Genomic DNA, 55,648 nt, shown 5'->3' with positions numbered 1-55,648 from the left:
GGGTAGGCTTCTGAAGATACCTATCCCCGAATATCTCCTTAAGATCCTCACAAAAATACTGCAGACATTCGCGGGCAGTCGTCTCGCTGATGAGGAGGTACTCATCGAACATGTCGGTCGCACCTCCGTATGCCAGCTGCCTGATTGCGGCAGTGCACTTCTGTATGGGCGTATGGCCGGGTTTACCAACCGCATCCCCTCTCATCCTGAAATACGAATATCGACGCTCTAAAGCGCCCACGATACGCAGAAATAGCGGACGATGCATCCTAAAACATCGCCGAAACATGTTCTCCCCAAACCGCGCTCCGGAGCGAAGTAGTCCTCATACAACCGACAGTGTGCAGCGATGTGGTCTCGGGGTACTGTAGCTCGACGATGGATGGGTCGAGGTACCGCCGGCTGCTGCTGTTGCTACAAGGCCGTTTGTATCAAGCGATTTATCTCCCTAGACGTAACGGCCTGCAACTCTTCTTTAATTCGCCGGCGTACGTCATCAGCACCCCACCACTACCACCCGCACTACTACCACTACCACTAGCCATTTTGGATATACTAAAAGAAACGTAGAGAGAGAGAGATAAACTCGTTAAAACAAGTGGTGCGAATGAAATGAAGTTCAACGAGCCGTATATATAGAGTTTTTTTTAAAAAAATTAAAAATTGGGACGTCCGCCTGGAACCCGCAATGGCAGACGTCACGGCGGACGTCGTCGGAAATCCTCAATGGCGGACGTCACGACGGACGTCTTCGGAAATCCGCGGAACTTCGGTGTCCGCAAGCGACGTCCGCGTCCGCCAGTCACCCGCCCGGACGTCCGGCACGCCTGTCCGACGTCCGCCGCTGCGGATGCTCTTAGATAAGGAAACAAGTTTTGGATTTCAAAATTTATTAACTTCCTTCCATGAATACAAGTGAAACATATTTTTAATAAATTTAAGTAAGAAAAAATTAATAAAATATAAGTTTCATCTTAGTTTTAAAGAGAATGAGCAGAATATAAAAGTAAAATTACAATAAAATTTTATTGATGGACGGACTAAATTATAAAATGAGATTTATGTTGAGTTAGTTGCTTACTTGCAGCATGTTGAGGCGAAATGCATGAAAGTAATCCATATATCCTGAAAAACAAGTCAGATTCCTCAAACTTAATCGTAGTGTTGCAGTGGCTTAATGTTTCGCTAAGCTTATTTTATACTTATAAGATTGTTTCAAAAACGGATAAGATATACTAATATGTCCAGAGCTTGTAAATTGTTATAGTTGGTTTGAAACTTTGAATAATTGAGCTCATAAGTTTGATAGATAATTATGAGTTAATAGAGAGAATCTTGAAACTTTGACCGACAAATTATTTTAATAAATTGATTATTGCATATAAGAATATGAAAGGATTATATATACAGATTCGATGAACTTATACTAATTTGAAGCTTATAAACTGTGGAGCTTATTTTGGAATTTAATTTTGTAACATTAATATTAATTCGAAGTTGATACATTTAACCTATAATATTAATTCGAAGTTGAGGATATAAATTTTAAAATACTGATAAAAGTTTAACCTATAATATTAATCGCATAATTAAGTACATTTAATAGCATGATCTTAGTTTGATACCGCGACGAGGGTAAATTCTTTTGTTTGGTGAGTGTAAAAATACTAAAAGTCAGAAATTGGTTGACTAAGGTCCAACAAAAACAATAACTGAGCGATAATTTATTCATGGCATAATCTTTGAAGATTTTTATATACTTTATTTTAAAAATAATCGACCAAAACATAGTTGTTATAAATAAAATTAGTTTTTTTATAATAAATTTATTGTTGAACTATCCTTTTTCCCCATTTATTTATTCATTTAAAAGTCCATAAATATCATTCATTTTATATAATTTTCACATCCCACTTCCAATTCTTCTTCATTTTTGTCCAACTTTCTCATTTCAATCAGTTTCTTTCTAGTTCATTTTATTTATATAGACTATGTAGCACCAATATTTATCTAACAAACATAGTTTGTCTGACGAGTGCAATAACCTTCTCAATGTCAGTAGCAAAGTGAGATCGCACTGTTCGCTATTGACGGATATGGATCGAACAATCAAGTTCAATTGAGGACAATTATGCATCCAAAAATGAGAATTGTTGTCGTCGTACACCTCATGGAGGGAGGATTATTTCTCTGACGAACCTCGATGTGCATTTCATTGCTGGTTCCATATACACATAAATTTATTCATGCATATAAGTTGGGGGTTTGTGAGCGTTATCGGACGCCAATAAGATCCCTAGAGAAGCTCCACCAAGTTACAAAAAATAGTACTACTTCCTCCGACCGCTAATTAAAGGTACATGATGCACAACATGATAATCGAAAAATAAAATAGACCATAAACAAAACGTCACCGTATTCACTCACAATGGGGGGAGATCATCTAACTTAAATATTGGAGCAGGATCTTGTATCAAATCGACAAAGAACTAACACAATTTAAGACAACCGCTATTGAAGAAAGCTTCGTTGTCCAAATCTAAGAGCATCCACAGTAGCGGATGTCCCGGCGGACGTCGGACCGGCGTGCCGGACGTCCGCCATTAGGCAGCATGCATACGGATACGGACGTCCGCTGAGGACACCGGAGTTCCGCGGCTTTCCGGGACGTCCGCCATTGTGTTGACACGACGGACGTCCCGATTTTTTATTGTTTTTTGTGATGTCCGTCGTGATGTCCTTGGGGATGTCCGTCATTGTGTAGTGGGATGTCTTTATGACGTGACAGGAGGTGTTTTTGAGAAGTCTGTCGGGATGTCCGCCGGGACATCCGTCCCATTGTGGATGCCCTAAGAGTGTCCACAATGGTGGCCTTCAAAGGCCACCATTTGTGGCCCGGCCACCAATTGTGGCTCCCATGTGGCCTTTGTAATGGCAAATGTAAAAAAGTCAATGCAAATTCAAAGGGCCACCAAATGTGGCCCTCTAAAATGTTAATTTTTTTTTTGCTTTTTTTAATGTTATTTTTTAATTTAATTTAATGTTATTAAATTTTAGTAGATTAATACTTTGGATAATAAAAATAATTTAATAAAGAGAGAAGTAGAGACAAATTTTCGTCGTACTATTAATATGGGAAAATTCTACAACGAAAATATTTTAAAAACACAACATAATAATAAAAAGAAAAAAACGCTACCGCTTCCTACTCGGTAGCGTCATCGGAATCCGGCACATCATCTTCACCTCCTCCACCGCCGCCGACACCGGCCCCACTGTCGCTTGCTTTGCCCGTCGCCGACCCATCGGAGAAGCCAACTTCGACCTCAACCTAAGAATGAGGTCGTAGTACATCATCTTGGTGATAGGGTCCGTCGACTTCTTGTACAAGGACAAGTTATCCTGGAGTTGCTTCATCATCTGCACCTCCAGTGTTTGAGTCAACGCCGCGGTCGGTGTTGAAGGGTGCGGTGTCGCCGCGCTCGCCCGAGAGACTTGGGAAGCGGATCTAGCTTCCCGGATGGCGGATTGTTGGCCCTGCGGGCGCTGGCGCCTCGACATTGTCGAGGGGGGCTCTCCCTCACATCGTCATTCAGGTCAAATGCACGTGAGTCGGTACCACTGCTGTACGTGCCGTCGGCCACGATTTTTGTCCGCTTCCCAGTAGGACCGGTCTCATCGTCGCAGATCGCCTTGAATTGAGGGGAGTCTCGGAGAAGCATGTATTCATTCCAGTAGGTGAACTTGGGCCAGTTTTCAGTATTAAACAACTGATACGATAACGCCCGTACGTCGCCTTCGCTGCGGCCGCTTTCGGCATTCTGGAGCTGTCTCTCGTAAATGTTCATGAACCTCTTCACAGCGCTACTGATCCGGCCGAACTTCTTCCGGATCTGGCCTTCATCACGTCCGGCACTGCCTTCTGGTTTGAAGCCGTTGTACACCGTCAGGACGCGCCTCCAGAAGCAAATGTCGGTCTGATCCGTGCCGATGACCGGATTCGTTGTGACCGCCTCCCAAGCCCGCGCAACAGCGAGGGATTCGTCGTCGTTGTACTTCTCGCCACGCCGATCACCACCGCCTCGGCCACCGCCGGTGGCCGGCTCTCTGTCTCCACCTCGCCCGCCGCCGGTGGGCCCATGCTCTCTGTCGCCTCGCCCCCCACTGCCTCGCCTTCCACCGCCGCTGCCGCCTCGCCTCCCACCTCGCCTCCCACTCCCACCGCCGCCACCTCGCCCCCCACCACCGCCGGTTCGGCGACCCCCGGTGGGGGCCTCCATCTCCACACTACCGGATGTCGGGGTCGCCGGTGTACCCATCAACTGTTCCCATGTGAATCTATCAGATTCAGACATAGGAGACGGGGAGTATTGGAATTGGGAGGATTGGAATTGCTGGGATGGGTTGTTGATCGCGTCCATATTCGGTCGGTAGTCCCCGAACCCCGATGGTTGGCGAACCAAGTTCCTCTGCTGGGATGGCTGGACCCGGAATTGGGGCGAGTGCGGACTCCACGTCTGATTGGGGAAGTTGTCGTATCCCGAGTCTCCATACCCCGGGGAATTACCATCTCCACCTTGCATTTTTTGTAGTGTTTGAGAGTGTAAAATGAAGGGATTTGAAGTGTAGAATGAAGTGAAAAAATGGAAGTGAGAATGTATATTTATAACAAAATTTCGAAAGAAAAAAAAAACTAATTTCCGCGGCCCAGCCGCGATTCGCGGCCTTTGCAATGGGAGGGCCGCGGCTCACACGGCTCAGCCGCGTGAAGGCCGCGGCCGTGGCTCACACGGCTCAGCCGCGTGAAGGCCGCGGCCGTGGCTCAGCCACGATTCTCGCCTCACCGCCCCGGCTCTCGGCCTTTGCAATGGGGGGCCGCGCGCCGAGCCGCGGGCCGCGGCTCCCCCATTGTGGACACCCTAATGAGATGACATTCCACAGCGAACATGAATGTACTTACATAGAGCTGATTGAAGTGTCTTGTTTAGTAGTGAATGCAGCAGCCTTTTGGAAAAATGAGAGGAGCTCAAGAAATTGAGAGGCATGATGAGCTTGACTACTCAATAAATGGAAATCTATATGGTATTTGTACTGGAAGACTTACTACCTTTGCTTTTATTTTAAAATTCAGAACCGCCCAATTCCATGTGATACCTAACTTTCCACATCAATTTATGGTACATAATCAAATCCATACAGCAGTTATGTTACTAGAAGACTGACTCACTGACTACTCAAAAACTAAATAAAAGGCAACTCTTTTAATCATATAAATCTTCCTCGTGATACTTCATTAGTTTAAAGAGTGAATTTCATTATTAGTTCATGAAAAATGAAGTTTCCATATTTTAGATTGATATAGGAAAATCTGGAATTTGAATAAGAAAAAAAAAACACATATAAAGGCCTTTGATGTTCATTTTACGCCTAGTCTCTTTTATTTCTATTATTACTTTATGATACAGTCAATATTTTTGTAATCAATAATACTTCTTTATGCTTACAATGATTTTCTTATTTTTTTTCAATTAAAATATACACGCAAGACTTTTCTCTTTCTCTTACACATTTTGCAAGGGACATCCCCTTTTTACTAATATCACATGCAAGATTTTTTTTTCTCACTCTTACACTTTTCTTATAGATATTTAAAAAATTATCCATTTATATTTATTAAGAAAATATTTAAATAAAAAGATATAGCACATTATGAATCATAGATGGCAGATATGAGTGACAAGACAATAGATTTACTTTTTTTTTTTTTATCATAAACATCTTTAGAGCATCTCCAATAACCGGCGTCACCACCGCGACGCCGATTTTTTTGCCGACGTCGGTTTGAAGCCGAACCATTGGAACCGGCGTCGGCGAAATCGGCGTCAAAATCGGCGTCGCCATGCCGATTCCCGCGCTGACGCCGGTTCCGACGCCGATCCTCACGGGCGCCATTGTGCGTCCCGGATCGGCGCCAAACCGGCGTCGGATTAATTTTTTTTTTTTTTATGCAGCCGGAGGTTGATCGATGGATTCAGAGTTATATGCAGCCGGAGGATTGCAAGGCGTTAGTTTTTATGTAAATTTATGTAATTTTTTAAATGTAATTTTTTTAATTATTGTACTTTTTTTTTAAAATTAATGTACTTTTTAAATTTTAATATTATTATTCGAATTTTCCGTATTTGTCTCGTAAATTAAATTTCGTATGTTGATACGAGTGTAAATTAAATTATATAATTATTATTAGTGATGTGGATAGGTATTGTGAAGGCTATGTGAGAGCTATTTGATGTCCAGTTGATATGGCAGGAGAATTGTAGTGCTGATGATGTGGCAGTGTGAAGGCTATTTGAGGGCTATTTGACGTCCTAACCTATTGGAGATGATCTTACTATGCCACACGCATTGTATGCACATGTATTTTAATTGAAAAAATTAAGAAAACCAATGCACTCATAAAGATATATGACGTGTTTTAATTATAAGAATGATTGTTGCATCTCAGGCCATCCATAATAGGAATAGTCCAGTCATAGCCTAGCCACAAATTCCTCCTGCCACATTATCAATACTAAAAATCCTCCTGCCACATCATCAAAAAAAGCAAATAGCCCAGCCATAGCCTAGCCATAACCTAGCCGCATCACTCAAAATTATATAAAACAAATAATTAACAATCACACAAAATACGGAATTAAATTTACGACACAGATACGGGAAAATTCAATAATAATATTAAAATTTTAAAAAGTACATTAATTAAAAAAACACACTTCATTAAAATTAAAATAACATTACAACATCCTCATTAATGAGTTTGTCCCACATCGAAAGTGGAATATAAAACATTCAAGGATGTCTCTATAAAAGAGAAACAACCAAGAATGAGTTTGTCCCACATCGAAAGTGGAACATAAAACATTCAAGGATGTCTCTATAAAAGAGAAATAACCAAGAATGAGTTTGTCCCACATCGAAAGTGGAACATAAAACATTCAAGGATGTCTCTATAAAAGAGAAACAACCAAGAATGAGTTTCATAAAAAAAATATTAAATAAAAAAATTAAAAAATCCGCTGGGCGATGCGCTCGGCGATCCGGAGTCTGCAATGGCGCCGACCTGATCGCCCAGCGCCCACACATTGCCTAGCGCTAGGCGATTTTTTTTCGGGAAACTGGCTTGGCGGTTACAATGGTTCGCCTAGCGGACCGCCTAGCGTCGGGCTCGGCTAGGCGGTGCGCTAGGCGCCATTGTGGATGCTCTTAGAGTGATAATGAGAGATAAAAAGACTCATACACTTTTTAGGCCACCCGCAACGCGTCACGCGGGTGGCTCGTAACCCGTCACGCAGGGACGAGATGGCGGCGAGACACGTTGCAGCGTCCCGTCTCGTCCCCAGCCCGCCGAGCGTCCCGTCCCGCCGAGACGAATGGTGAGTCGTCTCGCCACGCGCTCGCGCGACGTCGCGCTCCGGCTCCATGCGTGACACCCACTCGCCGGCCCGTGAGTGGACATCGTCACGCTGACGCAATAAATACTTTTTTTAGAATTCGAATTTAAAAAAATAAAAATAAAAAATTGTAATATTACCGTTTTTTCGATCATTTTTTTACTCAATAAATACTCCTAATTCATCCTCATTTCACACACAAATACACATATATTTTTCCCGAATTATTTCCATTTCCTCTCCAATTTTCATCTAACCTCTCATCACAAAATGTCCGGCAACGGAAACTCTGGCGGTGGCGGCTCCGGCTGGTTTGACATCAATGCGTTCGACGACTGGGGGGCATGTACAATGGCATGAGTGGTGGTTTCGGTTCGTCGACACCGGGCAGCCAGGGTTCGTCAACGCCGAGGGTACCAACCACCCCATTTTGATGTGGATGCATACGTCCGTCCCTCCGCCCCGAGGTATTCGCAGGGATTATCCCAGATTCGGGATGATTATTCGGTTGAACCCACTCCGGAAGGAGGCCGAGACGGTGGAAGCTCCAGGGCGGAGGCCGAGGCAGATGAGGAGGAGGATCTAGGCCGGCATCCGTACAGCCCCAAGAAAACACTGACTGTGTACAACGCCTGAATCAGCGTCTCGTACGATCCCATCGTCGGAAATCAACAATCCCTGAAGTGCTTCTGGGAAAAGGTCACTGAGGCCTACCACGAGATTAAGCCGAAGGGGTCCCGCCGCCGCACATTTAAGATGCTCCGCGCTCACTTTGACCGAGTCGACAGAGAGGTCAAAATTTTTTGCGTCATCTACAAGAGTGAAGCGGCTCATTACCAAAGCTGAGCCACAGGAGCCGATATTCTGAGGTCGGCTTTGCGAGTCTACTTCGACGACACTGCCAAACAATTCAAACATGTCGATGTTTGGGAGGTCGTCAAAGACGAGGAAAGGTGGGCCGGCGGTGTCCGGTCCAGCTCGGGCTCGACCTCGAAGAGCACGAAGCACACGGCGGGTGGCCAATACTCGTCTAGTAAGGGCGGTTCGGGCAGCGCCGCACAAGAGTTTGCCTCGCAGGAGGTTGAGAGCACGACAGACGATGCCGGGGGGTCCTCCCGTGGGCGCCGTCGTTCGCAAGGGAGAAATGTGGCGAAGTCGGCTAGAGGGAGGAGGGGCCGAGCCGAATCAAGTCAGGCAGGCTCGGGGGCACCCTCGAACTCCCTAATGTCCATGTACATGACCGCCACAATGGCGGACACTTCCAGCATGACACCTCCCCAATACCAAGCCTATCTTGCCGTAATTGAGTTTATAGCAAGACAACTTGGTATTCCGCCTCCAGGTGGCTTCAGTGCACCTCCACCGCCTTTGGGGGATGATTCGCCGGCGGAGTAGTTTTTTTTTATTTTCTATAAAATTCTATTTTAAATTATGTAATTTTTATTTTTTTGGATTTTAATTATATTTTTTTTAATTTTAAGTTGTATTTTTGTTTTATGTTGTAATTTTATTTTATTTAATGAAGTGTGTTTTTTATTAATTGAATTAGTTGGAAGTAAAAATAAAAAATGAAAATGAATGAATAGTAATTTAAGAGATGGTTAAGAGACGGATAAGAGATGGAGGGTTGCAAGTTCTGTCACTTAGTTAAGAGATGGAGTAAAAAGTACAGTGGGACCCAAGAATAGTAATTTAAGAGACGGATAAGAGACAGCGTTGCAGATGACCTTACGATCGCAGGAGCAAAATGTTCACCAAAAGCACTTCAGGTGAGATTTTTCCTTAACCAAATTCATGAAACATGATTTTTCTCGCTTAAGGGACTATTAAAAGTAAACCTCATTTTATAGAGAGTAATTATGAAATCCCTCTAATTTAAAACCTAAATAAAGTGATGAAATCTGAACAATCTTGTTTAAACAATAGTTTTGAAATGAAGTTTGTCCCAACTCTAATCAAAATGAAAAATAGTATTCTATCTGTCTCTGAAAAGCATAAACTATTTCTTTATTTGTCCGTCCTAGAAAGTATAAACTTTCTAATTCTGGAATAGTTAAATAACACACTATCCTTATACATTATTTTATTTATAACTTATACCTTTACAATACATAATAATAATGATGTGGAACCCACTCTCCACTAACACTACTTACACTATCCTTTATCTCTTATTTTACGAATTATATATTAAAACTCGTATCGAAATAAATGCTCATACTTTTCATGAACGGAGGGAGTAATAGTAATACTAGTTACTATATGGGATTTGAAGACAAAAAAATATCTTCAGTCAATATAATGTGGAACTTAATATTGAGACAAACCACCAATTGATTACAACATGAAATTAGTTTACTTCGAAACTCACTACTCTTTTATTTATTTTTTAATTTTTATTTTGCAAAAGGGAAACATGGATATACTACTTCCATATATCTTTCAAGAAAGAGTGAAAGGCCAGTTGTTGGTTAGAACAAAGGCAACAATATGATACTCTACTACTAAAAATTCGTAGAGTAGAATTGGGTTTGTTTATCATGTGTGGTCTTCCAAGCCTGTTTCCTCTGCTCCCTCGTTTTGATTGGTTACTGCTATTTCGGTTTCTTTAGACTTCCCCCACAGAATGCCATAGAGCCCTATTACTAACAAAACAGCTCCACCAACACTGCAAACACAAACACAAACACACACTGGATTAGTAAAACAAAAAATAGATGGCTATACACATACATGGATACATCATGTTAACATTACCTTCCCCAGTGAAGGGTCTCCTGCAACAATATGGCCGAGAAAACCGCGGTGATGATCAGTGCTAACGGCGAGAAGGCAGCCCCGAACACCGGTCCTTTCTTCTCTACCACCCAAACAATCAGCCAGTAACAGATTGCAGTCGAAATCGCCCCCTACACTCATCATCATTATTTTGCAGTTGATGGTGTGATAAAATTTGCAAAAGTGTATGGGATTTACACAGTAAAAGACTGAAACAAGGTTGATGTTCCATCCAAGACTCCAAGACTCTCTGTGTCTTTGCTTTGCTGCAGCCCATGCTGCTGATAATGCACAGCTAGAGAGACATTGGAGAGCCGTGAGGCGCAGTTTGGAAGGATACAGCTTGATCAACGGGCCCTACAACACAAACATGAATGATCACGACCCAACCAATCAACCCGAGGAGTAACTAACTAACCGACCAACCAACCTGCATGATGAACCACATGCACCATGCCCCGTTGGATCCTAAAATGATGAGGGAGCCCTTTATCCAGTCGCCCCTCGTGTAGCTTTGCTTGTAGGCGCGCAGGAAGTCTTTGTGGCTCTCTGGGTAGATGGCTGGCCCTTGCACGAAAGTGCACACCAGAGCACCTGCAAAGCCTAATGCAGAACCAGCCACTTTAGCCATTCCATGCCCTTGTTTTATTGAGAGCCTCTCTATTCTGACGTAGAAAACACTTCAAATTATACAAAATCCGAATCTTATCCCAGCACCGCCCAAATCTCAGTCTGGTTAGTTTTGATCTTACCGGAAGCAGAGAGCTAAAATGAACATCATGGCCGGACACGTGTTGACTAATGCAGAAGCAAACGTTGCAGAGACGTAGTTGAGGGCAAAGTGGAAGAGATTCAAGCTCACCGCGATCCTGCAAAGTTCAATCAGGACAGAACACGAAAAAAGTTCAGACCAAGTAGAAATATGGGAGAATCTGCGTACCCAGTCGAAACCAAGGCTATCTTGCAGAACAAGGCGAATGCCAGCGGAGGAGACTTGTCGCCTCTGAAAGCAAACACAAGTTTTTAATCTAATCAAACAAACTATAAAAATGCTATAAAGTGAGTATCTATCTTGCAAGGAAACCTCTCGAGGAAAAAGGCGAAAGGGGCCAATGCAAGTGTAGCAAATGCTTGGCGATAGACTACAAAAACGTAAGGATCCATCCCTGTTGTGATTGCTGCCTTAGACAGCAAAGACATTCCAGCAGAGATCACCTGTATCAATATCATCGCCAGGTATGGCTTCTTCGTCTCCATAGACGCCAGCAAGCCAGCCATACCTTAACTTATGCTGCTGTAGCAAACCTGTTATTTATAATTGAAGGAAGACAGCACAGAAAGAATCTTATCCAACAAACAAATTATTCATCACTAGGTACTCCTCTCCATGTATTATACCATTCCTTTTTGTCAGCAAAAACCTGCGAGCATGTCTTCCGTTAAGGTCACATAACTTGACTGAACTCAACACTGAAAGTAGAATAAACACGACAACAACCAAACAGCATCTACAACTGCAATCAAAGAATCCTCGTACGAGGTTTCGTGGCAGAGAAGGCGCCTGTGTCAGTAGAAACATGCGATTTCCTAAACAAAGCAAACAGTTGGGCAACGAGTTGCGTAGAGTTTACTAAGGTTGGGGGAAGATGAACTATTGAAACACCAAGTGATTTTGTCATTATATAGGCAACAAAGATTCCATCGTACCATCATATGTATGACTGAAATGCTTTTGTTTGTCACTATTCAAATAAAGTAAGCTGTTACAGGAGATGGGCCGCCGCTGGCCTCAAAATATTCCTTTCTAAATATAAATAAAAACAACAATTATAATCAGCTCTTCAATCAACTATGCAAGCAGCTTCTGCTTGTCTAGCAGGCTCTAAACAATCGACATGGCGTCATCGCGCATATAAAATGTTGGAAAGAATATCTCAATGAAAGGCAAAAATCAAGAAATGATCATTGAAAATCAAATCGATAGAACACTTACCAGAATTAGAATACAAGTATCCTATAGATTTAATTTTACATAATTATTTCTTGATTCTTACCTTTTATTAGGATATGGAGTAGTATTATTTCCAACAAAAAAATGACGAATCTCAACATTAAGTAAGGAAATTCAGGTGCTGATTAAGTCAAGCTTATAGGAAGACATCATTTCTAAATTGCCTTTGAATTTATTGTACACATTACGACGAGAATGATAGACAAGTATTAAGGTGCAAACAATTTGGAACAAACATTTCATTTTCCTTTGTACAGAACCAAAAGAATATACGTCTGAATAGGTATACATTTTTGTCGGACAGAGTGAACTGACCTGGCCTAGATACATATCTGAAACAAGTTCCATATCTACACCAAGAAAGACTAGCTATAAGCAGAGGAATTTTCTATACGAAGAAAAATTAAATTACTCCCCGGAACAGCACATTGGCGGAGAAACAGGATGTAACGCGGCAATATGTTGCTAAATCATCATTCTACTAGGGGGGATCCGCTCATTCTGATGAGCAAGCTCTTCAGCAGGAGAAATTATCTGAGGCATTGACATCCCCACCGAGACAATTATCTCTGAAACAAAGGGGAAATGAATTCAGTAAGAGGCTAGAGGATGAAGTGCAGACAAAAGTTTGTTGCAAATTTGACGTTACTAGATCAAAAAAATCATCAATTAGCTTAGCAGACAAACGATTGTTGTGAATGTGATGTTATAAGATCATGAAAATCCATTTTTTTCCTTAGAAACATGTTAGGTACCCTGCTTACCTATGCCCTCTCGAATAGACAAGTTTGGCCGAATGATGTCTTTTGAGCTAACGAGAAATATGTCCCCGATGTATAAATGATTTGTTGGCACGCACACCGAGCATAGTTCTTCATCTCCAGCATCTCTCTGCCGTGAAAGACAACAAATCCATGGAAAACAAAAGTCAAAGGCAAATCTTATAGTAAGTGTTACGCTGTAATGTAATGGAGTACAAGTCATGACTTGAATATTGAAATCTAGAACCTACAAATTTTAGAGAATACTTTAAAGAAAACAGATTTCACGAACCTGAAGAACTATAGACGATGTTATAAAGCCAAAGGCATATTCTCCAACACGAGGATGGCGGATAATAGCAACCTCCTTGAATGCAGTTGTATTCTGATCTGTAATAGTTACACAATATGAATCAACAACAAAATCCCGTGTGAAGAGGAAACCTGCCTATACCATGACATTTGGTAATGCAGGACGAAAGATACCAGTAGATGTTGACATCCATAAAGATGAATTGGCAAAGCTCTGACATGCAATTACAGTAAACATCATACATCAATATCAGGGTCAAGCTCATTATTTTTGAACTTTTTTATTTATGAGATAAAAGCAAAAATGTTATCCAATTCTAAGAAGAATGTCTAAGATTAAAACATAGCTTTATCAGATAACATTTAAGAAGCCTTCAATCATGCAATTACTTCACTTTTTATGCTTTTTGACAACAATAAATGAACACTGAAAATGAAATTACCTGGTGAGATTGCAGAACTAATTTGCTTCGATGCTGAATGTATATGTTTTACAAAGGGCATTCGCTTTATAAACCATTCTCCTATCAAGAAAACGGTGGAACCCAACCATGATGAAGCAAAAATACCAACGAAGAAAATAAAGATTATTGATGTGATGAATCCAAGGCCTGCAACAGATATAAAGGAAAAATCAGACAAAAATAAATTAAACTTGATGAACAATACACGTGTTTGTGACCAATGGATCAAAGAATTATGGTCCACATAAAAATGTTGACTTAACAATCAAACAGGACCAATGATATACACTCTAAAGATGACCAAACAACTTACCAAATATGTCAATGCCAAGCCTCTCGTATATAGGGCTGAAGAAACCACCAACGAACTGGATAAACCACCAAGTGATAAAAAATGTAACAGCAACTGGAAATAGAACCACACTGCAATATAGTTTTCTATTAGAATTCGAAAAAAGAAGAAGAAGTGAATAAGATCGTAAACAGTATCGATATATTGAAGCCAAAGTCAATACCATCCTCTCATGAACTTCTTAGAAACCCAACTCTGAAGAACAGCATAGCAAGCCTGGCAAAGCACATACATCAGGATAATTTGACTTTATAACGACATTAAATACCATCTATTTGGCGCAAAAGACTCAGTGGAAATATATTAGCTTTGTCAGTAACACGTAGATTTCTAAATCATACTTTAATTCTGGGGGTGACATAAGCATGCTGACTGATCATTTGGCATTGATATTGGTATTTCACCTCGAACTTGATGTGACATGCAGGAGTTTGGGTGTTCCTTTTCTAATTTCTATCTCTTCTATTTCTCTTTTATATTTGCAAATGAGCAAAAATTTAAAGGCCGCGTTACGGTGGATTCGAAGGAATTACCACTCTACCACCAGGCCAACTCACACACACTTCTATTTCTCTTTAGCATGCAGGTCTGGGTGGATATACAACTATTATACTCACTGCTGTTATTCAAGTTAGTAACTTTTAGATGCTTGGCCTTTGAAAAAATACATGGCATATTCTTATTTCAGAAACAACTTATGTAACTGCTACTGAATTAGTGATCTTCTCCTAGGGATCCTTTTAGGCCCCAAGTACTGCGTCAAAGTAATATGGCAATAGCTGTGCTACAAGTACAGAACTAGATACAATAGACAGAGATCACAAAAGAACTACCATTCTTTTTGTGTTCCTTCTTTTGGAAGATATCATCAGCTAATTTTTCTGTCACCAATCCTGATAAGTTTACTAAAGGTTCAAAAAAATAAACTCCTGTGTATTTCAAAAGAAAGGAGAAGGGAAGCCTACATGCCAATCCTTCCACTTTGAATCTCCAAAAGGGACGTATCCTTTTGAATGAGTGTTGTTTTCCATAGTACAAGTTAACTCCAACACAACAACATCCCAATATTATGATCCAGTACATGAACACTTTAAGAGCCTGATCCATTTAACAATGTAGCATCCACACCTACCAGCACTCAATATTATGTGGTTCAACAGGAATCACCAATCATTTAATGCTAGAGCAGGATATCACAGTATATAGTTTTGCATAGTTTGACCCCCTCCCTTGTACAAAAAAAGACCTTTTATGTCTATAATCATATCCTGGTCAAATGAGTAACTCTTCAGCAAAATCACATCCACGATCAATCTTATTAGTAAATACTAATACTACAAATCTTGGCACTCAGGAATTAGTGATTATTTTGTGAAATAGCCATTGGATATAAGTAGAGTTGGCATATACAATTATATCATACTGGATCAAAGTATTTAGTTACAAGTATCCAAGTCCATACTTACTAAATTCTCAAACATTTAGTATTTCCCCCTCCGAATAAAACTGATCTAGTCAACTAATATCGACTCCAATTCACGCAAGCAGCTAAAGTAACTACAAGGCGCATCCCCAAATAATACTCCACAAAATATTCTCAAATGGACCAAATACCACTTGCTTAAAAATTTAAAAACGCAAGCAATTAAACGACACGAATACTGTAAATGTTATCTGAGACCTTGCGCGTAGAGGAATTGGTGGGGCGGGGATTTGGCGGGATCTTCAACGTCGTCGTTTAGACGCGTCGGCGAATTCAGCAATCCTGACGCCGTTGACTCCTTCTTCCCCCGATCACTGCTGCTCTCCGCCGCCATTAATTCCACTCTCATCGACCGACAACCTTGTCGAGAGATTTCGAAAAAAAAGGACTCAATTTGCAGGCATTTCAAAATTAGGGATTAAATTCGATAACCTTTCGGAATTTGACACCTCGGCATGCGAATTTTTCAGAATAGACTATTTTTAAATTTTAATCTATTTTGTTTTATTTTTTTTATTATTTCTCTCTTAATATTTATGAAAAAACCAAATTTCCCCTAATATTTTTATTAGGGTTTTAATACTTATTTTGTACTTCAATTTTATTTCACTCAATTATGCAAATCATCCCTCCTCCTTCTCCGGTCTGCTTTACCGCTCAAATTCCTATTTCAATTTCGATTAAACCCCCCCCCCCCAAATTCAAGTTATAGGAAAAAAACGTATTAAAAAGTGCTCAAGAACAAGAAGAATCTGCCACAGATTTCAACAACATAATCACCGAAATCAGCGGCAGAGATGATGCCGCAAACCAGAGTTCACCCAAACCAGCGACGGCGCATCCACCTGCTCCCAAGAAACAGGCGGAAACATGGGGTGAAGAGGAAACCCGCGCCTTCATATCTCTCCGCGAAGAAACTGATTTCATGTTTAGCACGTCCAAGTTCTACCTGCATCTGTTGGACTACATTCACACCAAAATGAGGGAAAGGGGGTTCGATAGATCGCCCGCTATGTGTACGGACAATTGGAGGAATCTGATGAAGTTGCTGCCAGAGCCATCCATTAATTGCAGCAAAAGGCGATTCCGTCGCCTTGGCGGCCCCCACACTCCGGTCCGACATCATATGAGGGGTTTAAATCAGGATACGCAGTAGTCATATGAGGGGTTTAAATCAGGATACGCAGTAGTCCGTTAAGGGGAAGGCCTTAACCCACTGACTGCCAGAAGCCCATCTCCCAAGGCCTCACACTTGTGCTTGAGAGGAAGCAACTATACGACAGTAGTGGGATTTGAACCCAGGCTCATTGCAGCAAGATCTGCCCCTCCGTTGCCAACTGCGCTATACCCATGCGGGTGAAAATTTAGACCATTTCTCGATTTATGCGTGTCATCCTCATTCCAAATTTATCAGATGTCCCTGAAGGGACTCTCTAAGCTGTTAATCAACATGATGAAAGCAACTGGGTGGGGATCTTGATGTGGCAGCAAATTTCATTGAACCAAACATTGTCTATGCAAAAAAGGGCTCACAAGAAATAAGCTTTTGAATCTCATATCTACCAGAGAATGTTTGTTTCAGTGGAGGGGAAGGAGGGTGGAGACAACAAAGAAAGGGGAGGAGAATGAGGGTTGGAGGCGGCGTTGATTTGCTTTGCAGAATTGGGTTAAAATAAAATTTGAGTAATTGCGGAGAAAATAAAATAAAATAAAATTTCAGTGAAAATATGAAAATATTAAGGGTAATTTAGTCCATTAATAAATATTATGAGAGAAATAATAAGAAAAAAGAAAACAAAATAGATTAAAATTTGAGAATCCCTTATTCCGAAAAATTTGCATGCCACGGCCTCAAATTTCGAAAGGTCTGCAAATTTAATCTCTAATTTCGAAAGGCCTGCGAATTGAGCCTCTTTTTTCGAAATCTCTCCAAGATCGTCAGAGTTGAAAGAATTACGATCTAGGAGAGTGAAATTTGGGGGAGTTATGGAGCAGAGTGATTTTCTTCGATTTTGTCAAATTTGGAATTAACTTTTTTGTCTCTATTGATATTACATAATCATCCCCTAATCTATTCACAAGCTCTCAAACAGCTCAACAATAAGAGCATCCGCAACGCATCTCTTAACCGTCTCTTATCTTGTCTCTCCGAGACGAGACGGTTAAAAGACGCGTTGCAGCGTCCCGTCCCGTCTCGTCCCGTCTCGCCGAGACGCTCGTCCCTCCGAGACGGCTGGCGTGTGCTGGCGCTAGGCGTGACGCCCACTTCGCCGGCCCGCAAGTGGGCGTCGTCACGCAGACGCAATAAATCATTTTAAAAAAAATTAGATTTTAATTAAAAAAAATAAAAACTAAAAAATTAAAAAAACGGTCATATGACCGTTCAACGGTTGTTTTTTTTTTATTTTTTTATTCTATAAATACTCCTCTTTCATCCGCATTACACACAAACACACATCTATTCTTCTCAAATCATCTCTCTTTCCTCTCCAATTTTCATATCAAATCATCTCTTTTATTCTTCTCCCAAATTTAATCCATTCATGGATCCATTTCAGCAAATGCGTCGAATAATCCATTCATCTCTTTTTTAATCCATTCATGATTCTACCGCCCACGCCCAACTCCAAGATGATCTAATGGAACACATTTGGACAAACTTTGGCAATCAATAGAGTGCGCAGAAGAAATTAAATTATGTATTTTTAATATTTTTTTAGGATTTTAATTATGTGGTTTTTTTAAAATTTTTTGAATTTTAAGTTGTAATTTTATTTTATTTAATGAAGTGTGTTTTTATTAATTGAATTTGTTGGAAATAAAAATAAAAAATGAAATTGAATGAATAGTTAAGGGATGAGATGATTAAGAGACGGTTAAGAGGTGGAGGGTTGCAGGTGCTGTCTCTTAGTTAAGAGATGTAGTGAAAAGTACAGTGGGGCCCATGAATAGTTAAGAGATGAGACGGTTAAGAGACAGATAAGAGACGGCGTTGCGGATGGTCTGCATTAATGCTCAGTTTAATTAAAAATTTTAAATGTTTCATGTCATACGAAATTAACATTAAATTTCGTTTATTTTTACTGGTCTTTTTTTGTAAACAGATTTTATATTTTTCATAAACTTTTCTTTACATTTCTTTAAATTTGTGCTGAATAAATACGATATTTATTCATAAACCAAAAAAAGCACTGTACTAATTTCGTCCAAAAAAAATTTTAGTAGAATAAAAATTGATAAAATAAGAGACATAAAGAAAATAAATAATTAAACGAAACTCACCTCGTCAAAAGAAAATTTTACTATAAACAAATAAAAACTAGTCGTAATTTTGGTTGAATTATCAAAATAAAAAAAATAAGATTTTTAAGCGAGTGTAATAAGTTAAAGACGCCCTTATTAAAAACATAACTTTAGCTTGAGTCCACATCTTTGAGGGTAACTACATCTCATCTTAGTGCTTATATGGTTATGCACGAGCACGAATGTGCGTGAGCAAGTGTATAGGACGATCAATGGGTCTCCGAGATGTGGCCACCCATTTTACATTGTAGTTGTAGTTAATTTTTTTGGTATGTTCATCTATATAAACACTACTCCCTAGAATCACCCTATAATTCCCCACTAAAAATTTTCCCAACCAAATTTATGTACTCCTAATTGTCAGTATTATAAAGAATATGAATTTTTGTTTATTCGTAAATATGATTTGTAATATATAACCACGAAAAAGGGAAAATAATAAATACTAGTAATACAAACCTTCGAAGCACAATAAAATATTAAAACAGACTGAAGAATAGAGTCCCCAATTCAAATCTCAGAGATAACAACAAAATAACTTAAATTCACAATCACCGCAATGCACATGGTACAAACCTTCCAAGCACAAAAAACCAGAAATCAAGAACTTACCTGGACCAATCCCCACTCTTACCTCCACTTTTCTGTTCAAGCCTCACATCTGTAATGACAATATCCTTGGAAGCAGCCTTGCACATATCATATACTGTAAGGCCAGCAACCGTGACAGCAGTCAGGGCTTCCATCTCGACCCCGGTTCTCCCAGTCGAGACAGCTTCACCCCGTACCTCAATGCTAAAATCGTGAGGGTTCAAGGCCAGATCCACATGAACACGAGACAGGTTGATGTTGTGGCACAATGGGATGAGATTGCTCGTTTGCTTTGCAGCGCAGACTCCAGCAATCTTGGCCACACCGAGAACATCCCCTTTCTCCATTTGGTTGGCTGAGACCAAATCAAACACCTTCTGACCCAACACAACTTTGCAACTAGCAAGTGCCACTCGCTTGGTTATCTCCTTGGAGGAGATATCAACCATTAGGGCTTCACCTTTGCCATCAACGTGAGTCAATCCTGAAGGAGGCGCTCTTTCTGAATCGACACCGTTGGTTTCATGATGTGGTTCTTGATCTAGTGTTGGACTGTCTGATGAGCTAGAAATGGATGACGGGGGAGGGGCACCAAAAACAAACTCCATTTCCTAGGATCAAAATAAACGAAAAACATACATAAAGCTATGTTTCCATTCCAATAACGAGCTGGGAAGAGGCCAGTATATGTAGCGCATTGTTACCTTAAGATTTACTACTATAACTTTAATGCAAGAAACAACAATCAAAATTAAACACAGAGATGGCTATTCCTTTAGCAGTAATACATTCTTTTTAATGAAGGCCTTATTAATGAAGGTAGTGAACATGCAACTGAAACCTACAGATCAGCGAATATTGATTCACAAAATTTCACATTTGATAGTTAAAATGTGTCAAAAACCGCTCTCATTCATGGCCATTTCTCCGGTGATATCAATTATTTCTTGCTCTTTTTCTACTACTACTATAAACATGATTACAGATAACCAATTCGATGAAAATACATGTGAAGATTTCAGACACCGATTTATAATCATCAAAGAGATCATTGCAAGAAAACGAACTAATTAAAAGGAAGAAAATATACTACCTGATTGAGCTCGGCAATAGTTTTGGCAATATCATGGCTGCTGAAGAATCTAGGCCTCGGAAAAGGCTTCAATGTTGTTGCAAATCGACGAAGAAACATCAATCGCTGAGTTTGCATTTAGTGACAGCTGAAATTCGAATAGTGAAAGCGTTGGTTAAGAGTATCAGTAGGTAATTTCAGTGGGGCATTTCCACAAACAGTTTGGGAACATGGGGTCATTTCAAGCCTGTAGCGGAAGAAATAAAAATAACGGAAGAAATAAAAATAAATACTTACATCATTAAAAACTTTAAATTACAATACTTACATCCTCTGAAACGACTTATGATTACAGCTGATCGCATTCACATGCTCAACTCGTCGCCGCTACCTTCAACTTTCTGAATGACCTTAGTTATCAACCTTTTGCATACTAAAAGAGGGTATTAAACCGTGATATAAAAAATATCATTATTATGAAATATGGTAGTATTAAAGAAAGATTTAAGTTAACTTCAAATAAACCTATTGGGCCATTATCTATTGCGTTTGAAGTTTGAAATTGATATCTAAATATTTTTACCAAATAAGTTTATGTTTTTAGGGCACCCACAATGGGGCGCCCTATGGCACGCCCTATGCGTGCCATAAGCTTCGGGCGCGGAAGAAGCGCGGACGATGGCCTATCGTCCGCAGCATCAGGCACCATTGTGGGCTCGGCGGACGATGACATGCGTTTTTGAATTTTTTTTTCCTTCCGAATTTTGTCTATTTAAATCTCGTTTCTCATTCACTTGTTCATGCGAACATCTCGCTTCTCTCATTTCTCTCATCTCTCACATTTCTACCTCTCTCACATACCAAAATGAACCACTACGACGACACTAGTTCTAGTTCATCGAAGTCAGGTAGTCCGACCTCGGAAGCCTTAGATGCAGCCGTTGAAGAGGCAACGACGGAATACTTAGACGAAATGCAGCGCGAGGAGGCGGCGGAGCAGATCCACAGGCCTATTCGACGTCGGACGGTTGTACGACGCGACAGCTCACCAACGTCTGATTGCAGACTATTTTGCCGAGCAACCACGGTGGGGACCGACCGTTTTCCGCTGCCGGTTTAGAATGCTGCGTTACCTTTTTCTCAGCATTGTCCGGACTTTGTCGTCACGTGATGAATACATGACGTATCAGGAAGATGGCGTCGGCAGACCCGGCTTTACACCGTTGCAAAAGTGCACGGCTACACTCCGTCAGTTGGCCTACGGCACCACGGCGGACATTTTCGACGAGTACTTCCACGTCGGGGAGACAACAGGCCGGGAGTGCCTGAAGAGATTTTGTAGGGGAGTTGTGGAGGCCTACGGCGACACATATTTGCGCATGCCAACTGCTGTTGATTGCCAGGGCCTGATGAAGATGCACGAGACGGCGCACGGCTTTCCTGGGATGCTAGGGAGCATCGACTGTATGCACTGGGAGTGGAAGAATTATACGACGGCGTGGAGAGGCCAATTCACTAGTGGATACAAGGGCAGCCACCCGATGATGATCCTCGAAGCCGTCGCTGACCATCGGCTCTAGATCTGGCATGCTTACTTCGGCGTGGCCGGGTCGAACAACGACATTAACGTCCTCAACTCATCCACCCTCTTCACCGAGCAATGCAATGGCAACGGCCCGACCATCGAGTTCACTTCCAACAGGCGCCAATACCACATGGGGTACTACTTGGCCGATGACATATACCCACGGTGGCCTGTTTTTGGGAAGACGATCAGCTGCCCAATTGGTGAGAAGAGGGTTTTATTTGCGCAAAAGCAGGAGGCGGCGCGAAAGGATGTCGAGCGGGCATTTGGTGTGCTCCAAGCACGGTGGACAATTGTGAAAGGGCAGACTCGTCTCTGGTTCAAGGAAGTCATCGCCGATGTCATGTATGCGTGCATAATCATGCACAACATGATAGTCGAGCATGAAGGTGGGACCATCACCGACTGGAACGATGATGAAGGTGCATCTAGATCGTCCAGCACGGCGACTGAGCCCCCCGCTAGAGGATTACCGACGGGCTTCAATGATGTTCTATCTAGACAGACTTCAATGCGCAACCAACAAGACCATGCTCAGCTCATGAACGACATGATTGAAGAAGTGTGGGCCCGTAACCGCCGTCGCTGAGTTTGCGTATTTTTTAATTCGTATTGTAATGTATTAATTTTTATAAATGAAATGAAGTTTTTTCTCAATTTTTGTAGTTATTTAAATATTCAAATAAAAGAAAATGCATAGGGCGCGCCTTAGGGCGCCACACTGCAGGTGGGAGAGTAGGAGGATAAAAATGATGACGTGGCGGTGCATAAGGCGCGCCTAAGGGCGCCCCATTGCTAATGCTCTTATGCCAAATTGTCAAACAAATCATTAATTTATTCAATTTCTAGTCAATCCTGCAAAAAATTATACTCCATGCTACTATGTGTCTGGATTATTGTCTGGATTCAATATCAGGTAAATCAGCAATAATAAGTGGTCACTGTTACAAATGGGCCGCTATCTGGGCCACCCATCGCAATCAAGGGCCGCCTTAGGCTCAGTCATCCCATAGACCTTCCGGCCTTCAGTCGGCACTAATCGAAATGACAATGTAGTAATGTACACAATGGACTTCGTTTGTATAAAATTAATTAAGAATAATTGCATATCTAGCGACAAAATTAGTACTCTGCCTGTCCATAAAAAATAGAGCATATTTATCATTTTTTATTGTCCATGAAAAATAGAGCATATTTAAAAAAGAAATTTTTTAACAACTTCTCTCTTATTTTTTTCACTTCTCTCTTATTAATAATATGTACCCCACATTCCACTAACACTATTTATCTCTTACTTTTTTTCCCTTCTCTCTTACTAATAATATGGACCTCATATTTCACTAACACTACTCCTCTCTTACTTTTTCCCCTTATTTCTTCCTTTACCAATTCCATATAAAACTCGTGCCATTCACAATGCGTCCTATTTTTCGTGAACGGAGGGAGTATTTTCTCATTAAACAAAAGAAAATAGTCTTTTCGTTGATTGGGCAAGTCACACACTTGTGGAAACTGAAAAGAAGATATGCAAATTTGAGTATAAAATTTCTATGTCACTTTTTTTTTATTGCTACTATCTCCGTCCTATAATAAGAGTCCATTTTTGTCATTTTAGTCTGTCCCACAATAAGTGTCCACTTTCACTTTTACTATAAATGGTAAGTAGACCTCACATTCCATTAACTCGTTCTACACACATTTCATTGTAAAATTAATATATAAAGTGGACTCCTTACTCAACTAACTTTTTCAACCCACTTTTCTTTATATTTCTTAAAATCCGTGACGAGTCAAATATAAACTTTTAATGTGGGACGAAAGTAATATATAATAATACAACAAAAAATAAAATTATTTTTTAATTAAATTCAATTAAATTTAAAAATTTAAAGACATTATGTATATATTCAATTTATGTACATTTATCTTTTAAAAAAACCATGCAAATTGATAACGCAAAAGTGTTACTCCCACACAAAACATAGCAACACACATCAAGAGCAAGAAGGAGAAACAAAGATGACTCAATTATCATTACATCTGAATCTGAAATTAGGACACATTTGCGATAGTTATTGTGTTCAAATTCCGGTAATTAAAAAAACAAACCACGAGGCGGAATCAAACCGAATGGTGGTGAATAAATTGTTTAATCCGTTGAATCAATTCCTGCGCCAGAGCAGCAGTGAAGGGATCCATGTCAACCGCAATCTTGTTAAGGTAGAAGCAATGGCCGACGCCTCTGCTCACCAACAGCTCCACCTCCTTCCCCGCCCTCTTCATCTCCTCGTAAAACTCCATCTGCGTGTCCCACATCAGATCCTGCTCCGCCAAGCAGTACAAGTACGGCGGCAGCTCCCCCATCTCCAGCGGCGGCGCCCCCTCCGGCAGCCCATCAATCATCTCCACCGTCAAAAAAGGCGTCTCCTAATTCTCCACCTCCGACCTGCTCCGCCCCGCCCGGCAGAACCCCGTGTGCACCGGGATCGCCCCGCCACCTGGTGGACAACATTCCCGCCGGAGCTGTCTCCGATGAGGAACACGCGCGGCGAGGGTGTCGTCGACGGCGGCGGGGAGGTGGTGCGCGGGGCGAGGCGGAGGTAGGGCGACACGACGATGGCGCGGGCTAGGCGGGTGTAGGCTGTTGGATATTTGACACACAAAATATAGGAGCACTCAACAAGGATGAAATATGGAGGATAAGTATTAATAAGCTTCTCACAAAAGGATTACAAAATACAAAAACAAAAGGATGTGCTTCAGCACTACAAACTCTCACTGTTTATCTATGAGCTACGGCTCTTTCTCTCAATTCACCACTTCCTTTTCTCTTTATTGATTACATTAAACTACTACTATCCCTATTTATAAAGATTCAAAACTAGCTAGCTACAATACACATCATCATAGCTTAATTAGGAAGAAAACAAATGTAATCCACTACCTACACCACCTAATTATCAATATGGTACGTGGCTTTCATGTAGCCATGAGGAAACAAAAATCATCCACGTATAATAACTAGGTGATGCACCTACTTCATCACTTTTTCTTAATCTTGAAGTAATTGAGTTTAATAAACTCAACATCCTCCCTTAAACTCAATTCTTCAAGGTTTTCATGCCAAGCATAAATTTCAATCTTCTAAAGATATCCTGTTTTAGTGGCTTCGTAAAAATGTCAGCAATTTGATCTTGTGACTTGCAGTACACTAGCTCCACATCATTTTGGTTCACGTGTTCCCGAATAAAATGATAACGAGTATCAATATGTTTACTTCTTCCGTGGAACACTGGATTTTTTGCAAGTGCTATTGCAGACTTATTATCAACACGTATCTCTGTCGGGCCTTGTTGCGCGAATCCCAGAAAAGTTAATAAATTTCTCAACCAAATGCAATGGCACACCGTTGAACTTGCTGCAACATACTCAGCTTCACAAGTTGAGAGTGTCACTATAGCTTGCTTCTTTGACGACCAAGTAAAGACAGCATCTCCAATATAAAAACAGTAGCCGGTAGTGCTCTTTCTTTCATCCAAGTCTCTTCCCCAATCGCTATCCGAATAACCAATGAGCTTAACTTCTTGATTAAAGGGATAAAATATACCTTCATTCAGTGTACCTTTAATATAGCGCAAAATCCTCTTAGCTGCATTCAAATGAGATTGTGACGACGTTTCCATGTATCTGCTGATTAATCCAACTCCATAGAGAATATCGGGCCTAGTGCACGTTAGATATCGTAAACTTCCAACGAGGCTTTTGAAGTAAGTTGGATCCACCTCAGCTTCACCATCATGCTTCCTTAATTCTTGACTGATCGCCACGGGAGTGTTAACAGGATTGCAGGACTCCATTTTGAATTTCTCCAAGATTTGTTTTGCAAAAGAGCTTTGAGAGATAAATATCCCATCTTCATTTTGTACTACCTCAATTCCCAGAAAATGTGCCATCAAACCAATGTCCGTCATCTCGAACTCCTTGATCATGCTCTTCTTGAAGGTATGAAACATTGTTTCACAATTTCCAGTAAAAATAAGATCATCGACATATAGGCAAACGAATAACATGTTACCTTTAGCATCTTTCTTCAAGTATAGAGCATGTTCATAGGGACACTTCACGAAACCATTCTTCAGAAAATACTCATTAATTCTGGAATTCCATGCACGAGGTGCTTGCTTGAGCCCGTACAAAGCTTTCTTCAATCTGTAAACTTTATTCTCAGCTCCTCGTTTCACATAACCTTCAGGTTGCTCCACATAAATTTCTTCTTCAAGAAAACCATTTAGAAAAGCCGACTTCACATCGAGCTGATAAATCTTCCAATTGTGTTGGGCTGCCAGCGAGATAAATAATCTGATCGTCTCAAGACGAGCAACAGGAGCGAAGACTTCACTATAATCAATTCCGGCCTTCTGCTTGTATCCTTTCGCCACTAACCTCGCTTTGTACCTTTGCACTTCACCATTGGCATTTTTCTTTGTTTTGAACACCCATTTCACACCAATTGCTTTTCGGCCTTCTGGCAGTGTTGTCAATGACCAAGTATCATTTTTCTCAATCGCATTGATTTCTTCATCCATTGCAATCCTCCATTTCATTTCTTGTGCAGCATCTGTATAAGCAATAGGATCAGCATCCATATAAAAACAAATAAGATTCACATTTTCCTCCACAGCTTCATCAACTTCTTCGGTAGCTTCATATATATCGTTCAGATTGCGCATCCTTCTTGGCCTTCCGACTGGACCTTGAGATGATGTTGGTGAATCAGGTTCTTCAACTTCACGTGCATCTTCTTGCTGATCATGTACAATTTCTGACGAGCTTGCAACTTTTTTATCCTCCCAGCTCCATGTTTGAGCTTCTTCAAACACCACATCGCGGCTTATGATCACCTTCTTTGTGAGTGGGTTATACAATTTGTAACCCATTACTCGATCTCCATATCCCACGAAGATACACTTTTCGCCTTTATCATCAAGCTTGATTCTTCGAGCTTCGGGGATTTTGGCAGAGGCAATGCAGCCAAAAACTCTCAGGTGCGCAACACTGGGCTTGAACGAGCTCCATGCTTCTTCGGGCGTCATGTTGCGAACACTTTTGGTGGGACATCGGTTCAGGAGATATACTGCTGTTGCGACAGCTTCAGCCCAGAATTCTCGAGGTAAGTCCTTCCCTTTGATCATACTCCTCGCCATATCAAGAATTGTTCGGTTCTTCCTTTCAGCAACGCCATTCAATTGAGGAGTATATGCAGGTGTAAGTTGGTGAACGATTCCATGATCCTTGCAAAACTTTTCGAACAGATCGGATGTGAACTCGCCTCCTTGGTCGGATCTAAGAACTTTAATATAGTTCCCACTCTGCCTTTCAACAAGAATTTTGAATTCTTTGAAAATATCAAACACCTCAGATTTCCTTTTCAAGAAATACACCCAAGTCTTTCTGGAATAATCATCAATGAAAGTTAGAAAGTATTGATTACCTCCAGTAGAAATAGGCTTCAGAGGACCACAAACATCTGTATGAATGATCTCCAATGGGCGTGATGCTCTCCATCTCATTTCTTTTGAGAAACTTGGCCTGTGATGTTTTCCCAGTACGCATCCTTCACAAACTTCTTCAGGATGATCAATATGCGGCAAGCCTTTCACCATATTCTTTGAAGACAAAAGCTTCAAACCACCAAAATTCAGATGTCCAAGACGCAAATGCCATAACCACGATTCATCTTTAACAATAGTATTCATGCACTTCAACATATCATGTTTCATGTTCAATGCAAATAATCTATTTTTGGACATCTTCACACAGGCAACCAAACTACCTCGAGCATCATTGATAGACAGATAAGAATTCTTGATATTAACATCAAATCCTTTCTCCAGCAATTGACCAAGACTCAAAATATTGCTCTTCATGGCAGGCACATAATAGACGTCATATATAAAACCATGATTTCCATTCTTCAACTTAATCAAGATATTACCTTTTCCTTGCACCGCTACTTTGGAGGAATCTCCAAAAGTAACTTCCCCATAAGATATCTCATTTAGCTCCACGAAGAGTTTCTTGTTCCCACACATGTGGTTACTAGCTCCAGTATCCAAGTACCACGTGCTGCACTGATCACCCTCAAGTCCTTTATGAGAAAAAAAAGAGGTTGAAATTACCTGCTCATTATTGTCTCCTCCATCGGCATAATGGACTTGTTGGTTGGACCTGGTATTTCCGGCTGTTGGACATTCATAGCTGTAATGCCCGAATTCGTGACAAGTATAGCACTCGACATTTGCTTTATCAAACCCTGGTTGATTATAGGTTTGATAATAACCGCCTCTGTATTGTCCCCTTCCTCGTCCTCGTTGTCTATAAGAATTTCGACCTCTGCCTCGATAGGTGGAATTTTGACGTCCTCCATCGTTTTGATAATTCTGGCCTCGTCCTCCTTGATTTTGGTAATTCTGGCTGCGTCTTCCTCGGCCACGATAGCCTCGACCTCGACCTCGACCTCGGTTGTATCCACCGAGTGATGTCCCAGGCTCAAACTTCTTGTCTTCTTGTATCGACATCTTTGCTTGTAGCATATGCTCAAGTGACGGAGTTGTCTTTTTCTTCATGCGTTGCTCATGGACTTCCAAACTGCTCTGCAGCTGGTCGATAGACATAATGCTGAGATCTTTTGATTCTTCGATAGCCGCAACGACGTGCTCAAATTTCGACGTCAAGGAACGAAGAATTTTCTCAATGACACGAACATCTTCAATTATCTCTCCTTGCCGTTTCATTTGATTCACAATAACTAATGTTCTTGCGAAATAGTCTGAAATGCTCTCCGTTTCAGACATGGTCAAACTTTCGAACTCGCCACGTAGGATCTGCAGTCGAACTCGTATCGCCTTATCAATACCAGTGAAAGAATTCTTCAAAATCTCCCAGGCTTGTTTAGACGTGGTGGCTGCACTTACTTTCTCGAACGTGGTTTCATCAATACCTTGATAGATATTGAACAATGCCTTCTTGTCTCGTTTCCTTGCATCTTTGAGGGCGTTCTTCTGGTTGTTTGTCAAGGCATCTTCGGCTTCTTGGGAGACAGGTTCGGTGTAGCCGTCTTGAACAATATCCCACAACTCTTGTGATTGCAACAAGACTCGCATCTGAATACTCCAATTCCCATAATTGTGTTTTTCTAATTTGGGAATCTGGGGTTGAACCATATTCAACGTTGCCGCCATAGGTAGGATCGAGTGGCTCTAGATACCAGATTTGTTGGATATTTGACACACAAAATATAGGAGCACTCAACAAGGATGAAATATGGAGGATAAGTATTAATAAGCTTCTCACAAAAGGATTACAAAATACAAAAACAAAAGGATGTGCTTCAGCACTACAAACTCTCACTGTTTATCTATGAGCTACGGCTCTTTCTCTCAATTCACCACTTCCTTTTCTCTTTATTGATTACATTAAACTACTACTATCCCTATTTATAAAGATTCAAAACTAGCTAGCTACAATACACATCATCATAGCTTAATTAGGAAGAAAACAAATGTAATCCACTACCTACACCACCTAATTATCAATATGGTACGTGGCTTTCATGTAGCCATGAGGAAACAAAAATCATCCACGTATAATAACTAGGTGATGCACCTACTTCATCACTTTTTCTTAATCTTGAAGTAATTGAGTTTAATAAACTCAACATAGGCGGCGTAGTAGACGTGCCAATTGGCGGAGGTGATGCATCCGCCGTGGAAGTGGAGGAGCACGGGGAGCTCCTCCGGGTCGGTTTCGTGCCTCTCGGGTAGGTATATGCGGAGCTTGAGGCCGTCGGGGGAGGTGACGTCGGCGGTGGCGACGCGATCTACGAAGTGATCGTGCGGCGGCACGGCGTCGTTGAGGAACTTGACCTCGGGCTGCCCGTACCATTTTTTATTTAATTTGAGCTTATTTATAAATTAATCCTTATTTTATAATGTATTTTCCTATATTTTAATATACTGGTATTTAATTATTTTGGCTACTGTAAACCAGAACCGTGAACTGAATAGTTTTTATGGTTCACTCTCCAGTCCGGTTTCTAAACATTGACTTACACCTTAAATTTTATTAAATCATTACGAATAGATTTTTTTTGTTATTCAGTCAAATGTAGGCAGTTGGCGCATGTGTAATATTCCATTTACATTTCAAATATCCTTTGCTTAAAAAACAAAATTCATCTCTCTTTTTAGATGGCATGCACGTCTTTACGAACTTGAGAAACACTTCCCGGATTTTTAGATGGATTAAATCAGGAAAAAAAATCCACAACATTTTAATTATAATTCATCTAAGAATTTACCAGCTGACTAATTATGCATCGATCGCCTACGTAAATCTTTGCAAATGAATACTAAATGAAAATTTTTTATCTGAGTATCCTGAAATTTTATTGTTAATCAAGAATTTACAATTCAAAATTTTCCATCCGAATAGCTTAGAATCAAATAAGCATGATAATCGGAATAGGTTGGCCGAAATCAAGTAGGTTGACCCGAATAACATCCATTTCTATTAAAATCATGTGAGCTAGCATACAATAATTTATGTGACAACAAATTAAGTTATGTTAATTACAATATAGTCACTACTACATTAATTTACAACATGTAAATATCCTACTCAAATAGACTTAATATTCTGGTGTTGCACCACCAAAATGGAGAGAGGAAGGGTAAGATCCGGTGCGGCGAGCATATCCCCGACGGGACCAAGCTCCGGCAAGTCATTCCACTCACTGAGCCCCATCAACTGCGGCGTATCCTCCTTATGCCTCCGGCCCACCATGATCAAATCAAACGCCTCCTCCATGGCATGTATGAGCAGCGCCGTCTCCGCCCCGTCCTTCACCCTCTCCTCCTTGTACATTATATCATCCTGCGTCTGCATCCTCGTATCCTTCAATATCTCCGCATCCAGCACCGCATCCCACTGGCTGTCCCCCGCGTATATGTCCCACGGCACCATCCTCACCACCGTCAGGCTCACTTCCGGCGACCGCGCCATACGCCTCGCGTACGCCAGCGCCTCCCTGTCGTCCGCCCCACCGAAGAACGCCACCCCCACTGCGTATCCCCCCGGCGCCGTGGCCCTCCGCCTCACCTTGTGGCGGTCGATCAGGATCGCCACCGAGCACGGCGCCAGCTCCAAGACCTCGCAGTTGATTGACCTCAAGCTGCCTGAGTCATGTATCACCTATTTCCAAATGAAACAAAAATAAATATAACAATAGTATTTCATATTAATGTAAAGAGTAGTTCAGATCTTGACCTTCCCTTGCTGGTTCCACTTCCGGTGGAACGGGAGGATGATCATGGAGGCGAGCTTGTTGAAGGCCACCGTGCAGATGTCGTGGTGCATGAACTTGGTGAGGGACATGGCGGTGAACTGCTGGACGGTGACGGCGCCGGCGTACTGCTGCTCGAAGGAGGTGAGGATGTCGATCAGTTTCTGGGTGCGACCTTCGCCGGTGGACTTCTGGCGGAGCTGGTGGTCGATCAGCTGGGGGTGGGCCCGCCCCGCGAGCTCCACAAGATGAAGGGCGTACACCGCCATGGGGCTTTCCCTGCTGGGGTACGAAGCATCTAGAACTTTCTGCACGGCCAAGGCGTCGTCCACGCGGTGGGTGCACACCAGCATGCGGAGCTCTGAGTTGATGGAGGTGTGTTGGATGTCTCTCTTCTGGTAGCCGGTGTACATTCTTGAGTAGTCGTATAATGATTTCACGATTAAGCTTGATGCCGCCACTTGTATTAGTACTGATGTGGTAAGCATCGAGAATGTCTCTCGATCATACGTCTATACTTCACCACAACCAAAAAATATATAGTCAATGAGAAATTATTTGAAGTTTTATGACTTGCCCATAACAATAACATACATGGACATTGCTATTATTGTTCCTACTTAATGAGAGATAAAACAGCACCTGATTAACATAATTGTAGTAGTAAAAAGCCATCTGCACAACCCCCTGAGTACTCATGATGAAGGAAAGCGCCACCGCATCTTTCGCCGGCACTTTACAAACCACCGCCGGCACGAACACAGACAACAGCTTCATCCCCAAACACAATCCCACTATCACCCAAACCATCCCAACAAACTCCAGATCAAAAAGCTCAACCAAATTCACATTCATCCCGCAAAAAGTAACCAACAACGGCGCCAACAATCCCGACACTAGGGTTTCCAGCCTGTTCACCAGGGTCGCCCCTAGGGGCGGCCCATCAGGCACAGCCAACCCTAGCAAAAACGGGCCGTACTGATAGTTCAACCCAACGTTATCAGTAAGCAAGACCACCACAAACACCAAGAAAGCCATGATCACCACATGAAAGCGAGTAACTGGCTTCCCCTCAGGCGTGTTCTGGATGATCCAGAGGCTCAGCGGGCGGCCAACGCACAAGATGAAGAGGATCAAGCACATTGTCATGAAGGTGGAGTGGATCATGATGACATCCGCAAAGCTCATGATCCCGACCCGGCCATAGGTGATGAGAGTGGAGGAGAGGTTGCTTACCATGTCACTGATTAGGGCGGAGGCCAGGGCGAGCCGGCCTAGCTCGGTGTTCATGATCTTGAGGTCGACGAGCATGGAAGCGATGACGGGGAAGGGGAAGAGGTTTTGGATGGAGATGATGGCTTTGTAGGCAGGGACTCGGTACTTGTGGATTTCGGTTTGTTGGAGGACGGTCATGATTAGGGATCCGCCGAGGGGGAGGGTGACGGCGAGGACTCCGATGGTCCACGCCTTGATGCCGGTCCGGAGCACGGTTAGGGGATCCATCTTGACGCCGCTGAGGAAGATGAAGAAGATGTAGCCGATTTTGGAGAGTAAGTCTAAGTAGACATCTCCTTCTTGGGGGAATAATGCTTCGTCTACATATGCATATCGTCCTAGAATGGTTGGCCCAAGTATGATTCCAGCCTGATCACATCAATCAATCATTAGGTTAAACTATTAATCAATTTAGTCATATATATCACGCATAATGGTTTGTGGACGTGGAAACAAACAAATAAATGGTGTGCTTTTTCAATCACAAGTTGTGAAGTTTTAGTAATTTATTTCAATTGTGTGTTCCGTGTAGAAAACAATGTGTTTCCATGATATTCAAAACGACACCGTTAACAAAGAAAAGAAAAGAAAAGAGAGGAGAGGGATGAGAGAGAGACGAGGATCTCGGAGATGAGGCGGGGCAAATGGAAGCGACGGAGCAAAAGGTGAAGAGACTGGGTGACGAGAAAAATGATGGCGAGCTGAAGCTGTAGGCGGGGCAGAGCAAAGCCAAGGAAGGGTCTGTTTCCGGCGGAGCCCCAGAGGCCGGCAGAATGCACAGCCGCATCGACATAGCAGAAGTCACTGGTGATGTTTCCGGGCCGCTCTACTCCGCCATGCCCGGTTGTACCATCCATCGATCATATGCATATATACGTATACGTATATGTATATGTATTCAGTTTCCACCCCCTACCTACTTAGATGGAGTACCTCTTTTCTTAATGTTTGTTGGAGGAGGACATAAAATAAATTCAAGCTCTAGAATTTTCTTGTTTTTTTCTTTCATGCAAATCATATTTTGATTGGTTTTTGTTCTTAACGGATGGACCCACGACAAATGTTCGCAGCCATTTGACTTTTTTTCATTACATTCCTCAAATAAACAATATAGGAGTACATAGTACTACTAATATTGTGTGAATCAATGCATAGGAAATACTACTATCAACATCTGGCAATAAAAGTTCTATTTACTAATTTTGATAGGTTAGTAAATACTAACTCCACAATTAAGCTTTACATTTTATTAAATCATTCTATTCATATTTTATGGAGTAATAAAATTAATAGACTATAAAAAAAATCTCATATTTAACTAAATCTTTTAGGGTCATGACATTTCTTAAGCATGCAAACGAAAATGAAGATTAGCTGTGTGTTGACTAAATGGAAATTGCCAATTGGAATTGTGAAATTGTCAAGATGAAGGATGAAGTCATGAATATTATTAGTATGTATGTATAACCTGTGTTTTTTTGGGGAAATGGGTATTCCGTAATGCACCTAGTTAGATATCTCAAGTATGCATGCATATGTAATTCAACTAAATACTCCCTTGTATATGTTTCTGGTTTACTTCTATTATAAATAATATAATATTTACATGCCATTCATATTTTATTTTAAATTAATATATATATATATATATATATATATATACAAGTGTGATTCATATATACTCTTTCTGTTCTATAGTAGTAGAGCCATTTTGCCATTTTGATACGTTCCAAAGTAGTGGGGTCCTTTTCATTTTTAGTAAAAGTCACATTTCTTTTCTCTTACTTTACTCGCTTTTACTTTATTCTTTCTTTATCTCTCTATCTTTTTCATTTTTTACTATGTTCCTCCTTTACTTAATCCAGTTAACAAAATTTTTATTAAATTGCATTTTGAAAAGAAACGCCTCTATCACTGCAAAACGAAGAGAGTACTATTTTTCATCTACTTTTCTTAAAAAATATTTTGAAAACGAAGGGATAATAAGTACTATTTTTCATCTACTTTTCTTAAAAAAATTTTGAAAACGAAGGGAGTACTATTTTTCACCTACTTTTCTTAAAAATTTTTGAAAACGAAGGGAGTATTATTTTTCACCTACTTTTCTTAAAAAAATTTAATACTCAAGCTACAAATAAGACACCCTCATTACAAACTAAAAAAAATTTAATACTCAAGCTACAAATCAGACACCCTCATTACAAAATAAGTAGCTCGTGGATACAGCTAGATATATACAGTTCTAAGAAGAGTTTAATGTATGCCAAAAATAGTAATGTGGACCCAAAAGATTTAATGTCGATGTCACAATGACAGATACAGAATATATTCAATTTATTGATTTAGGAAATCAACAATGACAACTTATTCATATGTGGGCAGAATTTTATACCGCAGATGTCGACGTCGTATAATTGGACGAAGTGTATGCTGTTGCTCTCTGCTGACAGCAACGAAATAGTATATCAGATAAACTTTGAAAAATATGATTTAGACTTTGTGAATAATCCTATATAAATACTGTTACTTCTGTGCTTGGTGTTTTTTTTCGACACAAAATTTGAAAAAATTATGTTTAGTTAGTTAAATGTAGAAAAAAAAGCCCAACTTACTTTACTTGGGATGTTTCCAAAATAAATACTACTCCTTCAAATTATTGAACATTCCCATAAAATCCATAATTATTTATTACGACCAAAATCATGTACTCCTACGTTTATTAGTAACGGTTTTCAAGATTGAATCGGGTCGGGTGGGGTCGAGTCTACTTCAAAAAGAAATGGACAATAATTTTCTTATTTTATATCTATTGTGTTGGGCACTATTATTTTAGAACAATGAATTTTCGGTTTTGTTAATTTTATCACAACCCTTAAAATAAATCGATATCCAATATTTCATTTGAGGAACTTAAAAGTTGTTAATTATATCATTCTCTTGATTATATCAACGCCTACAATTTATTTTTTTAAAGCAATTGCTGTAATTGATTTTTTAGCGATATATTGAATTGATAAGTTTAAAAGATGAAGTATACGATCGATTAAAACATTAAAAAAGTCTCTTATTTATTTCATTTTGGTATGCATATCAAAATTAACATTATTTCTATTCACGTTTATTTTTTCAATTTTAGAAGGATTAAAAATTTTATAATTTATTTAAGAAAAATATATGTAGAATTCATTTTTGTCCTCACTATGTTGAGTAGTCCCATATAACATGATTAGGCTTTCGGCGGTGCTTCAAGTAATCAAGTTGCGTTAAACTTTTTTTCAACCTTTTGCAGTCGATGTTCTGAATTTATTAAATCATAATCATAATCATAATCATAATCATTGATGGAGTACGTACTAAACAAGCCCAACAGCAGTAAAGCCCATCAGCCTAAAGCCCAAGAAAGAGTATCAGTTCGGCATGACTAAAGAGTATCAGAGTTCAGTTCGGCACGACCAAAGAGTTCGGCCCCAGCCTACAGCTCGGTAAAAGCCAACCAATCAAACTCTGCTCTCAGGTCGGCATCAAGCTCTACTCTCAGATCGGCAAAAGCTGCTCGGCAATAATTCAGCAGTTCGGTCTCAGTATTCGACCGAACTAGGAGATAGTGGACTCATGCAGGATTTCCACCTCCACTACACCCACGATCTATTTAGTGGTGTCAAGCAGTCATTAACTCATGCAGGATAGTGGACCCATGCAAGATCGCCACGATCTCCACGACATCCACTACCTAGTAAATGGTGCTGCATGCCACGATCTTGGTTCAGTGTATAAATAGAACCTAGATCAGATAGATAGGGTTAGACTCTCTCGCTTTCTAGAGATCAAATACAAAATAGCAAGTCTGTATTGTAAGCTGTAAGAAAACAGATCAAGCAATACAACTCTGCCCTCATTTCTTCCCGTGGACGTAGATTTACCTCAGTAAATCGAACCACGTAAAATCTCTGTGTCGTGATCTGCATCTTCCTGCATTCATCACCATCAAAAATTCGCGGATTCATCACTGGCGCCGTCTGTGGGAAACCAGAGAACCAAATCTGTGATAAAGCGAATTTTTGATCCTTTTTCCACCACTAAAAAAAAAAAATGCATACCAGATCACATAACACCCGTGCCTCCGTCCGTGATAACCATGAGGAAGCTAATCCAGCAGCCCATAGGCCTGGAAAGCAGCCTCGTGAGAAATCTGTCTCCAGTTCTCACGAAGAAGGAACAAGCCCCTCCAGGAGAGATCGCACCGAGTCTTCCCAGCAGCCCGATTTAAATGAAGCTGTCAAGCTGTTCTTGGCCGAGAAGCAGGAGGAGTTCTTAACCTTCCTGCAGAGGAGCCAACAGCCGGAGAAGACAACGGCGGATTCTCCCTCCTCATCCAGACATGAAAGTCACTACCGCAGTAGTGACGTGTCTTCCAGGAGAAAGAATCCTCAACCCCGACATGTTCCTGTTCCTCCTCGGTACCGGAACCACAGGAGAACTCCATCTCCTCCGTACCGAAGAAATATCGGGTTCGCCATGTACGGAGCATTAAAGACTCCGTTCTCGGACGATATCACCCGAACTCCTTTGCCGCGGAACTACCGGACACCGTCAATGACTTATGACGGGCTAGTGGATCCTCATGACTTCTTGGGATGCTATCAATATAATATGGCGAACCAGGGTCTCAATGAGGTCCATATGTGCAAGCTGTTCCCCGAGCTGCTCATCGGGAACGCCAGAAGGTGGTTCGACAGCCTTCCTCAAGGCAGCATTAGATCCTACCGAGATCTAATGGATGCTTTCCATAGGAGGTTCTTTCAGAAAGCGGAAGCCCGAATTACTTCGGCTCAGCTGCTTTCTATACGTCAAGGTCGCGACGAAAAGATCAGCGACTTCCTGACGAGATTCCATAAGGAATGCCTACAAGTAGATAATCTCAATGATCTACTTGTCATTTCGGCATTCCAAAATGGAATCCTGCCCGGAGCTCTCTACAGAAAGCTCGTGGAGTGCGGTCCGCAAACAGCTCAAGAAATGTGGGACATTGCGGACCAGTTTTCCCGTGCGGATGAGGCAGACCGTCGAAAACGGTCTTTAGACAGCTCATCCCGAGAAGAGAAAAAGAAGCCCGATCAAAGCGGCCAGGTGCTTCCTCGCCGAACTCCTTTTGAAAGAATTCAAAGGGCACCGGTACAAGGCAGATTGGGGCCACGTCTCAATCCTGAGAAGCCGCCCGCTCAGTTCGTACCATTAAACAAGTCAAGAACGGAAATTTTCGAACTACATTCCGATATGTTCGAAAAACCAAAGCGGATGACGAAATCAGCCGCGCGGCGACCTCAGGATCAATATTGCTCCTTCCATCAAGCCCACGGTCACGATACCGAGGAGTGCCGAAATTTGGCTGCAGGTATTGATGTTCTTGTGAAAACAGGAACGTTAAAAAAATACCAAAGCAAGCAGCCGAAAAAGAACAAAAGGCAGAGAGGTGCGAACTGCAATCCTCAGGATCCGAAAAGGCATGAGGATCCCGAAGACGACGACGAGCCGCAATATGATGGAGTAATCCAGACTATTGATGCTCTCCCTGCCGGGAAGACTAAGTCGTCCCTAAAAGCAGAACGCAGAGGTTCCAATCAAGAGGAGCCAACACATAAAAGGCTGAAGAAAGACGAAGTGATTACATTTTCAGATGCCGATCCCGTCCCAGCCATCTCTCCTCACCAAGACGCTATTGTCATTCAAGCCGGAGTGGCAAACAAACTGATCCACAGAGTATTTGTGGATACAGGAGCGTCAGTCAGCATTCTTTTTAAAGAATGTTTCGATAAAATGGAAGTGGATCCAGCCCGGCTCAGTCCGGCTCCACTTCCTCTGAAAAGTTTCGCCCAGGAGGACACCCGCCCTGAAGGTATTATCAGCCTTCCGATCACGGTGGGAAAAGCGCCTACAAGCTCCAATACGATGATCGAGTTCTTTGTGGTGAAAGCTCGGTCCCCGTACAACATCATCCTGGGGAGAGACTGGCTCAACACAGTTCGGGCCGTTTGCTCTACTTATCACCTCACCATCAAGATCCCCACTAAAGGTGGGATAGCGGTCATCCGAGGTGATCAAAAGAGAGCAAAAGAATGTCTGCAGATTGCGCTTAAAAGTGCCGAGCAATCAGTTCGGCACCATCAAGCATAGCAATCACAGCAACCGGAGTCAGAGGCAAGCGAGATGACCGAAGTCACTTCAGAGCCGAACTCAATGACCGTTCAGTTATACGAAGATGATCCATCCAGAACGGTCAAGATCGGCTTCACAGGAACGCCTCTACTCCGGGAAAAGACCATTCAGCTCCTCAAGGAGTACAAAGATGTCTTTGCATGGTCTTCGTTGGACATGACCGGAGTGCCCCCCGAGGTAATCACTCATCGGTTAAATATTGATCCTTCAATCCGGCCGGTAAAACAGAAGCAAAGACTCTTTGCGGCAGAAAGAAGCCAAGTCATCCATGACGAAGTCCGCCAATTACTAAAAGCGGATGTACTATTCGAGGTGAAATATCCTTCTTGGGTGGCCAATCCTGTGATGATCAAGAAAAAAGGAGGAGGATGGCGGATGTGCATAGATTTTACCGATCTAAACAAGCACTGTCCTAAAGATTGCTATCCCCTTCCGAATATAGATAAAAAAGTAGAAGCTTTGATCGGCTTCGAAATTTTCTGTTTTCTTGATTTATACAAAGGATATCACCAAGTGTTGATGGATGAGAGTGACGCTCCGAAAACAGCTTTCATTACCGATTTCGGCATTTTCGCTTATAAAAAGATGCCATTCGGTTTAAAGAATGCCGGAGCCACTTATCAAAGGATGGTAGACAAGCTTTTTCGGCACCTAATCGGAAAACAGGTTGAAGTGTATGTCGACGACATAGTTGTCAAAAGCAAAAGCACTTCGGAGTACGAAGACAACCTCAAATCCACTCTCGACGTGCTCCGAAAAGCCAACCTCAAACTCAACCCCCAAAAATGTACCTTTTTGGTAGATTCGGGAAAATTTCTGGGTTGTTGGGTTTCAAAGGACGGACTCAAGGCAAATCCCTCAAAAGTTCAGGTTATTCAGAACATGGCGATGCCGAAGTCCATACACGATGTGCAAAGACTAACTGGATGTCTAGCCGCATTGAATAGATTCCTTTCCCAAGCAGCCGAAAAGCAACTGCCGTTCTTCAAAGTGTTAAAAAAGGCACCAAAGTTTGAGTGGGGAGCCGAGCAGAAAAAGGCTTTTGACGAGCTCAAAAGTTATTTAGCCGAGCTTCCAATTCTCTCTGCTCCAACAGATGCCGAAGTGATTTTCTTATACTTAGCGGCATCCGATCAAACCATTAGCGCGGTGCTTGTACGAGAAGAAGGCCTAAAGCAGTTTCCCATCTACTTTACAAGCCGAGCATTAAGAGGTCCAGAAACAAGGTATCAACCTCTGGAAAAAATTGCTCTGGCGTTAGTAAATGCAGCAAGGAGACTGCGGCCATACTTCTATGCTCACAAGGTATGCGTCTTAACCGATCTGCCTCTTCGGCAAATTTTGACCAAGCCAGAAGCATCAGGCAGAATCGCCAAATGGGCCATAGAGCTGGGAGAACACTCAATCGAGTACCTACCTCGGAAAGCCATCAAGGGACAAGCCTTGGCAGATTTTCTTGCAGAGGCCAAGTTCGATCAAGCAATCCCTGTCATTGCCGAACAGAAAAATTCTGCCAATGCCGAACTAGCACAGCCCTTGGAATCCGAAGAGGAGCCGCCGGACTGCTGGAGCGGATTCGTAGATGGAGCTTCGAATAAAACGGGAAGTGGAGCTGGTATTCTGCTTATCGCTCCCGATGGACACGAGGTAACCTATTCACTTCGGTTCTCATTCCCAACCACTAATAACGAAGCCGAATACGAAGCCCTCCTTGCCGGACTCCAGCTAGCGCAAAGTCTATGTATCAAGTCTCTCAAAATCCATTGTGATTCACAAGTCATAGTGAATCACATGTTGGGTACAAGTGAAGCCCGTGATGAGAGGATGAGAAAATATTTAGACAAAGCGCAAAGCATTAGCCGAAGTTTCTCTTATTTTCGGATAATCCGCATTCCCAGAGCAGAAAACAGCCGAGCAGATACTTTAAGTAAGTTAGCCGCATGTCCAAGCTCAAAGATGGAGGAATTGATGCATCGAAGCATTGATGAAGCTGAGGTACATTCAGTAACCAGCTCGCCGAACTGGATGACGCCGATCTTGCAGTATCTGGATCAAGGACAATTGCCCGAGGATAAGAGAGAAGCTCGGAAGATCACATGCCGAGCACTTCGGTACGAACTTCACGAAGGAGTCCTCTTTAGAAAGTCTTACCTCCAGCCGTTATTGCGGTGCGTAGGACCAGAAGAGACGGACTACATCCTCAGAGAAGTTCATGAAGGATCGTGCGGTAGCCACATCGGAGCCAGAGCTTTAGCTAAAAAAGTTCTGAGATGGGGATATTATTGGCCAACCATGGTACAAGAGGCAGTGCAGCTCGTCAAGAAGTGTACGAAGTGCCAAATTCATGCAAATGTCCCAAGGATGCCGCAGACCGATCTATACACTATGCAAAGCCCTTGGCCTTTCATGCAATGGGGCATAGACATAGTGGGACCACTTCCTCAAGCTCCTCGGCAAATAAAATTCCTTATCGTTGCCGTGGACTACTTCACGAAGTGGATGGAGGCTGAGCCATTAGCTACGATAACGAGCTCAAAGGCATTGGACTTCGTCTGGAAGAACATAGTGTGCCGATTTGGCATACCCCGCATCCTCGTCTCGGATAATGGGACTCAGTTCACCGACAAGACGTTCAAGAATTGGTGCCAAGAGCTGAACATTCAACAGCGGTTCACTTCGGTCTCCCATCCCCAAGCAAACGGACAAACGGAAGTAACGAACCGGATTCTGGTGAAAGGGTTAAAAGCTCGGTTAGAACAAGCCAAAGGACAATGGGTAGAAAATCTCCCTCAAGTCCTATGGTCCTACCGAACTACACCCACAACCTCCAACGGTGAAACTCCGTACAGTCTTGTGTACGGCACTGAAGCCGTGATTCCGGTGGAGATCGGCATACCCAGTCCCCGAACTCTAAACTTCTCAGCAGAAATGAATGACGACGGACTGAGAGCCGAGCTAGATCTTGCCGAAGAAAGAAGAGAATTGGCATGCATAAAAGCAGCCAAGTACAAGGAGCAAGTAGCCCGGTATTACAACCAAAGGGTGAAGAAGCTGCAATTTCAAGTGGGAGATCTCGTTTTGAGAAACAACGAAGTAAGCCGAACAGAAAAGCTGGGCAAGCTCGAACCCACATGGGAAGGTCCGTATCGGGTGTCAGAAGTCCTCGGCAAAGGGTCTTACAAACTGGCTCACATGTCAGGAGAACAGGTACCCCGAACATGGCACGTTTCCAACCTCAAAAAAGTTCCATTTGTAAGAGACAGTCCGGTCAGTCAGTCTTGAGTCCTGTTCGGTCAATGTGCTTTATTTGGTTTGCTTGGTCTTTATTTGTCTCTGTGCGTTTTGTCTGTGTGTTTTGTCTGTCTCTGTGCGTGTCGTCTCTTACAAATGTTACTGAGGCATCTTGTTCTTCGAAGGCTGATCCCCTTCTTAGAACATATACAAGCCAACGATTGTGAGTCAAAGCTTCTGAAGAGGATACAAGACCACAATTCAGCTTAAACAAGCAGTTCGTCTGAAACGAGCTGCAATAAGCCAACGATTGTGAGTCAAAGCTTCTAAAGAGGATACAAGACCACAATTCAGCTTAAACAAGCAGTTCGTCTGAAACGAGCTGCAATAAGCCAACGATTGTGAGTCAAAGCTTCTAAAGAGGATACAAGACCACAATTCAGCTTAAACAAGCAGTTCGTCTGAAACGAGCTGCAATAAGCCAACGATTGTGAAGTCCAAGCTTCTAAAGAGGATACAAGACCGCAATTCAGCTTAAGAATCAAGCACTTCGTCTGAAACGAACTGCAACGAAAGTCCGATTCTCGCGATAAAACTTGCCTGAATTAGGACAAGGGAAAGTCCGATCCACGCGATAAAACTCGCCGAATTAGGACAAGGGAAAGTCCGATCCCCAAATTAGGACAACGGAAAGTCCGATCCGAGCGATAAAACTCGCCAAATTAGGACACAAGACGAGTCCGGTCAAAGATGTTTATTTCATCAGACCAAAGACGAGTCCGGTCAAAGATGTTTATTTCATCAGCCCAAAGACGAGTCCGGTCAAAGATGTTTATTTCATCAGCCCAAAGACGAGTCCGGTCAAAGATGTTTATTTCATCAGACCAAAGACGAGTCCGGTCAAAGAAGAGTTCACTTCATAAGACCGAGGACAAACATCAACTTACCCCGTACCTTTTTCCAGAATGCCGAAGTAATTCACTTCGCTTTCCGGGGGGGGTAGTGATGGAGTACGTACTAAACAAGCCCAACAGCAGTAAAGCCCATCAGCCTAAAGCCCAAGAAAGAGTATCAGTTCGGCATGACTAAAGAGTATCAGAGTTCAGTTCGGCACGACCAAAGAGTTCGGCCCCAGCCTACAGCTCGGTAAAAGCCAACCAATCAAACTCTGCTCTCAGGTCGGCATCAAGCTCTACTCTCAGATCGGCAAAAGCTGCTCGGCAATAATTCAGCAGTTCGGTCTCAGTATTCGACCGAACTAGGAGATAGTGGACTCATGCAGGATTTCCACCTCCACTACACCCACGATCTATTTAGTGGTGTCAAGCAGTCATTAACTCATGCAGGATAGTGGACCCATGCAAGATCGCCACGATCTCCACGACATCCACTACCTAGTAAATGGTGCTGCATGCCACGATCTTGGTTCAGTGTATAAATAGAACCTAGATCAGATAGATAGGGTTAGACTCTCTCGCTTTCTAGAGATCAAATACAAAATAGCAAGTCTGTATTGTAAGCTGTAAGAAAACAGATCAAGCAATACAACTCTGCCCTCATTTCTTCCCGTGGACGTAGATTTACCTCAGTAAATCGAACCACGTAAAATCTCTGTGTCGTGATCTGCATCTTCCTGCATTCATCACCATCAAAAATTCGCGGATTCATCAATCATAATCACCGATAAATATTGGACGAGGTGACACCAAAATTTTAATAAATAGTATATTAAAGCCTTCCAGATTGCGTGTACGAGGATTATGTTCATCGCCGTATAACGCGTTATTAAAAGCAACTAAGTCTTGCAATCAAGAATTAATTGGTTTTCACTTTCGTCCAAATTTTTATACATCCTTAAAAGTTATTGGATTCTAATATTGTAAGCTACTTGGGTTTTTTGGTGCAGTGTCACAATGTTTGTTTTTTGTTTATTTTTTTATGTTGTTGTGGATGAGTAAAAATTTAGTGATTTGAATATAGTATTATGCGGTGTGTCTAGTTAGTTAATCATAATTGTACAAAATATTCTCTTTCCTCCCTTTTTTCTCTTTTTTATAATTATAATTAATTAGTTGTGACAATAAATTTAGACTAACAAGTTACAACTCATCAACTAGCTTAGTTTTCATTATTTTTATGATAAAAATTAGTGGAGTATGTTATTAGTTTTTGGCAAATGTTATGCTATATAAAGTAATTTGAAGCTATATATTAGTTCTTAAACTTTTGATGATCTGGTTCTAATTTTCCCATTTCAACACAACACTCTATGCTTATGATGATATTTATATTGTATTTTGTTATCGAAATTTCATAATTTGAAATCACCGTTGTAAATAAATTGTGGGCTTATAAAATACTAAAATACATATGAAAGTTCATCCAATATTAATAAGATTATTCAATGAATGTGGAGCAAAACTTTAATTTGGAAGGTTTGGTAAAAAAGCAAGCAAGTTTAGATGCATGTCGAATTCACTACTTTTGTGATACTTTGTGCTAAAAGAACGTTTAACAAACCTTTTGTCGAGAGTAAATTCAGTTAATTGATGCAAATATTTTAGATCATAATCAATTGTCGACCAAATTTGTTAACCAATAAACGTCTTATTTTATCATTTTTATTTATCTAATAATAAATGTCTTATTTATTTCTACAGACTATTTTTAATAATGAGCTTCACATTTCACTAACTATCTCTCAATTAATACTTAATACACTGTACTCGTTAACTTCTAACTTTAAGTACTACTAATTTATTAATTTATTTAAAAAAATATATATGTGCTTTAGTGCTCAGTTGTGTTAGTCTTTGTCTACCAAAAAAAAGTTGTATTTTATTTAGTTACGAATAATTTTTAATTAGTTACATCTTCTGGCACAAGTGGAAAATTAAATTAAACTATCCTACGAGTGGGAATGATGATGAAAATGGTGAAATTCAATTTACAATAATTTGAAATTTGAAGCGCTCCATCTGGAATTGCATTAGCAATTTTTTTTAATTGGAGTTAGAATAATTTCACTGTTCTGACTATCACACAAGTCATTTTCTCTAAATTCTTTTTATCAAATAATATTCCTGTTTTTTCTGAACAAATTGCAAAGTTGGAGACAGTTGCCGTACATAATGCCATTGTACAGAAGGCTTCACACTATAATTGAAAAGAACAAATATACAGATATTGAAAATTAATAAAAAGGAAACTCTTATAATTGATTCAACTATGATCGAATTGACATGTTCCAGAAAACTAGTTTTGTTCATAAATTATTATAGGCTCTTGCATCAACTTGCAATATTTAGTTTAGGTAACCCGATAATGTACATGTTAAATTATAATTATAAGTTGTTTACCTAATGGAACTCATTAAATTTCGTTAAAGGGACACGGTTATATTCCATTTTTTCAATGTCTTATTTAGACAAGTTGATGTATAACAATGAAATCTTTGATGGTGGTCTGAGCTTAGTGTATAGAAGTTGTCCAAATAATGCTCTTGTACTTTATAGTATTAATATAATTTTCGTTTGGTTTGTCTTGATTGTCAAATTAAACACAGAGGAGAAACTCTTTAGATTTAACTTTACATAAATCGAAGATGAGTTTTGCGTTTTGTGTAAAGAGGAACTTGAAACAATCCACCACATTATTTTTCGATGCAGATTTTTCTTGCAGCTTCCAGTATTTTGGATGCATGTGCTAGAATCTCGTCTTTTGCTTAACCAATGATCCATTATCTTGTTTTATCATATGGATGGACGCACCGTCCAAGAGACTTGACAAGAAAATTTGGAGCTCTCTCTTCTACGTGATGTCCTTGTCCATTGTGACTCAAGAATAAAGTAATCTTCGAAAAAATGAAACTATATTGGGATGTCGATAAAAAATTTATGTTGTAGAGACTTGGTTTATGGATTAAATGGTGATATCGATATTTTTCTTATTCATTGGGGCAATTATGCAAGAACTCACATAACATAGAAGATGATTGGGATACACTTGAAGTGACAATTCTCTTCTTGTTGATTAACACAAAGATGACTTTGGCTCGTATTCCCTATTCTTGGTGAGTTGTGCATGGTTCTTCAATTTTGTAGGTGGTGGTTGGTCTAGTTTGTTGATGTTCTTTAGGCTTTGGACTTGTTGATGTGTTTGATTGTGTTTGCTTTTGCTTATTCAAGACTTTGTACTTCTTTTCATCGATAAAAAATCTGGATAATGTAGTTAGATTTATAATTTTGATAAGCATGTCTTGTTTGTAGTTAGCAATAGTACTTTTATATATATAGGGTCCTGTTAGGTTGAGATTTTTTAGCTTAATTGAGAAGCATTTTCAGCCACTCATCCACAACATTTCGAAATGTCAACTGCAAGTAGATTATGTCAACTCGGGGGTATTATCGTCAATAACATGCACATCAAATGTCAATAGCATGCACATCAAATGTCAACAACTTATAGTTGACATTATATGTGTATAGTTGACATTAATTATATATGTAGTTGACATTATATGTGTGTAGTTGACATGAATTGTATATGTAGTTGACATAGATTGTAGTTGACATTATATGTGTGTAGTTGACATGAATTGTACTCCCTCCGTCCCAGAAAGATTTTCCCAATTCATTTTTTGCACTCGTTTTGCAAAAATAATAGTAATAAATAGGTAAAGTTGAAAGAGAGTAAAATAAGAGAAAGAATAATGTAGGTAAGACTATTATCTACATTATTCTCTCTTTTACTTTACTCTCTCTCTACTTTAACTATTTATTATTATTTTTGCAAAACGAGTGTGAAAAAGGAAATGAGACAATCTTTCTGGGACGGAGGGAGAATATGTAGTTGACAAAATTTTTTTAAAAAAATTTTAAATTATTTTATTTAAAAAAATTAAACCATGAAATTACCATTCTGCCCTTTCATAATTAATTAATCTAAAAATATTTTTCATGTGGCAAATTCTGGACCACTCATTTAATAAAAATAAGTGGCTGATAATGCATCTCAATTCTCAATTAAGCTAAAAAATCTCAATTGATCACAACCCTATATATATGTACTCTCAGCCCGGAGTATATTTTATTTATTATTGAATACTTTGTTGATGATTTTTCATACTATATCATTTGCTTATCTAATAAAATTGCACAAAAATTATATAAGAATCCACACTTACCAGTAAAATTCACAAGACCGATCGATTAAAATTTATTGATTTTTTTTCTACAAGTTTTTCATGTTTAAATTCGATTTTCGAATAATGATCCTCGTCCGTATAAGTTTGAGATAGTATCTTACTACAAAATTCTCTGATCAAATCTTATATAAAAAAAAATTAAAATCAAATTCAGTAAATATCCGAGATTTGAGGGGGAATGAATTGTTAACGTAATTATTGTAACGAATATAGACAATGGTCCTCTAGGTTGGCATGCATTAAACTTTTAACATTAAAAGAAAAGGAACATGGATTTTGAGTAAAAATTATTTTGTAATTATTGTTTGGAAATTTTCTCTCAGCTTAGAGTTGGACGTTGCGAGACCCCTCATATCTTGTGAATGTGATTAACGAATAATGTTATGATGTGTGTTGCATATTCATTATGTTTTATGTTTGTATTTGTGCATGGCATGTTTTTCTCTATAATGTTTGGAATAAAGGAAAGGATCATCTACAACATTTACTACGATATTCACATGTCTACTTTTGTCAAATGTTAGTTATATAGGAGTGTGTTGATTTCGTTGTTAATTTGTTACTTGGTATACTTTCTACGTTGCTCGTCTTCTTTTTTACTTACTATGCAATTATTAAATATTTTGAGTAAATTAAGGAATATGATTGAAAACACACTGGGCACCTAAATCACAAGTCATGAACATAAAGAAGATTCAGAGGCGATGGTGTAGGATGAAATGTAGCTCCACTTAAACCTTTTTGTCTCTTTCTACTTTTCCATGAATTTGTCTCTATCTAACCTCGAACCATTATTTATCACTCCATATTAAAATGTAGTCCAAATTCCCAATTAATTCTTCATTCAAAAAAAGAACATATATATTTTCCTAATCTTTTGTTGCTTTAGTTTAACATGGATGTGAGTTCATACACTTAGTCCTTAGAATAAACTCGTGGTCATGGATCATGTATGAATTCGTTATAAAACGTGTCTCAATTTATATGACTTCAAGAATAAACATTTATCATTTCATAAAATAAGAAAAATACAAAATTGTAAAATAAAATATGAATTTATCATTTAACAAGAATAAGAAAAGGACACAAAAAAGAAAAAAAAAGCTTAGAAGAAATATGATGACTAAATATCATGGGCACGCGTTTAAAATAGTAAGTACAAAAGCAACAAAATTGGCGGACGTGTATATAATGCTTTTCAGAAACTCTTTTCTTGTTTCATACTTACTTTGTGTGTAAACAATAAATCTGCTAATTTCTGCCGCATAAATATATTTATTCTACATGCCAAAATATGCGATCTTGGAAACTTTGAATTCACGCTTGCAATAATTTTTCTTATTCGTCAAATTTCACTATTTAAGAAAGTTTTGAATATTATTTAATTAAAATTATACTCCAATATATGCAAACTTAAAAATTATTTTAATTAATTCAAACTTTGATGGCTATAGGCTTCGGTATGTTTGAAGCTTTTTCTTAGGTTTTGGGACATACCGACGACAAATAAACATAGGTATGTTTGCTTTAATATAAAATAGAATCATCATTTAATATTACAACCATACTTTAAAATGACATTTTGTCCTCATCTAGTATCATACATTCACATGCACGCTAATTATCGTAATCATCATTTTTACATGGATATATATACATATGATAGTTATAGATTTCTATGTTTCTCTCTTTTTTATTTTATTATACTATAGCCTCTTCGAAAAGCTTGAGTAATTTCGAATTATAAAATTTTGTCTTTATTAATTTTTTATTCCAACCAATTTTAACTTAAAAAATTTTGCAAAACGAGAAACTTTTTACGCTATCCACATCAAGTCATTAAATGAGATGTCAATTTTGATTTGGACAGAGTTTGAAGTCAAGAAAATTATGAAGAGTATACTTTCACTGATTCACGTTTGTGGTATATATACTTGCAAATTATGTAAATATCATTTGCGGTCTTCAAATTACACATTATGCCCCAAATGCACTCTCCAAAAGTAGATCTATGGAAATCAAATGTCAGCACGACGGGCTATAGTTGGAGAGTGAGTGTACAAATATGTCCTTCATGCATTTGCAGGCCTTTTTGTAAAAAAAAAGGTGAAAATGTTCAAAAGCATCTAAAACGAGCAAAATGTATAGTTTGTGGACCGCAAATAATATTTTGTAAGTATAGATACCGTAAACATGCATCCGGGAAAGTATAAAGCTTTAAAACGTAGTTCACTCAATTATGAAAGTTATTTACATTGTTACTCCATATTATAAAAAACTACATAAGAACCTATAAAGTAGGAGTACTTAAAAGAGTACTTAAATTTAATGAAACAAAAGAAAAGGGCATAGCCCGATTGAGTTTGAGTCATTAATTACTTATTATAAAATCTATTCCACACTTGGAAAGAACGATCTTTATCAAAAAGTAACTTTAAGAATCGATGTTTTTCAAAAAGACAAAATGTTCTTGTATGTCGCTTAATTATTCATTTTCCTATTCTAAAAGCTATGTCATATATGTAAATTAATTATTTTAACTTGTCCAATATTTTATGATCACACGTGACTACTTATAATTTTATATGGTAGTTAAGTGTTAAGATCAAGTCAATTGACTTAATGGGTACATTTATGTTTTATGGTTGTTAGAGCATCCACAACCGTGCTCTTGCCAGCGGCACGGTTGTGGGCCCGGGCGGTACTATTCATGCCTGCTCTCTGGCAAGAGCACAACACCCACAACTGTGCTCTTCCGCAAGGATGAGCACAATTAATTTAATATTCAATTAAGCATAAACATTTCCATAATACTAAAATTCATTAAAAAATCACAATAAATATTACAAAATACAAATAAAATAAAAAAGACATAATTAAAATCTTAAAAATTAAAAATTACATAATTAAAATACTAAAAATTAAAAATTACATAATTATTGGCTAATATTACCCGAGGAAGACTACTCATCCGGCGGCAACAACCCCAATTATTTTTGGAGACCCACTATCATGCCCTCGTGCGTTTGAAGTTGCGTGGGGGTCATAGTTGACCTATCGGCCATATTGAGTTGGGCCAAAAGGGCCCACAACGAGTTGTTCGGGGGTGGAGGTGGAACATAGGGTGCGGGTTCGGGGGCGGGGGCCGATGGAGTCGCGGAGCGCCGGCGCTCGGCCGCCGCCTTCTTTCTTCCTTGCGGTCGGCGTTGGGAACCGCTTGGTCCGGCGTCGGGGCTACCCAAGTTAGCTCCGGCGAGTTGGCTAGCCACTTCTTCGGAGCTGGAGTCGGATAGAGATACCGACCTTGACCGTTTGGAGGAGCCGCTAGAGGAGGATGTTACGCCTCCCAGATACCTCGGGTGGAACCGCGTTTCCTGCCAAACGTTGAGGTACTTGAACGACTTACCGTTCATGGATTGGTATGTGCTCAGCGCCGCAGTGATGATGTCGACCTCGCTCCGGCTGCTCCCGGCATTCCGCGACTCCTGGAGGAAATAGCCATTGAATTTGCCAATTTCGTCGTTGGCTCGGCCGATGCAGTTGCGCACCATACTCTCGTTACGCTCGATCGTTCCCGGCGGCCGGTTTGCATTGTACCGGCGAGATACGCGCCACCAAAAGTGATCGCCCGATTGGTTCGTGCCAACTGCCGCATCTTCGGAGATTTCGAAGTACGCCTTGAACAATTTATCCATCTCCGCCGGCGTGTACGGTGTGCGGACACCGCTGCCGCGAGTAGGAGCTTGCGGAGGTTGGGAGGGGGCAGTCTACCTAGGCTCCAGTGTCCACCCGTATCGTCCTTCGGAGGCACCTTGGTCGTCGATTGGGTATGGACGGTAGCCACCCGGAACGGCCGAATCTTGGGTTTGAGGAGGGGCCGAATATTCGGTTTCCAGACTAGGAAACGGTTGTGAACCGAACCATTCGGGGTTCCAACCGTGGGAGCCCGTAGGGTTATCGCCTTGGCCGGACATAGTGATGTTGTAGGGTATGAGAGAATGAAGATGAAAATGGATATGAGAGATTGAAGATGAGAAGGGAGATGAGAGAATGATGATGAGAATTGTGTAGTTTGATGTGAATTTTTGGGAGTGAAATTGAAGGTATTTATAGATGAAAGTGTGTATTTTTGGGGTAAAAAAATTAAAAAAAAATTAAAAAGTGGGAAAAAACGGTTATAAACGGATATAATTTTTTTGGGAAGTGAAATTTTTTTTTAATTTTTTATAGGTTTTTTAATTAAAAACCGATTTAAAAAAAATTATTTAAACCCAACGGCTATGCCGTTGACGAATGAGGGCGCGCCACGTCAGCTGCTCGCTGGCACGGCGCGAGCGCAGCGGCGGCGGGTGGCGTCCGTGCCAGCGGCACCGTTGCGGATGCTCTTAAGATCAAGTCAATTGACTTATTAGATACGTTTAATGTTTTTTTATTGGCATGTGATGACTGCTTCTATGTTGTTAGAAAGAAGCGCGGATGCATAGATTTATTTTGGTATGGACTACATTTTTAAAATTTTGAATTTGAAAATGTAGGGATCAGACCCGTCCGGATTCACTAATTACCAAGACCTCTTTGTTCTTGTACAAGAGAGTTCAGCCAAACTTTCAACCACACGACTGATTTAATCAGTATTACAAGTTTGATTACAAGTAATAAACCCTAGATATTACAAGTCTTGACAGAAACCCTAGCTAGTCCCTTGACTAAATCGCAGCCTGCACACTTAAAGAAACAAGTTAGTAATAACAAACAAGATCCTCTCAGATCTAAGATATTATAATTGAAACGGACAAGAAACACATAGAAAACCGAATAGATTACAGTGTTTGGCTCAGCAACCCGCCAACAGTTCAAATCTATTAAACTAGAGTCTAGGTCCAAGGGAGCACCGTCAAATCCGACCAGAGGTTCACCTCTCACCGTCGAGATCAACACCACACAACTCCTTCACACCGGATCTAGAGCCACAGAACACAATCTCACACCAAAACCCACACACACCAAACCCTAGATCTCACACACCAGCAACCGAAGTAGTTGCCTTCGCCGGTTAAACACCACCGTCAGTCGCACTGAGGAACATCGAGAGACTCAAAGGAAACCACCGGAGAATCCATCGGAGGAGAAGAGAGAAGTGAGAGAGAAGAGAGAAGTCGTTGACTAGAGAGTGAGAGTAGAGAGAGAAGAATCTGGAAGAATGAATGCACAAACCATCATACTCCTCTCACATATCTAACACAGCCCACATCCAACGGTGTAGGATCCAGATCCGGGTGAAGGTAAGACGTGGCAGCAATCAAACGATTGGAGAGGAAAGGTCACCAGGCTAAAGGGCTCAGCACATTGGGCCTAGCCCAATAAATCAGCCTTGGGTCGATTTAATCCACAACCCAGATAAAAGTCCACTAATAATATTCAACAGAAAATTTATGATAATAGTCCACTAATAATATTCAACAGAAAATTTATGATAATAATTGATATCACATGTTTTGTCTCGGCAATTTGAAATCTGAATGAAGGCTAATACAAAATACCAAACATTTGACGATATTATACAAATGAAAAAAGAAACACTAGCTCCTTTAATTTTTTTCACTTAGTATGGTGTAAGCTCCTTGTTAGTTAATTCAGCATATAGGAATGATCCTCTTCGATTGGGTACTTTTCATATAGTTGACTAGCTTTTTCTTCCTCAATGTTTGTATACTTTGTATTGTTAGGATGGAATTTGGTGCATCGATTGTCTTTGAGATTGTAGTATTATATTTTTTTATAAATTTATTGTATTATTGAACTTTTAAGCTGTATATATATATTCCAACAAATGCACCATATTGGCGGAATCATCCACGACCCAATTTGACAGCTCTTAAACAACTTGTAAGCTCCTAATTTAAGCCAAACACCATCTTAATCACTACAAAAAGTTGCCAGCAATATGCCTAGATTCAAAAAAATAAATAAAAAAAATACTACTGTATCAGTTAATGTTATACAATAAGATTGGTAGTTGGCCAACACTACACTTTTTAATAAGCTTGTTTATTCATCTCTTATATTCAAATTTAAAAGGTGTTTGGCTAAGCATAACTATAAGATCCTTAAAATAGTTTATGTTAGTAAACTCTTATAAAAAATGCTTGGCGATAAAAACTCCTAAACATTTATATAAAAATTAGCTCCAACAACTTATAAACTTCCCAAAAGTTAAGTTCCTCAAACTCAACTTATTATTTCTTATTTTTATAAGCAAAACATGATATTTTTGCAACTTTCATTAAAGTTTGCGATATTTTATTTTGAGTTACACCAATTTTAAACTGCTTAAAATGGAAGAAATTTTTTGCATTAATTAGATACTAGACCACTTTTGCAAGTTTCTTCGACATTTGGTCAATACTGTTAGAAAATATTGTAGCCTTTACACTGGCAACCCTTGCTATTACAAAGAGCACAAAACTGGAAGGTAAATGTAACAAATAAATTACAACGAAAGTAAAGAGATGCAAACTATAGTATTCTTCAAGTCGAGTCGAGGTGACCCTCTCTCCGCAAGACGAAATACGCCCGGCTAGTGCTCACGGATTGACGTAATGTCCCCAAAGATGAAACGACTTTCCTCCTATCGAGTTGAAGCACCTCAAACTCGTAGGCTCCGGCGAACTTGAATTGGAGGCGAGAACCGAGCTAGACAATGCTCCTAGAATGCCCACTAGAATGCTTGAGTGATGAAGAGAGAATGCTTGTTGGTTGTGTGTTCTCTTCTTCCAAATCCTACCTATTTATAGGATATGAAAGCCTACATGAAGAGTCTTGGTTTTAAGACACCTCATAATGCATTTGGAGGAGAAAGGCCAAAGGCCTAGCCTTTGGCATTTCACACGTTTTTCTTACAATCCCCCACATTGGTTAGAGCGCTGCAAGCTCAAACCAACACCAGACGCAAATGCATGTATGCAGACTCTTTGCTCAGTTCTCGAGAAACAATACTGTATTTGGAGAGGTAACTTGTGGTTTTGAACCTTCCATAGTCAACACTATCGGACATACCGGCGGGCTAGTGGACGCGATGCCTTGAACTATTCCTCCTTAGTGTATGCCTAGTCAATAGCATCAACACAATATAGTCTCAACTCCATCAGTTCTTACGTTTGTGTCCGTTTCGGCCGTGGAACACCTCTTTGGAATTCATAAGTGACTCACACACACGAAGCGGCCTCACTTCTCACTTACATAGGTGATTCTTTCATGAGTATCCTGCCATACTGCATCTCCTTGAGATTTCAAGAATCATTAAAAGTCAAAAGACTTAACCCCTTACCACGTGCAGGTTACAAACACTCAATGCTTTCTAAAGAATGGGCGAAGATTAAAATCTTCTGAGTGTTACAACTAGATTTGTATAGCTTCGTTTTCCCATTGAACCAATCCCATGGGATCTCCAATCGTATGGTTGGGTTACCACTATATTCATCTTTTAAGATGTGGTTTTCAGTCCCATTCCTATTAGCAATTTATGCATTTGATCACGGTTTAAACCTTTTGTTAACGGATCCGCTAAGTTATCAACTGACCTTACATAGTCAACTGTGATAACACCACTTGTGATCAATTGTCTGACGGTATTATGTCGCCGATGAATATGTCGAGACTTACCGTTGTATAAGCCACTATGTGCTCTCCCTATAGCTGCTTGGCTATCACAGTATATCAAAGTTAAGAGTATACTTCAAGTATCTCAAAACCCTATGCAGAGCTTTCCAATGTTCCTTGCTTGGGTTGCTCGTAAATCGGCTCAGCTTATTCACCGTACACGCAAGATCTGGTCGGGTGCAGTTTGTGATAAACATCAAACTCCCTATGATCTTTGCATATTCTTCTTGAGCTATAGGCTCACCCGTGTGCTTACTCAAATGCACGTTGGGTTCCAATGGAGTCTTAGCTGGCTCACAATCGAACGAGTGAAATTTCTTTAGCACTTTCTCAATATAATGAGATTGTGTCAGAGCAATTCCCTCATGATTCCTTTTAATTTTGATTCCGAGAATCACATCAGCTAAACCCATATCTTTCATGTCGAAATTTCTCTTCAACATATTTTTGGTTTCGTTGATAATGGCACTATTGCTGCCCGTAATCAACATATCATCTACATAAAGACACACAATAACAAAACCGTTATCTGTGTTCTTAATGTAAACACACTTATCG

The 55,648-nt window shown here is 40.4% G+C and overlaps 3 protein-coding genes and 1 pseudogene across 5 annotated transcripts; all 4 read right to left on the bottom strand.

Moving 5' to 3' along the window:
• Nucleotides 1-9,719: 9,719 nt before the first annotated feature.
• Nucleotides 9,720-11,882, bottom strand: LOC121764110 (WAT1-related protein At1g43650-like). Of its 2 annotated transcripts, none has more exons than XM_042160187.1 (8): nucleotides 11,767-11,882; nucleotides 11,314-11,650; nucleotides 11,170-11,232; nucleotides 10,982-11,098; nucleotides 10,660-10,894; nucleotides 10,428-10,586; nucleotides 10,209-10,360; nucleotides 9,720-10,119 (listed from the first exon to the last, which is right to left on the bottom strand). In XM_042160187.1, the coding sequence occupies exons 2-8, from the start codon at nucleotides 11,505-11,507 to the stop codon at nucleotides 9,990-9,992; spliced, it is 1,050 nt and encodes a 349-aa protein (XP_042016121.1). In that variant the 5' UTR covers nucleotides 11,508-11,650; nucleotides 11,767-11,882; the 3' UTR covers nucleotides 9,720-9,989. The 2 variants fall into 2 exon arrangements, with proteins under 2 accessions (XP_042016121.1, XP_042016117.1); XM_042160183.1 differs by having other exon boundaries at nucleotides 11,728-11,878.
• Nucleotides 11,883-12,455: 573 nt separating this feature from the next.
• On the bottom strand, nucleotides 12,456-16,268 carry LOC121785610 (annotated as a pseudogene).
• Nucleotides 16,269-19,364: 3,096 nt separating this feature from the next.
• LOC121768315 (cyclic pyranopterin monophosphate synthase, mitochondrial-like) lies at nucleotides 19,365-21,090 on the bottom strand. 2 transcript variants are annotated; one of them, XM_042164794.1, is made up of 3 exons: nucleotides 20,907-21,090; nucleotides 20,600-20,825; nucleotides 19,365-20,117 (listed from the first exon to the last, which is right to left on the bottom strand). In XM_042164794.1, exons 2-3 carry the CDS (start codon nucleotides 20,714-20,716, stop codon nucleotides 19,524-19,526), a joined length of 711 nt encoding a protein of 236 aa, XP_042020728.1. In that variant the 5' UTR covers nucleotides 20,717-20,825; nucleotides 20,907-21,090; the 3' UTR covers nucleotides 19,365-19,523. The 2 variants fall into 2 exon arrangements, with proteins under 2 accessions (XP_042020728.1, XP_042020722.1); XM_042164788.1 differs by having other exon boundaries at nucleotides 20,600-20,726; nucleotides 20,907-21,087.
• A 9,631-nt stretch (nucleotides 21,091-30,721) lies between these two features.
• Nucleotides 30,722-33,810, bottom strand: LOC121770737 (cation/H(+) antiporter 3-like). The gene is made up of 4 exons (XM_042167507.1): nucleotides 33,399-33,810; nucleotides 32,149-33,150; nucleotides 31,491-32,018; nucleotides 30,722-31,415 (listed from the first exon to the last, which is right to left on the bottom strand). The coding sequence occupies exons 1-4, from the start codon at nucleotides 33,636-33,638 to the stop codon at nucleotides 30,843-30,845; spliced, it is 2,343 nt and encodes a 780-aa protein (XP_042023441.1). The 5' UTR covers nucleotides 33,639-33,810; the 3' UTR covers nucleotides 30,722-30,842.
• Nucleotides 33,811-55,648: the final 21,838 nt, after the last annotated feature.

The sequence above is a fragment of the Salvia splendens genome, chromosome 2 (assembly GCF_004379255.2).
Source record: "Salvia splendens isolate huo1 chromosome 2, SspV2, whole genome shotgun sequence".
Taxonomy (NCBI): Eukaryota; Viridiplantae; Streptophyta; class Magnoliopsida; order Lamiales; family Lamiaceae; genus Salvia; species Salvia splendens.
Note: the sequence above shows the minus strand (reverse complement) of the source record. Positions and strands in the feature narration are given on the sequence as shown.

Bases quoted from the DNA above. Each gene is read 5' to 3' on its own strand.
- LOC121764110 (XM_042160187.1), bottom strand. From the start codon at position 11,507: ATGGCTGGCTTGCTGGCGTCTATGGAGACGAAGAAGCCATACCTGGCG. The intron at 11,233-11,313 runs GTTTCCTTGCAA...GTTTGCTTTCAG, and splicing joins TTCGCCTTTTTCCTCGAGAG to AGGCGACAAGTCTCCTCCGC. The intron at 10,895-10,981 runs GTAAGATCAAAA...TTTCTACGTCAG, and splicing joins ATTTTAGCTCTCTGCTTCCG to AATAGAGAGGCTCTCAATAA.
- LOC121768315 (XM_042164794.1), bottom strand. From the start codon at position 20,716: ATGCAAACTCAGCGATTGATGTTTCTTCGTCGATTTGCAACAACATTG. The intron at 20,118-20,599 runs GTAGTATATTTT...TTTTGATCCTAG, and splicing joins CTATTGCCGAGCTCAATCAG to GAAATGGAGTTTGTTTTTGG.
- LOC121770737 (XM_042167507.1), bottom strand. From the start codon at position 33,638: ATGGATGGTACAACCGGGCATGGCGGAGTAGAGCGGCCCGGAAACATC. The intron at 33,151-33,398 runs GTCTCTCTCTCA...TGATGTGATCAG, and splicing joins GCCTCATCTCCGAGATCCTC to GCTGGAATCATACTTGGGCC. The intron at 31,416-31,490 runs GTCAAGATCTGA...ATTTGGAAATAG, and splicing joins AGTGGAACCAGCAAGGGAAG to GTGATACATGACTCAGGCAG.